Source organism: Aegilops tauschii, chromosome 5 (assembly GCF_002575655.3).
Source record: "Aegilops tauschii subsp. strangulata cultivar AL8/78 chromosome 5, Aet v6.0, whole genome shotgun sequence".
Taxonomy (NCBI): domain Eukaryota; kingdom Viridiplantae; phylum Streptophyta; class Magnoliopsida; order Poales; family Poaceae; genus Aegilops; species Aegilops tauschii.
In genome coordinates, this window is record NC_053039.3 from 476,584,128 (window position 1) to 476,656,216 (window position 72,089).

Below are 72,089 nucleotides of genomic sequence, written 5' to 3' on the forward strand. Positions count from 1 at the left end.
TCACAAATCGATCGGAACGATTCCAAGATACCCGCGTGATCCTAAAAAAAATTTAGTGAAATTTGAGGAGAGAATAGTCAAAACTTCTACGTCAGGAGACCTCACCAGAGCGACGAAGGGACTGAGGAGTAAAAAGAATCCTACTCTCCGATATATATAATCCTAAAACTCAAAACATTTTTTTCTAGACTCAACAACGCCAGCGATTCGATCAAGCAGGGGGCTCCTAAGTCGGGGATGGCTCTGATTACCAACTTGTAACGCCCACGATGCGGCTATATCTCCCACGTGTCGAGGCACGACTTAGAGGCATAACCGCATAGTGGTTTTGTCGCAAGAAGGGTCATCTTCACACAATCCCATGTAATGAACAAGAATGGGATAAAGAGTTGGCTTACAATCGCCACTTCACCCAATACATAAATATCATACATACATCATCCAAAATACAATCATATAGACCGAGTACGGTCAAAATCCAGATGAAAATAAGACAACCCCAAATGCTAGATCCCCGATCGTCCCAACTGGGCTCCACTACTGATCATCAGGAAAAGACACATAGTAACGACCACGTTCCTCGTCGAACTACCACTTGAGGTCGACGCCATCATCTGCACTGGCATCGTCGGCACCTGCAACTGGTGTTGGAAGTATCTGTGAGTCACGGGGACTCAGCAATCTCACACCCGCGAGATCAGGACTATTTAAGCTTATAGGACAAGGAGGTGCAAAGAGGTGGAGCTGCAGCGACAAAAGCATATATGGTGGCTAACTTGCGTAAATGAGAGCGGGAAGAGAAGCAAAGGAACGGACGTCATCTAGCAATGACCAAGAAGAGGTCCTGAACGCCTACTTACGTCATACATAACACAGACCGTGTTCACTTCCCGGACTCCGCCGAGAAGAGACCATCACGGCTACACACGCACTTGGTGTATTTTAAATTGGGTCAAGTGACAAGTTATCTACAACCGGACATTAACAAATTCCCATCTGCCTCATAACCGCGGGCACGGCTTTCGAAAGATAATACCCTGCAGTGGTGTCCCAACTTAGCCCATCATAAGCTCTCACGGTCAACGAAGGATAAACCTTCTTCCGGAAAGACCCGATCAGTCTCGGAATCCCGGTTTACAAGACATCTCGACAATGGTAAAACAAGACCAGCAAAGCCTCCCGAATGTGCCGACAAATCCCGATAGGAGCTGCACATATCTCGTTCTCAGGGCACACCGGATTGTCCAAGCTTCCGATAGGCCAGACCAAAGTTGCCCCTGGTGGCCACCGGCGACTGACAGTTTGGACCTATACTCAGAGGAGCACTGGCCCGGGGGTTTAAATAAAGATGACCCTCGGGCTCTAGAAAACCCGGGGGAAAAAGGTATAGGTCGCAAATGGTAAAACCAAGGTTGGGCCTTGCTGGAGGAGTTTTATTCAAGGCGAACTGTCAAGGGGGTCCCATAAATCACCCGACCGTGTAAGGAACGCAAACTCAAGGAACATAATCCCGGTTTAACAGTAACTAGTGCGGCAAGAGTGGAACAAAACACCAGGCATAAGGCCGAGCCTTCCACCCTTTACCAAAATATATAGATGCATCAATTAAATAAGAGATATTGTGATATCCCAACATATCCATGTTCCGACATGGAACAAACTTCAACTTCACCTGCAACTAGCAACGCTATAAGAGGGGCTGAGCAAAAGCGGTAACATAGCCAAACAACGGTTTGCTAGGAAAGGATGGTTAGGGGCTGACATGGCTAAAATAGGAGACATGATATAGCAAGTGATAGGTAGCGAGCATGGCAATAGATCGAACAACTAGCATAGCTAAGATAGAAGTGATTTCGAGGGGTGGTCATCATGCCTGCAAGACTCTCAGAGTTGTCGAAAGCTTGATCCTCGTAAGCGTACTCGACAGGTTCCTCGTTCATGAACTCGTCTCCTGGCTCTACCCAAGACAAGAACACAAACAAACGGAACCACAATCAACAACGAGAAATGCACAAGCAACATGATTCAAGACATGTATGATATGCAAGATATGATATGCGATGCGTATGCGTGCTCCGGAAGGAAAATGATGAACATGGAAGTAACTTGGCAAACCAAGCATGCCACTGGAAAGATGAGATGATTTCGGTCGAAATCGATATAAAGATCACCGGAATCGGATGCACGGTTTGCAAATGACAAGCAAAACAAGAATGACACTAATCTGCGATAAACAGCAAGATAGCACTTAAAATGCAACAATTAACAAAGCTACAGCACCCCAACATAGCATCAAAGCACATGGCAGTAATCTACAGGAGATGCTTGACAAAAGATGAACACTAAGGTACGGCTAGTTCACAACATATCAAGCTCAAACAAGCATGGCAAAAGTGCAAAAGATTACAGGTTCACAGACTTGGTGAAAAACTGGACATGGCAGAAATCATCCTCAGGTAGCAATGTTTAGAGCACGAAATCAACATGCTACAGGAACTTAACATTACAAAACAAGGCATAATAGTGTTCTACTAAATGCACATGACAAAAGTCCTTTACTGACCATAAGCCAAAAAGGACCAGAAGATATGATGGCAAGCATGTAAACATAGCAAGTTTCGTTATCAGGTTTCAGACTTGGCAGAAAACAGAGCATGGCAGAAATAATAATATGTAGGCCTCTTTGTGAGCTTGATGCACTCACTACGGAGCAATGCATGACAAACCAAGCATACCTACAGCAAGATGGCATGTTTATAAAGCTATCCGTGGCAAGAACAATTGCATAGAATGTATGGATAAACTACAATAAGCTTGGCAAAAATGCATGTCATGTTAAGAATCTGTCAGAAATATTTTATAGCAAAAGTAGAACAACATTGAGTCATGCTATGGTACCCTAAAATTGCAAACAATTGCAGGTATGGATCAATTACAACTATAGCTACAAAACATCCTTACTGAACATCTCCAAAATATGCATGGATCTCTCTCTAGCATCAAGTTTACATGGCAGCAAAATTACAGCAGACAAAAACTTAGAGAAATCACCAAGTCCGGAGGAGGGGGCCGAAGGAGGAGAGGGCCGGCTCGGGCCGAAGGAGGAGAGGGCCGGCGGGCGAGGGCGGGGGCGGCCGGAGGCGAGGCGGCGGCGCCGGAGGAGGGGGCCGCCGGCGGAGGCGGCGACCACCGGCGGGCGAAGGCGCGGCGGCGGGGCCCGGTGGCGAAGGCGGCCGGCGGTGATGGCGCGGCGGCGGCCGGCGGAGTTGGCGGCGGCGGCGCCCGGCGGCGCGGGCACGGGGCCCGAGGCGGCGGCGGCGGGAGGAGGCGGGCCGGAGGGCCGGCGATGGGCCTGCGGGCCGGCGGCGCGGACGAGAGAGAGGCGGGTGAGGTGGCGCGCGCCGATTGGCTGCGGCCGGTGCGTCCGGCCGGCGGCGGACGTGTCCGGCGCGGCGCGAGGAGAGGGTTAGGGTTTCGTCTGCAAATGCGTTTTTCGGGATGCCCACTCATTTATAGGTAGAGGGAGATAGGAGACTCCAAATGAGGTGCGGTTTTCGCCCACACGATCGTGATCGAACGACCTAGAGCATGGAAGAGAGCTTGGTGGGCTTTGGGCTGGTTTTGGAGGGGGTTTATGCTGGACACTCAAATGGACATAGCGGAGGCCCGGTTAATCGTTGGAGTACCAAACGACCTCCGAATGGAACGAAACTTGACCGGTAGTCTCCGGGTGGTATATTAAGACCACATGACAAGCCTCGGTCCATTCCGGGAAAGTTTGACACACGCACACGAAAGAAAACTAGAGGGGTGCACCGGAGGAGATAGGAGCGCCGGATTGGAAAACGGACAACGGGGAAAATGCTCGGATGCATGAGACGAACACGTATGCGAATGCAATGCACATGATGATATGATATGAAAATGCATGACATGACAAAATACAAAACGAAAGACAAAACCCAAAAACGGAGGAAAAAACATATCACATTAACGGAAATGGCAAGAGTCGGAGTTACAAATATGGCAAGTTACATGCGGGGTGTTACAACACTCCACCACTACGAGAGGATCTCGTCCCGAGATCTAGAACTGAAAGAACTCCGGATATTCGGAACGGAGATGGTCCTCGCGTTCCTAGGTGGCTTCCCGGTCGGAATGGTGCGACCACTTCACTTTCAGGAATTTGATAGACTTGTTGCGAGTCTTGCGCTCAGTTTCTTCAAGAATAGCAACTGGGTGCTCATGATAAGACAAATCTTCTTGGAGGTCAATCTCTTCGAAGTCGATAGTGCGCTCAGGCGTCTTGAAGCACTTGCGGAGCTGTGACACGTGGAACACATCGTGCACGTTTGCGAAGTTGGAAGGAAGCTCAAGTTGATAGGCGAGGTCGCCTCTTTTGCCAATGATCTTGAAAGGACCCACGTATCTAGGGGCAAGCTTCCCTTTGATACCGAAGCGACGAGTGCCTTTCATTGGAGAGACGTGGAGGTAGACATGGTCTCCGATCTCGAAAGCCAAATCACGATGCTTACTATCATAGTAGCTCTTCTGGCGCGATTGCGCGGCTTTGAGATTATCACGGATGACTTTACACATTTCTTCAGCTTCAGTGATTAAGTCATTGCCAAGAAGTTGGCGTTCACCAGTCTCTGACCAATTGAGAGGAGTACGGCACTTTCTGCCATAGAGAATCTCGAATGGGGCCTTGCCCGAACTCGCTTGGAAGCTGTTGTTGTAGGAGAATTCAGCATAAGGAAGACAATCTTCCCATTTCATGCCAAAGGAAATGACACAAGCCCTGAGCATATCTTCAAGAATTTGATTTACTCGCTCGACTTGGCCACTAGTTTGAGGGTGAAAAGCTGTGCTGAAGCGAATATTAGTGCCGATGGCCTTCTGGAAGGAGTCCCAGAACTTAGAGGTGCAGATGCTTCCACGATCTGAAGAAATCAATTGTGGAATGCCGTGCAAGGAGACAATTCTGGAGGTGTAGAGCTCTGCCAGCTGAGCTGCTGTGATGGATTCTTTGATTGGGAGGAAATGAGCCACTTTAGAGAGCTTGTCAATGACAACGAAGATAGCGTCATTTCCGCGCTTGGACTTGGGAAATCCAGTCACGAAGTCCATTTCGATATGATCAAACTTCCATTCCGGAATAGCAAGAGGTTGGAGGAGACCAGCTGGTCGTTGGTGTTCTGCTTTCACTCTTCGGCAGACATCACATTCATTCACGAATTGAGCAATTTCTCGCTTCATTCGAGTCCACCAATATGACTGTTTGAGGTCATGATACATCTTCGTACTTCCAGGATGAATGGAAAAGAGAGAATTGTGCGCCTCGTTCATTATGACTTTTTTTAGATCGCCTTTCGGAACCACAATTCGGTCCTCGAAGAACAAAGTGTCTCTGTCATCAATGCGATAGCACTTGTATTTGGAAAGACCCTTGTCGATACCACGTTTCACCTTCTTCACCATGGCATCAAGGAGTTGTGCCTCACGAATTTGATCTTCCAAAGTAGGAGATACTATGAGGTTGGCAAGAACGCCTTGAGGAACAACTTGGAGATTCAGCTTGCGGAAAGCTTCACAAAGATCCGGCTGGAAAGGCTTGAGAATTAAGCTGTTGCAATAAGCTTTCCTGCTTAACGCATCTGCAATGACATTAGCCTTGCCTGGAGTATATTCGATACTCGGATTGTACTCTTGAATCATTTCGACCCATCGAGTCTGCCTGAGATTGAGATTGGGCTGCGTGAAGATATACTTGAGACTCTTGTGATCAGTGAAAATGTCCACTTGTCTTCCCAACAAGAGATGTCTCCATGTAACCAATGCATGGACAACTGCCGCCAACTCAAGATCGTGAGTGGGGTAGTTCTTTTCGTTGGGCTTCAACTGCCGAGAGGTATAAGCCACAACTTTCTTCTCTTGCATTAATACAGCACCGAGACCTTGGAGAGAAGCATCACAGAAAACTTCATACGGCTTGGATTCATCAGGAGGAGTCAAGACAGGAGCTGTGACTAGTTTCTGTTTGAGAGTGTTGAAAGCAACTTCACACTCAGGAGACCAGACATACTTCACATGCTTCTGTAGGAGGTTGGAAAGAGGCTTTGCAATCTTGGAAAAATTCTCAACGAATCTTCGGCAATAGCTTGCAAGACCTAGAAAACTGCGGAGCTGCTTGACATTTTGAGGAGGTTCCCAATCCAGAACTGCGGACACCTTCTCGGGGTTAACAGCGATGCCTTTGGCGGAGATGATGTGACCAAGGAAAAGAACTTCATCGAGCCAAAACTCACATTTGGAGAACTTCGCATAGAATTGATACTCTCTGAGCTTGTCGAGCACCAATCGCAAATGTTTGGCATGATCCTGCTTATTCTTGGAGAAGACCAAGATATCATCAAGATACACCAGAACGAATTCATTGGTATAGGGGTTGAAGATGAAATTCATCATCCGAGAGAACACTGGAGGAGCATTGACAAGGCCGAAAGACACGACAGTATATTCATAAGAACCAAAGCTTGTTCTGAATGCTGTCTTGGGAATATCTTCTTCACGAATGCGAATCTGATGATAACCCATACGAAGGTCAAGCTTCGAGAAAACTTTAGCGCCCTTGAGTTGCTCAAATAGCTCATTGATGTTGGGAAGTGGGTACTTGTTCTTGATTGTCTTCTTGTTCAATGGACGGTAATCGACACAAAGTCGGTCCGTGCCATCCTTCTTCTTGACAAAAAGAACACCACAACCCCATGGAGAAGAACTCGGTCTGATCAAACCCAGACGTTCTTGTTCATCGAGCTGCTTCTTCAATTCCTTCAGCTCGTTAGGTCCAAGCTTGTATGGACGCTTGCAAACGGGTACAGTACCAGGCTCTAGTTCGATAACGAACTCAACTGGCCGATGCGGAGGCATACCCGGAAGCTCTTCTAGAAAGACATCTTGATACTCGCAAACGACTGGAATTTGAGAGATGGCATCCAATTCGCCCTTCTCATTGAGAGAGAAAAACCGAATGGTTTCATTACGAGCGGCAAAAACAATCACATCCTCAGACGAGTGTGTCAATTGAATTTCTCTGGCAGCACAATCAAGTTGAGCCTTGTGCTTAGAAAGCCAGTCCATCCCGAGAATAAGGTCAATATCCGAATCACCAAGAACAATTGGAGAAGACTGAAACGCATAATCGCCCAACTTGATGGTAACATTCGGAACCATGGAACTTGCATTCATGCATTTGCCTGGAGAGACAACTGCTAACGGCCTAGGCAATCCTTGGAAATGCAATTCATGCTTGGATGCAAAAGGTCTTGATATGAAAGAAAGAGATGCACCAGTATCAAAAAGAACTTTTGCAGGAATATCGTTAACAGGAAGATTACCCATTATCACATCAGTAGATTCCTCCGCTTGAGCTGCATTCATCATGTTCACCTTTGCAAACTTTGGATTATGCTTGACCACTGCATTGCTGGAAGATCTGACAGGAGGAGGAGGAAGACGCCTCTGGTTGAAGCACTTGTTAGCATAGTGACCTTTCTGCTGACATTTGTTGCAAGTCACCTCTGAGAGTGGACGGTGATAAGGAGCATTGGACTTTGGAGCTTGATTCTGAGACTTGTTCTGATAGCCAGAGTTGGAAGAGTTTGAAGAACCATGGCCACCTTTGTTCTTCTGTTGGTAAGGCTGACGAAACGGAGGAGGAGGAGGAGGCAACCAGAACTTCTGTTGCTTAGCTGTCACAAGTGAGGAAGAAGAAGACTGAACTGCATCCCTGACTCTCTTCTTAGAAGCCTCACACTTGAGCTGAGCAGCCTCTTGCTTCAGTGCCATATTGTAGAATTGATCAAACTGAGTAGGCTCAACAAGAACGAGAGCTAACTGCAGATCCTCTTTAAGGCCACCTCGGAAGTGATAGATCATGCTCTTCTCATCAGGAACGTCTTGTTTAGCGAAGCGAGCAAGTTTCTGGAACTGAATGTTATATTGATACACAGACATGTTTCCTTGCTTGAGATTGCGGAACTCCTCACGCTTGCTCTCAACAACACTTTGTGGAATGTGGTGCGCTTTGAAGTCCCGACAGAAGTCAGTCCAAGTAATCACACGACCTCCTCTGGAATCTTTGTATTGTTGAAACCAATCAGCAGCTTGGTCCTTGAGCTGGAAAGAAGCGAACTTGACAAAGTCCTCAGGCCTGACATTGCTACATTCAAAATGCTTGTTGATGTCCACGAGCCAATCATAGGCATCCGTGGCCTCGGCACAGTAGCTGAAAGACTTGGGCTGATTTGCGAGAAACTGGTTGAGAGTGGCAAAGTGAAACTGATTGTTGCCTTGACCTTGATTGCCTTGATTGCCTTGCCCTTGAGTACGTTCTTGCAAGAGTTGCAGAATCATCTGAGCATTGGCGTTGGTGGCTGCCATGATTGATTGCCATGCCTCCGGAGGTGGAGGTGGTGGCGGAGGGTTCGCTTGACTCCCTTCATTGCGATCCGGATTCTGACGCGTTGGCGGAGCCATCCTGAAGAGGGTGACATCCGTTAGCATCTTGATAGACAAAAGATAAGTAGAATCAACGGATAGAAATTGCAACATATAGTCTTCACAAAAACATTCGAACGAAGATGAACGAATGACTTCCGTAGTAAACCATCACACTTCCATAAGTTGGGAAGCCACTTGAAAAAGATATGGAATGTACATAATAAAACAAAGTATTAGCTTGCAGAATAAGCCGGAACAAACATATGATAGATATTTCGTCCGAAGTTTTCGTGGTGGGGCCCACACGGGCTCAATCGTACAGCACCATCATGTACAAGGCTGTGCACATGACATACGAAGCGTCCCCGAGTCGGCAAAGCCATGGACTCTTTAAGACACAACGAGACCACTGTAAAATCAACCGTATACAGGCGGACCACTAGACGTCGAACCCCAATCTCATATCATGCGTCTGTCGGAAAGATATCCTAAGGCTACTTGAATTCCCACTTATAAACTCCCGAAACTTTCTGGTTATGCAATCTGGTGTAGGGGATACAGGGGACACAAATATATATCACCCAAACTAACAATCCCTAGATCCAGCTGTATCCATCCGTCAACACATAACCAAGAAACCTTCGGAAATCGTTTACCTCAACCTTCGAAAAACATCCGTTATACAAGTTATGGCAATACTCCCGAACTCCCGCCCCAGTACTGGGTGGCGTCGAGGTGATCTCACCAACAACTGCATAAAAGAGATTTCGATGTCGGCGAAACTCAGGTATTCCAGAACTGCAACGATAAAATTGTGACAACAACACCTCGGAGCTCAACTCCCCGGGACACTGCCACAACACCTAAATGACAGGAGGCACCAATAACAATGTTCTCGTCACAAATCGATCGGAACGATTCCAAGATACCCGCGTGATCCTAAAAAAAATTTAGTGAAATTTGAGGAGAGAATAGTCAAAACTTCTACGTCAGGAGACCTCACCAGAGCGACGAAGGGACTGGGGAGTAAAAAGAATCCTACTCTCCGATATATATAATCCTAAAACTCAAAACATTTTTTTCTAGACTCAACAACGCCAGCGATTCGATCAAGCAGGGGGCTCCTAAGTCGGGGATGGCTCTGATTACCAACTTGTAACGCCCACGATGCGGCTATATCTCCCACGTGTCGAGGCACGACTTAGAGGCATAACCGCATAGTGGTTTTGTCGCAAGAAGGGTCATCTTCACACAATCCCATGTAATGAACAAGAATGGGATAAAGAGTTGGCTTACAATCGCCACTTCACCCAATACATAAATATCATACATACATCATCCAAAATACAATCATATAGACCGAGTACGGTCAAAATCCAGATGAAAATAAGACAACCCCAAATGCTAGATCCCCGATCGTCCCAACTGGGCTCCACTACTGATCATCAGGAAAAGACACATAGTAACGACCACGTTCCTCGTCGAACTCCCACTTGAGGTCGACGCCATCATCTGCACTGGCATCGTCGGCACCTGCAACTGGTGTTGGAAGTATCTGTGAGTCACGGGGACTCAACAATCTCACACCCGCGAGATCAGGACTATTTAAGCTTATAGGACAAGGAGGTGCAAAGAGGTGGAGCTGCAGCGACAAAAGCATATATGGTGGCTAACTTGCGTAAATGAGAGCGGGAAGAGAAGCAAAGGAACGGACGTCATCTAGCAATGACCAAGAAGAGGTCCTGAACGCCTACTTACGTCATACATAACACAGACCGTGTTCACTTCCCGGACTCCGCCGAGAAGAGACCATCACGGCTACACACGCACTTGGTGTATTTTAAATTAGGTCAAGTGACAAGTTATCTACAACCGGACATTAACAAATTCCCATCTGCCTCATAACCGCGGGCACGGCTTTCGAAAGATAATACCCTGCAGGGGTGTCCCAACTTAGCCCATCATAAGCTCTCACGGTCAACGAAGGATAAACCTTCTTCCGGAAAGACCCGATCAGTCTCGGAATCCCGGTTTACAAGACATCTCGACAATGGTAAAACAAGACCAGCAAAGCCTCCCGAATGTGCCGACAAATCCCGATAGGAGCTGCACATATCTTGTTCTCAGGGCACACCGGATTGTCCAAGCTTCCGATAGGCCAGACCAAAGTTGCCCCTGGTGGCCACCGGCGACTGACAGTTTGGACCTATACTCAGAGGAGCACTGGCCCGGGGGTTTAAATAAAGATGACCCTCGGGCTCTAGAAAACCCGGGGGAAAAAGGTATAGGTCGCAAATGGTAAAACCAAGGTTGGGCCTTGCTGGAGGAGCTTTATTCAAGGCGAACTGTCAAGGGGGTCCCATAAATCACCCGACCGTGTAAGGAACGCAAACTCAAGGAACATAATCCCGGTTTAACAGTAACTAGTGCGGCAAGAGTGGAACAAAACACCAGGCATAAGGCCGAGCCTTCCACCCTTTACCAAAATATATAGATGCATCAATTAAATAAGAGATATTGTGATATCCCAACATATCCATGTTCCGACATGGAACAAACTTCAACTTCACCTGCAACTAGCAACGCTATAAGAGGGGCTGAGCAAAAGCGGTAACATAGCCAAACAACGGTTTGCTAGGAAAGGATGGTTAGGGGCTGACATGGCTAAAATAGGAGACATGATATAGCAAGTGATAGGTAGCGAGCATGGCAATAGATCGAACAACTAGCATAGCTAAGATAGAAGTGATTTCGAGGGGTGGTCATCTTGCCTGCAAGATTCTCAGAGTTGTCGAAAGCTTGATCCTCGTAAGCGTACTCGACAGGTTCCTCGTTCACGAACTTGTCTCCCGGCTCTACCCAAGACAAGAACACAAACAAACGGAACCACAATCAACAACGAGAAATGCACAAGCAACATGATGCAAGACATGTATGATATGCAAGATATGATATGCGATGCGTATGCGTGCTCCGGAAGGAAAATGATGAACATGGCAGTAACTTGGCAAACCAAGCATGCCACTGGAAAGATGAGATGATTTCGGTCGAAATCGATATAAAGATCACCGGAATCGGATGCACGGTTTGCAAATGACAAGCAAAACAAGAATGACACTAATCTGCGATAAACAGCAAGATAGCACTTAAAATGCAACAAGTAACAAAGCTACAGCACCCCAACATAGCATCAAAGCACATGGCAGTAATCTACAGGAGATGCTTGACAAAAGATGAACACTGTGGTACGGCTAGTTCACAACATATCAAGCTCAAACAAGCATGGCAAAAGTGCAAAAGATTACAGGTTCACAGACTTGGTGAAAAACTGGACATGGCAGAAATCATCATCAGGTAGCAATGTTTAGAGCACGAAATCAACATGCTACAGGAACTTAACATTGCAAAACAAGGCATAGTAGTGTTCTACTAAATGCACATGACAAAAATCCCTTACTGACCATAAGCCAAAAAGGAACATAAGATATGATGGCAAGCATGTAAACATAGCAAGTTTCGTTATCAGGTTTCAGACTTAGCAGAAAACAGAGCATGGCAGAAATATTAATATGTAGGCCTCTTTGTGAGCTTGATGCACTCATTACAGAGCAATGCATGACAAACCAATCATACCTACAGCAAGATGGCATTTTTATGAAGCTATCCATGGCAAGAACAATTGCATAGCATGTATGGATAAACTACAATAAGCTTGGCAAAAATGCATGTCATGTTAAGAATCTGTCAGAAATATTTTATAGCAAAAGTAGAACAACATTGAGTCATGCTATGGTACCCTAAAATTGCGAACAATTGCAGGAATGGATCAATTACAACTATAGCTACAAAACATCCTTACTGAACATCTCCAAAATATGCATGGATCTCTCTCTAGCATCAAGTTTACATGGCAACAAAATTACAGCAGACAAAAACTTGGAGAAATCACCAAGTCCCTGAAAACAGAAATATTACGGGGCCTACTTTGCATGCTTGTGCTAGTCACCACAAAGATCACAAAAATACATGGACTATACCACTAGAAATATGGCATGGTATACTTCAAAACACATGTAGAGCTCATGCTCAAAAGATGCACAGAATAAATGATACAAAAATGACAAATCTCCAAGTTCTGATAAGAACCAGAGATTAACAACAACTAGCCCTCTTCCAACGAAGATTTGGGCATCAAGATGACCTCTAATAAACATGGTGCAATTGAACAAAATGTAGAGCATCACGAGCTGAACAATTGGACATATTATACGCACGAATCGGAGCTACATGCACAAAGTTACGGCATCGGGAACACAAGCACTTGCTGATGGAAATCACAGACTTAGGAAAAAAAGGGGGGGTTCGGGTCAAACCTTCCCGTTGACCAGATCGGATCGGGGGAGGTTCCAGGCGCGGGCGCTCGAGCTCGCCGGCTCCGGCCGGAGGAGGAGAGGGCCGGCGGGCGAGGGCGGGGGCGGCCGGAGGCGAGGCGGCGGCGCCGGAGGAGGGGGCCATCGGCGGAGGCGGCGACCACCGGCGGGCGAAGGCGCGGCGGCGGGGCCCGATGGCGAAGGCGGCCGGCGGTGATGGCGCGGCGGCGGCCGGCGGAGTTGGCGGCGGCGGCGCCCGGCGGCGCGGGCACGGGGCCCGAGGCGGCGGCGGCGGGAGGAGGCGGGCTGGAGGGCCGGCGGCGCGGACGAGAGAGAGGCGGGTGAGGTGGCGCGCGCCGATTGGCTGCGGCCGGTGCGTCCGGCCGGCGGCGGACGTGTCCGGCGCGGCGCGAGGAGAGGGTTAGGATTTCGTCTGCAAATGCGTTTTTCGGGATGCCCACTCATTTATAGGTAGAGGGAGCTAGGAGACTCCAAATGAGGTGCAGTTTTCGCCCACACGATCGTGATCGAACGACCTAGAGCATGGAAGAGAGCTTGGTGGGCTTTGGGCTGGTTTTGGAGGGGGTTTATGCTGGACACTCAAATGGACATAGCGGAGGCCCGGTTAATCGTTGGAGTACCAAACGACCTCCGAATGGAACGAAACTTGACCGGTAGTCTCCGGGTGGTATATTAAGACCACATGACAAGCCTCCGTCCATTCCGGGAAAGTTTGACACACGCACACGAAAGAAAACTAGAGGGGTGCACCGGAGGAGATAGGAGCGCCGGATTGGAAAACGGACAACGGGGAAAATGCTCGGATGCATGAGACGAACACGTATGCGAATGCAATGCACATGATGATATGATATGAAAATGCATGACATGACAAAATACAAAACGAAAGACAAAACCCAAAAACGGAGGGAAAAACATATCACATTAACGGAAATGGCAAGAGTCGGAGTTACAAATATGGCAAGTTACATGCGGGGTGTTACACTTTTCCTATGGACTCAATGTGATCTTGGATCACTAAAATGAAAATGAAGAGTCTTGAGCTTGAGCCAATATGTGTCCTTAGCATTTTGAGGGGTCCACGTTCCTAATCAATGCCATGCCAATCATTGAACTTTCTGAAATGATCATCCTGGAATAGCATTAGTTCAATGAGCTATATGTTGTTAGTAATTACCAAAACCACCCAGGGATAGTTGCACTTTCAATCTCCCCCTTTTTGGTAATTGATGACAACATATAGATCAAAGCTTCGACAAATGATAATAAGATTTAAATACATCGTCGCTTTGAGAAGTATGTTATAAGCAAGAGCTCCCAATTTGTGCATTATTTAATATTTGCTTTTGAATGCAAATGCACAATCGATTAGGATCATGGGTTACTCTTCCATGTCACATACATCTTGGTGGAGCGCTCAAAATGATAGGAATTAAAACATGCGCTCATCACCAAGCAAAGTGAATGATCTTATAGGGATATAAAAGATAATATCATCCAAGCAAACATTAAAGTAAGATATGATCAACCACATGATCATACAAGTATCTCACACACAGACATAAAGTATCAAACGAGCACACAGAAAAGTATCAATCAAATAGCAAGAGAGACAAAGAAGCAAAACACTCTCTCTCGAAGCCTATGATCTATACATTTCTCCCCCTTTGGTAACAAGTTACCAAAAAGTTTGAAAATGCATAGTGCTATGCGTCTCTCAGGCTTGGTCTTCGGGAGGTGGTGTAGAGAGAACTCCAAGGACGAAAGCATCAGTAGATGTTGCTGGAGCTGGTGGAGTGGCAACTGGAGGTGGCACTGAAGCTGTTGCTGCTGGTGCTGAAGTAGTTGCTCTGGTGTGTGGCACTGGCACTATAGCTGACCTTTGACCTCTTCGCACTCACTGAAAAGCATCTGTAGTTGCCTTCCCTTTCTTCTCCTCTGCTTCCTCCTGGAGCTGCTCAACTGCAGTCTACATCTCAATTACTTTCAGATCAAGATCATAAAACTTGGTTTCCATAATCCTTTCCAAGCTCTCCTGATTCTGAGTCAGGGTGGCCAAGCCCTTCTCAATCCTCAAAGTTGCTTGAATCAGATAAGCTAGCTGATCTTGTTTGCTCTTTAAGAACACTTGAGATGCCTCCTCATTTAACACTTGGCATTTTTGCAGACTTTTCTGCCTTTGCCTTTGCTCTCTTCTCTTGTGCTTGCTCTGAGGTGGGATCATCCTCATTCATCACAACTGTATTATCTTCAAATTCTGGTCTGAAGGGTAAGTGCTCCTTGTGAGGGAGTCCTGGATTAAGGGGTCCTCGGGCGTCCGGCCTGTTAGCCATGGGCCGGACTCATGGGATGTGAAGATACAAAGACCGAAGACTCTCACCCATGTCCGGATGGGACTCTGCATGGTGTGGAAGGCAAGCTTGGCGACCAAATATGAAGATTCCTTTCTCTGTAACCGACTTTATGTAACCCTAGATCCCTCCGGTGTCTATATAAACCGGAGGGTTAGGACCGTAGGGCCAAAGACTCATAATCGTAGTCATATAGGCTAGACTTCTAGGGTTTAGCAATTACGATCTCGTGGTAGATCAACTCTTGTAATACTCATATTCATCAAGATCAATCAAGCAGGAAGTAGGGTATTACCTCCGTAGAGAGGGCCCGAACCTGGGTAAACATTGTGTCCCCCGTCTCCTGTTACCATCAACCTTAGACGCACAGTTCGGGACCCCCCTAACCGAGATCCGCCGGTTTTGACACCGACATTAGTGCTTTCATTGAGAGTTCCACTGTGCCGTCGTCAAAAGGTTTGATGGCTCCTTCGATCATCTACAACGATGCTGTCCAAGGGGAAACCTTCCTCCCCGGACAGATCTTCATATTCGGCGGCTTCGCACTGCGGGCCAACTCACTTGGCCATCTGGAGCAGATTGAAAGCTACGCCCCTGGCCATCAGGTTAGATTTGGAAGCTTGAACTACGCCGTGAATATCCGCGGAGACTTGATCTTTGACGGATTCGAGACCGCGGTAGCCGCTCCCTGCCACCGCGATGAACATGACCTAAATCTGTCATCGGGCCATACTCAGAAGATAGCACCTGTAACTGCTCTGGCCCTAGATCCGGAGCAGACCGCGCCATCCGAGGACGGGAGGCTCAACCCCGCCACGGAAGTCGCAGACTCCGCAGCGTTGGAGCCGCACACAAACCTAACCTCGGGTGATATCTATGTCACCGAAACCTCAGACTCGTTTCCGGCTATAAGTTCCGAACCATGTGCGTCCGTGTATGTCGAGCTTGATCAGTCATCGATCACCGAATTCAGCACCGCGGACATCTTCCGGCACTCGCCTCTAGGCGACGTGCTAAACTCATTAAAAAATCTATCCTTAGCGGGGGATTCACAGCCGAATTATATCCGGTTCGCATTGGAGGCTGATGACAGAGAATTTCGCTTCCCACCCGCCACCCACTTCATAGCCACTATCGAGGACTTAACCGACACACTTGATTATGGCTCCGAGGACATCGACGTCATGGACGACGATGCCGATGAGGAGCAGGGCCAAAACCCTCCATTTACCGGACGCTGGACGGCCACTTCGTCATACGACGTATACATGGTGGGTACACCTAAAGAAACCAACGACGATGACAAAGAAGATCCACTCGAGGATAAACCTCCTGAGACACAGCCAAAGCGCCGGCGTCAGCGGCGCCGCTCTAAGTCACGTCGTACAAAGGACAGCAATACCGGCACGAGAGAAAACAATACTCCGGACGATGCCGAAGACAATGAAGATCCCATTGAGGCTACTTCCAAACAAGATGAACGGGAAGACGGGCACGTCAGCCCTGATGAACAGGCCATACATGAAGACTCGGAGGACAGTAATTATCTTCCGCTCTTTGAGGATGAGGAGAGCCTCGGCAACGAGGATTTCATCGTGCCCGAGGAACCTCTCGAGCAGGAGCGCTTTAAGCGCCGGCTAATAGCCACTGCAAGGAGCCTGAAAAAGAAGCAACAGCAGCTTCAAGATGACCAAGACCTGCTCAATGATAGATGGACAAATATCCTGGCAGCCGAAGAATACGGCCTCAAGCGCCCAGCCAAGAGTTACCCAAAGCGCAAATTTCTACCTCAGTTCGATGAGGAGGCGCCGGAGCCTGTACCACGCGGTCGGGACAATGTGGCTGACCGACCACCACGCAGTCGGGATAAAGCGGCAAATCAAGCCGAACAGCAGCCCGCCCCACCTCAACGTAAAAACAGAGATAAAACAGCTCGAGGTTATACATATGACCTTTGGCAGGACCTGGACAGTAGAACAGGACACACCAGATCGATCTATGGATCGCGAGGACGTGCCTCGACACGCAACGACGGCTTCCTATTCGGACGTGACAAGCCTAGTCACACCCGGGCCGAAAACCGCAGACGGACTCCATCGGAGCTACGTCGCGATGTGGCCCAATATAGAGGCGCCGCACACCCTCTTTGCTTCATTGATGAAGTAATGGACCATGAATTCCCAGAAGGGTTTAAACCCGTGAATATCGAATCATATGATGGAACAACTGATCCCGCGGTATGGATCGAGGATTTCCTTCTCCACATCCATATGGCCCGCGGAGATGATCTTCATGCCGTAAATACCTCCCACTAAAACTCAAAGGGCTAGCTCCCACTGGCTAAATAGTCTGCCTGAAAACTCCATTGGCAGTTGGGAGGATTTGGAAGACGCCTTCCGCGACAACTTCCAAGGTACATATGTCCGGCCACTAGATGCCGATGACTTAAGTCACATCGTCCAGCAGCCCGGAGAGTCAACCAGGAAGCTCTGGACTAGGTTCTTAGTTAAAAAGAACCAAATCGTCGACTATTCGGACACGGAAGCCCTAGCGGCCTTCAAACACAGCGTCCGGGACGAGTGGGTCGCCCGCCACCTCGGTCAAGAAAAACCAAAATCCATGTCAGCCCTTACCGCTCTGATGACCCGCTTGTGCGCGGGAGAAGACAGCTGGCTCGCTCGTAGAAGCAATAGCACCAGCGATCCGGGCACTTCCGAAGTCCGAGACGGCAATGGCAAGCCACGACGCAGGAAACCCAAAAGTCGCAATGAAAATGAAAGAACGCATGACACAACAGTCAATGCCGGATTTAGCGGCCCCAAGCCCGGTCAACAGAAAAAAGCCATTCAAGGCAAACAGAGACGAACCATACAATTTGGACAAGATATTGGATCGGCCCTGCTAGATTCATGGCAACCCCGATAGACCAGCGAATCACACCAACAGAAGCTGTTGGGTCTTCAAACAGGCCGGCAAGATCAATGTCGGTGTCAAAAACGGTGGATCTCGGGTAGGGGGTCCCGAACTGTGCGTCTAAGGTCGATGGTAATAGGAGACATGGGACACAATGTTTACCCAGGTTCGGGCCCTCTCTATGGAGGTAATACCCTACTTCCTGCTTGATTGATCTTGATGAATATGAGTATTACAAGAGTCGATCTACCACGAGATCGTAATGGCTAAACCCTAAAAGTCTAGCCTGTATGACTATGGTTCTTCGTCTACAGACCTAGCCCTCCGGTTTATATAGGCACCAGAAGGATCTAGGGTTACATAAAGTCGGTCACAGAGAAATGAATCTAAATATCTAATCACCAATGCTTGCCTTCCATGCCAAGGAGAGTTCCATCCGGACACGGGTAAAGTCTCTGGTCTTCATATCTTCACAGCCCATCAGTCCGGCCCATGGCTAACAGGTCGGATGCCCGAGGACCCCTTAATCCAGGACTCCCTCAATAGCCCCCGAACTAGACTTCAATGACGAGGTGTCCGGCGCGCATATTGTCTTCGGCATTGCAAGGTGCGTTTGTCCTCCGATGACTTCAAAGTGGTGTATTCGGCCTTGCATTTAAGGTGGTACCCCTCGGCTTCTGCGTATCAACAACTCCAGCCTCCACGTGTCGAGCGAATGAGAGAGGTCAGGGTATTTTTACAGATAACACCCCGTCTGGGTGAGGAAGAATGTCTATTTAAAGTGATTGGATCTCAGATTCTTTTGGCACCACGCGGAAAAAATTCTCAGAGATTGCTAGGAGAGACCACTCCAACATGGCTAGCGCTCCCAGCTCCTCCTCCCATCCTTGCGGCCCAGAAAAAGGAGAGTGGGAGAGGTGCTCCGTTCCCCATAGTCAGCTGGAGAAGCTACAAACGCAGGGATTTCTTCCTCCTGCGGATTTGGTCCCCGTTCGGGCAGGGTTGACCTCCTTCAACGGCGAGGCCCAGGCGGAGAATTTTCCCAATCCATCCGAGGGAGAACGAGTGTGTTTCGTCCCCTATCTACTAATAGGCGTCGAGTTTCCAATTCATCCGTTCCTCAGAGGGCTTCTGGAGTACTATGGCCTCCAACTACACAACCTCACTCAGGCCTCCATCCTGCATATTGCGGGTTACGTCGCCCTTTGCGAGCTATTCTTGGGTTGTGAGGCCCATTTTGAATTGTGGAGGAAGTTATTCTGTCTCGTCCCGCGCAACCACGAGGGATCAATATTTGAAGTGGGCGAAGCCGAAATATGGCGCATCGCCGAGACCAGATACCTATCCGGCATGCCGAAGAAGGCATCCGAAGAGTGGCCTTCCGAATGGTTCTATATTGAGGACGTCGCACTCCCGGACCCAGTCCGGAGGGGTCTCCCCGAGTTCACAAGCGTTCCTTTGAAGAAACGACACAGCTGGCGCCCTCGGAGCCTCGAGGAGGAGGATAGTGCGGATGTTCGTCAACTCATGAGCAAGATAAGAACGCTCGCTCAGTCCGGATTATCAATAGTGGAAGTGATGGCGACCTCCATAGTTCGGGGCGTCCAGCCATTCCAGTACAGAGGGCTTCCCATGTGGCACTATAATGGTGAGGACGACGCCTCCCGCTGCGGCAGGAAGGGTTCGGATAGCCCCGCCGCTTTGGCCAAAATATTGGCCAAACTGTTCAAAGGGGAGGAAGGGGAGTTCTTGCATATCAAGCACAGAGATGGATATTCCATGTATAGTCCTCCTAGCTGGGTAAGCCCCAACTCCTCTGCTCTACTCATTCCACTCCCTGAACTACTGTTAACGAATATTAACTCGTCCATTTATAATAGCAATAGCGCAAGATTTCGGAAGGGCTTCACAGCCCCGCCCCGCAGCCCGAGGGCCATAATCGGGACCTTGACCCTGGATTCGAAGAGGATCCAGACATATTCGTGGTGCTTGAGGACGGGGTGTTTTACCAGGCGAGCTATGACGGCACAGAGGTGGCCATCACCGCCGACTACCCTGGTCTTCTGAAAGTGCAACTATCCCTGGGTGGTTTTGGTAATTCCTAACAACATATAGCTCATTGAGCTAATGCTATTCCAAGATGAATATTTCAGGAAAGCTCAATGATTGGCATGGCATGGATTAGAAAGTGGACCCTTCAAAATGCTAAGGACAAAAGATTGGCTCAAGCTCAAAGCACAAGACTCTACATTCTCCATTTTAGTGATCCAAGATCACATTGAGTCTATAGGAAAAGCCAATACTATTAAGAAGGGATGAGATGTTGCTTAATGAGGTTATTGCTCAAAATGCTTAGTGATATGCTCCAAAACCCTCCACTACTTTCTCATATCCACATATGTCCCAAACCAAAAAGTCCAACTCGGCCCCACCGAAATTTCATATCCGGAGCCACCGAGTTCAGTTGACATAGCCACTGCCAGAAACCCTAGTCTATTCAGTCTCACCGATAGGGATCTCGGTCTCACCGAGATGGGATTGTAATCTCTCTATTTCCCTTCATAACGTTTCGGTCAAACCGAGATGAGCGATCGGTCCCACCAAGATTGCAATGCAAACACTCTGTTTCCTTTTTGTAACGTTTCGGTCCAACCGAGATGACCGAATCGGTCCCACCGAGTTTGCCTGACCAACTCTCTATTAGTCTATTACCAAAATCGGTCTCACCGAGTTTGCGGTTTGCGTAATCGGACTCACCGAGATTACGTTATGCCCTAACCCTAATGATACCGATCCCACCGAGTTGACGTGTCGGTCCCACCGAAACACCTAACGGTCACATTATGAACCAAATCGGTCTGACCGAGTTCTTTGAATCGGTCCCACCGAGTTTGGTAATTTGTGTGTAACGGTTAGATTTTGTGTGGAGGCTATATATACCCCTCCACCCACTCTTCATTCGTGGAGAGAGCCATTAGAACATGCCTACACTTCCAACACATATTTTCTGAGAGAGAACCACCTACACTTGTGTTGTGGTCAAGATATTCCATTCCAACCACATAAATCTTGATCTCTAGCCTTCCCAAGTTGCTTTCCACTCAAATCTTCTTTCTACCAAATCCAAATCCTGTGAGAGAGAGTTGAGTGTTGGGGAGACTATCATTTGAAGCACAAGAGCAAGGAGTTCATCATCAACACACAATTTGTTACTTCTTGGAGAGTGGTGTCTCCTAGATTGGCTAGGTGTCACTTGGGAGCCTCCGACAAGATTGTGGAGTTGAACCAAGGAGTTTGTATGGGCAAGGAGATCGCCTACTTCATGAAGATCTACCCTAGTGAGGCAAGTCCTTCGTGGGCGACGGCCATGGTGGGATAGACAAGGTTGCTTCTTCGTGGACCCTTCGTGGGTGGAGCCCTCCGTGGACTCGCGCAACCATTACTCTTCATGGGTTGAAGTCTCCATCAACGTGGATGTATGATAGCACCACCTATCGGAACCACGGATAAAAAATCTCCATGTCAACGTTGCGTTTGCTCCCTCAAACTCATCCCTTTACCTTCATATGCAATTGTTTTACATTCCGCTGCTATACTCTTAGAATTGCATGTGTAGGTTGATTTCTTGACTTGTGCTAAGTTGCTAAAATCTGCCAAGAACTAAAATTGGGAAAAGGCTAGATTTTTATTTGGTCAAGTAGTCTAATCACCCCCCTCTAGACATACTTTCGATCCTACAAGTGGTATCAGAGCTTTGGTCTCCATTTGCTTTGATTTCCATAGCTTTTGGTGGGCATAGCCTTGGTTTCACAACCTAGGAGAGTATGGCGTCTAGCGAGGGAAATTACCACCATAGAGGTCCTTACTTTGATGGTACAAATTTTGCTAGTTGGAAGCATAAGATGAAAATGCATATTCTTGGACATAACCCCGCCGTTTGGGCTATTGTGTGTATTGGCTTGCAAGGTGAATTCTTTGATGGGAGAGAACCAAACCGTGAAGCTACCGCGGAAGAATTGAAGATGCTACAATACAATGCTCAAGCTTGTGATATTCTCTTCAACGGATTGTGCCCCGAAGAATTCAACAAAATCAGCCGTCTTGAGAATGCAAAGGAAATTTGGGACACTTTGATTGATATGCACGAAGGTACTAACTCCGTCAAGGAATCCAAATTGGATGTGCTTCAAAGTCAACTTGACAAGTTCAAAATGAAGGATGGTGAAGGTGTCGCTGAAATGTACTCTAGGCTTGCTCTCATCACAAATGAGATTGTCGGCTTAGGAAGTGAAGAGATGACCGACAAATTCATCATCAAGAAGATCCTAAGAGCCTTGGATGGAAAATATGATACCGTGTGCACATTGATCCAAATGATGCCCAATTACAAAGATCTCAAGCCAACGGAAGTCATTGGAAGAATTGTTGCTCATGAGATGTCACTCGAGGATAAGGAAGAGCTTCACTACAAGTCAAGTGGTGCTTACAAAGCCTCGTGTGATGCTCCCACATCATCAAGTGAGAAACAAACCTTCAATGAAGAATTGAGCCTAATGGTGAAGAACTTCAACAAGTTCTACAAGAGTAGAAGCAAAGAAAGAAGTTCCAAGTCAAGGTCCTACAATGACAAAAGATCTTCTAGTCGTGAGCGTAATTGCTACAATTGTGGAAGACCCGGACACTACTCCAATGAGTGTATGGCCTCCTACAAAAGAAGAGAAGATTCTCCCAAAAGAAGAAGTAGAAGAGAGGAATCACCGCCAAGAGAACGGAGGAGTAGAGATGATCATTATGAACGAAAACCCTCTCGGAGAAGCAAGGACTCGGAAAGGAAGGAAAAGTCATCAAGGAGCTACACAAAAAGAAGACATCAAGCTCATGTTGGTGAATGGGTATCCGGCTTCGACTCCGACAATCACTCCGAAAGAAGTTATCACTCCGACTCCGAATATACTCAAGATGCAGGTGTTGCCGGTCTAGCACTTGTGTCAACCAACTCCTACAACATATTTGACTAACCAAATGAAGGAATTGGAAGATGCTTCATGGCCAAAGGTCCAAAGGTAACACATCCCGAGTATGTTGATTTCAATAGTGATGAAGATGATTTGCTAGGTGATGATGATTTACTTGTTGACAACTCTAGTGATGAAAACTATGATGAGACGTCAATTAATCATGCTAACCAAGATAAAACGAATGATGATGATAAGAAGGAGATTGAGCGTCTAACTAAAGAACTAAACACTCTTAAGTTAGCTCATGAAACTACCCTGGAAGATCATCGAGAACTTTTAAAGACTCGAGATAAGCTACGCTTTGAAAAGCTCAACCTTGAGCAAGAGCATGAGTTTTTAAAGGCAATCAATGATGATCTTTGCAAGAAAAGTTCTTCTTACATTGCCAAGCGTTTACTCTTGTCTACTTACATGCCACAAGTTAAATCTAGCAACAAGAACAAGAAAGATTGTTCATCTAGTAGTAACAACAATCATGCTAAATCCAATGTTGTTGCTTCTAGTAGTTCTCTTGATTCCACTAATGATTCTCTTAGCCAAGTTACACTTGAGCGAGAAAATAGCTTATTGAAGGGAATTATAGAGAAAGGTGTTTACAAGAGCCTTGCCGGAAGTAAGCAATTCGAGGAAATTGTACGCAAGCAAGGAAGACACTGGAAGAATCAACGTGTTGGTTTTGAATGAAAGTTCAATGCCAATGGAATTGAGTGGAAGAAGATCAATACCCCAAGATGAAGTTTGTTCCTCAACAAGAGAAGTAAGATCCTACTTCTTTCAAAGGGACACAAGCTCAAGATGATCTTCCACCACAAGACCACAAGCAAAAAGGCAAGACAAGCTTCAAGAGGAAATTGATGCATTTGAAGAAGCACCTAAGGCCTTAGTCAAGTGGGTTCCCAAGACTACATCAAGTTCTACTTCATCAAGTACGACTACAACTCCAAGGATTCCCATCAAGATGGTGTGGATCCCGAAGAAGAAGAACTAGAAAGTTCTTGAGGGTGACTCCGCCAACATACTTCACTCTTATCATTTTGGCGAGAACAAGTGCAAACAACTTCCATATCTTGCACTAGTTCAAGGAGTCACAAACCCTCTTGTTGGTAAGACAAGGGACAAGGTAACCTAATGCTTTCATGGACATCATCTTATGTATGCATCACTCTATGTCTATGGATAACCTTGTTTGTTCCTTGTGGGACTAACCCGTGTAGGTATTGAAAGTGCAACTCACTCCAAAGGATTGCTCTGAATGATCTACATCGACATTGAGCACCTACATCTTGAACACCTACATGAAGTCATCATCGACAAAACCCAAGGTTAGTTCATCCCTCTTAGGGGGGATATCACATCTAGGGGGAGCTTTACTCAAATCAATTGAGCTAAAGCAACTCTAATTGTGTGACCACAACAGTTCTTTATGTAAAAAAGGTAACCCCACTTGTGTTTAAATGATGGGTATGACCTATGATCAAATGTTCTCATTTGACTCCTAAGTCAATATACTCATATATAGATGACCTAGTCATCGCCAAATTGCTTGATAGATGCTAGAGTGGTTGTGCATGCTTGTCACATATTTCATTTGCCCTTTTTTGTGTGAGCATGTTGGTTGCATATTTTACTCATTCGAGGACATCCATTTGTTGCTTTGATTGTTTGGTTTTTTATTTTGCCAAATGGATGGACAAGAATACCTAAGAACTCCCTCTAGCTATCTATGCTTTCCTCGTCTCAAGCTATATTCATGCTACATCACAAAGTTTGATCAAGTCAGATTCGAACCACTCTATGTGAGGAGCACTTGGAGCTCCCGATTCATCATAGACTTAAACCTCCAAAACCTCTTTGTGCATCTCGGTCTGACCGATTCATCCTTTTCGGTCCTACCGAGATCACTAAGTTGATCTAGGGTTTTCAATCTCGGTGCAACCGATTAGAACCATTCGGTCACACCGAGTTGCAGTAACTGCTTGCAGTTTTGCATCTCGGTGCCACCGAGTCGTTCCACTCGGTCACACCGACAGGGTCAGGTTATATATACCGACGGGCCAAATTTTGGAAATTTTTCGAACCTCCTCGCCCGCGCATAACCTGCTCTGCCTTTTCGGGTCTCCGGATCATCCTCTCGTCGCCAGCGACCTCCCGCCGCTGGTCTCCGCCGCCGTCAACGGCAATCTGCCCCGCCGTTGCCACCGTAGCAAGTTCGCCGCTGAACTAGGGTACAAACTTGAACTTTGTGCTAATCCTTAACTCTGATTCTTAGCACATTGCTTTGCCATGATTCTTGCCACGATTGAAATCTTCCTATCCAGCGAAAACATCCCGTAGATTAGTTTTGATTTGAAAATTTAGGGTTAGGTCTCCGCCGAATTCATCTCGGACCGGCCGAGTTGTAGAAATCGGTCTCACCGATTTGGCTTAGGCCAGAGCACATGCATTTTCGGTCCGACCGAAAATTGCAAATCGGTGTGACCGAGTTCGATTCTCTATGAAACCCTAGCAGTCTCGGTGCCACCGAACTGTGACTCGGTCTGACCGAGTTCACTAGTTTAGGTTCCAAAAGCTGCTTCGGTATCACCGAGTTTACAAATCGGTAGATCTGAAATGCTTTCTGTGAAGAACTAAAACTAAGTTTTTAAGTCATCCGTTTTGCAAAACTTCTGTACTTTGTGATGCTCATCTTCTCTACCTCATCTATAATCTATTCACAAGGTCTGCTGTCAGAGAGTTTGCAAAGATGTCTGACCAGAGTGACAGCCAGAACAAGTCTGAACAGCAGGTGGAGATGAGTGAGGGCTCAGATCCCTCCAGCAGTTATGATGATGGCAGCAGGAGCACTCCCAGCAATTTGCCAAAGGCTGCCACCAGGACAAGGAAGAAGAGGAATTCTGATTCAGAGGATGAAGACTATGTGGCAGTTGAAGATGAAGCCACTTCAAAGAAAAAGGTGCTGAAGAAAGAGTATGGCACAGCTGCTGCAACAAAGCCTGGTCTGAAAACAAAGGCTCCAGCAAGAAGACAACCCATGTCTAAGGCAAGAAAAGTTGCCATAGGTGAAACTATGAAGTTCACCATTGAGTCTGAAGAAGAGGCAGCTGGTGAGGACAACAAGAAGAAGAGGGCCAGAACCACTACTGCCAGAGTTCTTGGCAAGCCTTCAATGAGGAAAGATTCAGAAGAGGAAGAGCAAGAGGATGCTGCACCAGCACCCAAAGCACAAAAGCTTATGGGGGAAGCAATCAAATCAGGGGCTGCTCCATCTAAGCCCAAATCTGCTCCCAAGGCTGCTGCTCCAGCTGAAGGAAATATGCCCTAGAGGCAATAATAAAGTATTATTTATTTCCTTATATGATGATAAATGTTTATTATTCATGCTAGAATTGTATTAACCGGAAACATAATACATGTGTGAATACATAGGCAAACAGAGTGTCACTAGTATGCCTCTACTTGACTAGCTCGTTAATCAAAGATGGTTATGTTTCCTAGCCATAGACATGAGTTGTCATTTGATTAACGGGATCACCTCATTAGGAGAATGACGTGATTGACTTGACCCATTCCGTTAGCTTAGCACCCGATCGTTTAGTATGTTGCTATTGCTTTCTTCATGACTTATACATGTTCCTATGACTATGAGATTGTGCAACTCCCGTTACCGGAGGAACACTTTGTGTGCTACCAAACGTCACAACGTAAATGGGTGATTATAAAGGTGCTCTACAGGTGTCTCCAAAGGTACTTGTTGGGTTGGCGTATTTCGAGATTAGGATTTGTCACTCCGATTGTCGGAGAGGTATCTCTGGGCCCACTCAGTAATGCACATCACTATAAGCCTTGCAAGCATTTTGACTAATGAGTTAGTTGCGGGATGATGTATTACGGAACGAGTAAAGAGACTTGCCAGTAAAGAGATTGAACTAGGTATCGAGATACCGACGATCGAATCTCGGGCAAGTAACATACCGATGACAAAGGGAACAACGTATGTTGTTATGCGGTCTGACCGATAAAGATCTTCGTAGAATATGTAGGAACCAATATGAGCATCCAGGTTCCGCTATTGGTTATTGACCGGAGAGGTGTCTCGGTCATGTCTACATAGTTCTCGAACCCGTAGGGTCCGCACGCTTAAAGTTACGATGACAGTTATATTATGAGTTTATATGTTTTGATGTACCGAAGGTTGTTCGGAGTCCCGGATGTGATCACAGACATGACGAGGAGTCTCGAAATGGTCGAGACATAAAGATTGATATATTGGACGACTATATTCGGACACCGGAAGTGTTCCGGAGAAGTTTCGGATTAAACCGGAGTGCCGGAGGGTTACCGGAACCCCCCGGGGAAGTATTGGGCCTTAGTGGGCCTAGAGGGGAGAGAGAGGGTAGCAGCCAGGAAGTGGCGCACCCCCTCCCAGGAGGAATCCTAGTTGGAGTAGGAGAGGGGGGCGCAGCCCCCTTTCCCTCTTCCTCTCCCTCTCTTTCCTTCCCCCCCTCTTTTCCTAGTTGGACTAGGAAAGGGGAGTCCTACTCCTACTAGGAGGAGGACTCCCCCCCTCTCCTTGGCGCGCCTAGGGCAGCCGGCCTCCCCCTTGCTCCTTTATATACGGGGGCAGGGGGGCACCTCTGAACACACTTGATATACGATATTTTAGCCGTGTGCGGTGCCCCCCTCCACCATATTACACCTCGATAATACCGTTGCGGAGCTTAGGCGAAGCCCTGCGTCGGTGGAACATCATCATCGTCACCACGCCGTCGTGCTGACGAAACTCTCCCTCAACACTCGGCTGGATCGGAGTTCGAGGGACGTCATCGAGCTGAACGTGTGCTGAACTCGGAGGTGCCGTGCGTTCGGTACTTGATCGGTCGGATCGTGAAGACGTACGACTACATCAACCGCCTTGTGATAACGCTTCCGCTGTCGGTCTACGAGGGTACGTGGACAACACTCTCCCCTCTTGTTGCTATGCATCACCATGATCTTGCGTGTGCGTAGGAATTTTTTTGAAATTACTACGTTCCCCAACAGTGGCATTCGAGCCTGGTTTTATCCGTTGATCCTATGCACGAGTAGAACACAAGTGAGTTGTGGGCGATATAAGTCATACTGCTTACCAGCATGTCATACTTTGGTTCAGCGGTATTGTGAGATGAAGCGGCCCGGACCGACATTACGCGTACGCTTACGTGAGACTGGTTTCACCGTTGCGAGCACTCGTTGCTTACGTGAGACTGGTTTCACCGTTGCGAGCACTCGTTGCGAGCACTCTCACTTTAGTTGAACCGAGTGTGGCTACGCCCGGTCCTTGCGAAGGTTAAAACAGCACCAACTTGACAAACTATCGTTCTGGTTTTGATGCGTAGGTAAGAACAGTTCTTGCTAAGCCCGTAGCAGCCACGTAAAACTTGCAACAACAAAATAGAGGACGTCTAACTTGTTTTTGCAGGGCATGTTGTGATGTGATATGGTCAAGACATGATGTGATATAATTTGTTGTATGAGATGATCATGTTTTGTAACCGAGTTATCGGCAACTGGCAGGAGCCATATGGTTGTCGCTTTATTGTATGAAATGCAATCGCCATGTAATAGTTTTACTTTATCACTAAGCGGTAGTGATAGTCGTAAAAGCAATAAGTTGGCGAGACGACAACGATACTATGATGGAGATCAAGGTGTCGCGCCGGTGACGGTGGTGATCATGACGGTGCTTCGGAGATGGAGATCACAAGCACGGTGCTTCGGAGATGGAGATCACAAGCACAAGATAATGATGGCCATATCATATCACTTATATTGATTGCATGTGATGTTAATCCTTTATGCATCTTATCTTGCTTTGATTGACGGTAGCATTATAAGATGATCTCTCACTAAAATTTAAAGATAAAGTGTTCTCCCTGAGTATGCACCGTTGCGAAAGTTCTTCGTGCTGAGACACCACGTGTTAATCGGGTGTGATAGGCTCTACGTTCAAATACAACGGGTGCAAAACATTTGCACACGCGGAATACTCATGTTAAACTTGACGAGCCTAGCATATACAGATATGGCCTCGGAACACAGAGACCGAAAGGTCGAGCGTGAATCATATAGTAGATATGATCAACATAATGATGTTCACCATTGAAACTACTCCATCTCACGTGTTAATCGGACATGGGTTAGTTGATTTGGATCACGTAATCACTTAGATGATTAGAGGGATGTCTATCTAAGTGGGAGTTCTTAAGTAATATGATTAATTGAACTTAAATTTATCATGAACTTAGTACCTGATAGTATCTTGCTTGTCTATGTTAATTGTAGATAAATGGCCCGTGCTGTTGTTCCGTTGAATTTTAATGCGTTCCTTGAGAAAGCTAAGCTGAAAGATGATGGTAGCAATTACACGGACTGGGTCCGTAACTTGAGGATTATCCTCATTGCTGCACAGAAGAATTACGTCCTAGAAGCACCGCTAGGTGCCAGGCCTCCTGCAAGAGCGACGCCAGAAGTTATGGACATCTGGCAGAGCAAAGCTGATGACTACTCAATAGTTCAGCGTGCCATGCTTTACGGCTTAGAACCGGGTCTTCAACGACGTTTTGAACGTCATGGATCATATGAGATGTTCCAGGAGTTGAAGTTAATATTTCAAGCAAATGCCCGGATTGAGAGATATGAAGTCTCCAATAAGTTCTATAGCTGCAAGATGGAAGAGAATAGTTCTGTCAGTGAGCATATACTCAGAATGTCTGGGTATAATAATCACTTGATTCACCTGGGAGTTCAACTTCCGGATGATTGCGTCATTGACAGAATTCTTCAATCACTGCCACCAAGCTACAAGAGCTTCGTGATGAACTATAACATGCAAGGGATGGATAAGACAATTCCCGAGCTCTTCGCAATGCTAAAGGCAGCGGAGGTAGAAATCAAAAAGGAGCATCAAGTGTTGATGGTCAGTAAAACCACTAGTTTCAAGAAAAAGGGCAAAGGGAAGAAGAAAGGGAACTTCAAGAAGAACAGTTGTTGTTCAGGAGAAGAAATCCAAGTCTGGACCTAAGCCGGAAACTGAGTGCTTCTACTGTAAGCAGACTGGTCACTGGAAGCGGAACTGCCCCAAGTATTTGGCGGATAAGAAGGATGGCAAGGTTAACAAAGGTATATGTGATATACATGTTATTGATGTGTACCTTACTAATACTCGCAGTAGCACCTGGGTATTTGATACTGGTTCTGTTGCTAATATTTGCAACTCGAAACAGGGGCTACGGATTAAGCGAAGATTGGCTAAGGACGAGGTGACGATGCGCGTGGGAAATGGTTCCAAAGTCGATGTGTTCGCCGTCGGCACGCTACCTCTACATCTACCTTCGGGATTAGTTTTAGACCTAAATAATTGTTATTTGGTGCCAGCGTTGAGCATGAACATTATATCTGGATCTTGTTTAATGCGAGACGGTTATTCATTTAAATCAGAGAATAATGGTTGTTCTATTTATATGAATAATATCTTTTATGGTCATGCACCCTTGAAGAGTGGTCTACTTTTAATGAATCTCGATAGTAGTAACACACATATTCATAATGTCGAAGCCAAAAGATACAGAGTTGATAATGACAGTGCAACTTATTTGTGGCACTGCCGTTTAGGTCATATCGGTGTAAAGCGCATGAAGAAACTCCATGCTGATGGACTTTTGGAATCACTTGATTATGAATCACTTGGTACTTGCGAACCGTGCCTCATGGGCAAGATGACAAAAACACCGTTCTCCGGAACTATGGAGAGTGTTGAGGATATAGACCTTAGAGTCACCCGCCAGGAGGGGCCGGGTTACTCGTACGGTCGTGGCCAGAAGCCCGGAGCTAAGTTTCAAGATGATGGGCCAGAGATGGGCTGAGACCCGGATATGGCTTAAGGCCCGTAGTTACAATCATTACTATAAAAGAACTTGTAGTGTAAGGCAAGTATTGTTTAGAGTCCAAGCCGGACACTCTTATGAGCCGGCCGGGACTCTAAGGGCTGCTGGGCGTCAGCCTCCCTATATAAAGGGACGACCCGGCAGCGGTTTAAAGACGACAACAATCTCATCGAGAGCCGGGCATAGCTGTTTAGCTCCCTGGTGATCGTAACCCTAATCAATACCACCTCAAACTGGACGTAGGCTTTTACCTTCACCGTAAGGGGCCGAACCAGTATAAACCCTCGCGTCCCTTGTCCCGCATAACCCCTTCAAGCTTCCTAGCTGCGATGGCTCCACGACTAAGTCCTAGCTCGAGGACATCTGCCGTGACAATTCCACGACAGTTGGCGCGCACCGTGGGGCCAGCGCACGGTGGATTTGAGTTCTTGAAGGGTAGCTTCGAAGGGCTCAAAGGATACGCTGTGGGCCGGATGACCAAGAGTCGTCGCGGCAAGCTCTACATTGATGATGCAGACTGGGGCCCCGACGCCGGCTCAGTTGAGTACGGGTACCGGGTCCCCTTCGGCGGAATTCATGTCTTCATCGGCAAGATTGGTGAGCCGGGCCCTGAGCCGGATCTCTGCGCCGATCTCATCGAAACGGCTCGGCGCGCACGACCTGCCTGGGCCCGGCCTGCCCTAAAGCGCGCGTTTGTGGCATGCATCCATGGAGGACCTCTGATCCATCTGGGTCTGGTGATGAGGCGGCCGCCGGCTCTGACGGCGAGTCGGCCACCGATGAGTCAAACTCGTTGTACCAACTTCAAGATGGCCGACTCATGGGTTGTTCCGATGGCGACAGTATTCCGGACCTTTTTGAGCCGCCAAGTCAGGTTGGAGTCTTTATGGCTGGGGCACAGCCTGTTCAGAACCCCGCTGCTGGGTCGGGAAACCCGGTGCCTTCTCCGGCTCAGGTGCTGATGGATCTCACGGACAAGATGACGGCCATGTTAACCGCCACGGTTGACCCGGCGGATCAAGCCCAGCATAATGCGGAGGTGGCACAGTTGAAATTGGATCTGATAAAGGCTAATGAGGATCTCGCAGCGGAAGGAATCAGGCTGGCTGCGGAGCGGGTGACTCTCGATGCCCGGACTCAGGTGATTCAGGCGCAGTCCTTCCAACTCATGATGGATCAGAATGCGGCCAATGAGGTCATGAGAAGGAGGCATCAAAAGGCCTAGTCTCGACTCCCACCGGTTTACGATCCACGCAACCTCTTCAACACGCCAGGTGCAGGGTCTAGCAACCCGCCAGGGGGCATAGCGCCCGGGTCGGGACCCCTTACTCAGCCGCAAGTGATGGGGCCTCCCCAGGTGCCCCCTGCCCCGCCTCAGTATGTGCCAATACCCCCGGGACATTATAATAACCCGCTGGAGAACATGGTAGCTGCGGCAGCACGGCTGGCGGCTCTCCCCGTTGACGGCGACTCTCCGACGGCCATCGAGACCCGCCGGGTCAGGGAACTCCTGCAGACGGCACTGGCACAGCAAGAGGCGTACTCCTACAGCCGGGATAGGATCCACTCGACCCCTCGTCCGGGTCAGAGCCCGAGTTACAGCCGGCACGTGGTCTCAGCAACCGGCTCAAGCAATGTCCGACGCCATGACCTGCCCCCTGGCCATGGCCCGGCTCATAATGGAGCCCTTTACGCAGTAGACCAGGACCGAGCGCGCCAAGAGGCGGAGCAAGTGCCTCAATTAACGGCTTACCAGACCCCCCCGGCTTATTCGACGACTTCCGTTGATGTAGGTATCCCTACCAGGACCGGGGGGTGTCCCTTGCTTGGTGCCAGATATCCGTAATGAATGTCTACCTAAGGACTTCAAGGGCCCTAGGAAGGTGCCTAACTATACAGCTGACTTACAACCCGCGGCCTAGATTGAGAGTTATGAGATGGCTATGGAACTGCTGGAGGTCAGTGAGGCGGCCATGGCCAAGTACTTCACCATGATGTTAGATGGAACTGCCCGCACGTGGTTGAAAGGGCTACCACCGAATTCCATTGGGTCTTGTGCTGAGCTGAAAGCCCGGTTCATCCAAAATTCCAAAGATACCTGTAGGCAGTCTATGTCAATTGTGGATTTGACTAACTGTAAGCAGCAGGAGGGTGAATCCACGACCCATTGGGTTCGCCGGGTCAAGGAGATCATACATTCATCAGATAAGATGGATGCCGGCTCTGCAGTCTTAATGCTGGAACAGAACTGTCGCTTTGTGCCCCTTAAGATGAAACTCGGGCGGCTTAAACGCGACTGTCGGAGTAATTGGACACGGGTATCCCGAAGACGGCAAGACAATATTTCAAGACATCGGGGCTAGCAAAGCCCCTCAGTCCGACTGCCCGGCCGCTCCTGCCGGCTCCCCGTCTGACTGCTCCACCCGGCCGGCTGCCCGGCCGGCTGCCAGCTGACCGACTGCGCCGACTAGCCGGCTGCCGACTGCAGTCCGACCCGGCATCGACAATACCCCGACGAGATGGCCATACCGCGGACAAGACAACCGTACCGCGACACCGTCATGTATAGTGTCACTTGTCCCCTGGCACTATTCATGAAGTGACCTAGGGGACAAGCATGACATGCACCATGCCTTGCTCCCATACCCCCACATAGCTTAGATACAAAGCTACCTCACACTATAAAAGGAGACACACATCCATCCATCCATGGATGGACTCACGTACACACAAGCAAGCTAGCTAGCAAGAGAACTAGCTAGCCATCCATCCATCCATCCCCACGGGCAAGCATGCCCAAGCACACACATGTGGCCATGCTCATGGCCGGCCATTAAAGCATGCTTTATGCATGCATATATGGAGCCAGATACCCACGGCACTGCCCCCATATACAGCTCTAGGAGCACTTTGTACTGCCCAATGTACACCCCAGATATATATACTCAGACATGCAGGAGTAGGGGTATTATCTCTCCGGAGAGCCCCGAACCTGGGTAAACTAGCACGTGCTACGCGCATACCCGCTCCCGGTCCTATCAGCAGCAGTCTTACCCTCACACAAAGCCCTTGTGACATCTGTCGCCTCACACCCCCCCGTGAGAATACCACGACAGTTGGCGCCCACCGTGGGGCGGTACTATGCTACCGCGCTGCTGCTGGTGTCGCAGTCCGGGCGGGACCATCTTCGCCATCACCACCGCGGCGTCGCGCCGTCCCTCCGATAGCGGCCGAGGGCTCGATATCGACACACCCTCGGAAGGCCGCGAGGGGCGGCGCGTCCTCGCCGTAGGCCTCGCCTTCGTCATCATCACCGCGGCGTCGCGCCGTCCCTTCGATAGCGGTCGAGGGCTCGATATCGACACGCCCTCGGAATGGCCACGAGGGGCGGCGCGTCCTCGCCGTCGGGAGCATCTTCGCCATCACCGCCGCGGCGTCGCGCCGTCTCTCCGGTAGCGCTCGGGGGCTCGACTTCGACCCGCCCCCAGAGCGGCCGCGAGGGACGGCGCGTCCTCGTCGTCGGCCTCACCGCCTTCGTCATCATCACCGTTGCGACGCCGGATGACCGTCCGCGCGCGCGCCGCGCGCGGGGCCTAGCTTGACCCCGGCCCCGCGCTGTTACATCTGTGGCTGCGCGCATGCTTCATCGCGGCGCCTCGCTCCGGCCAGCTGGCTCCCCTCTGTACAGGCGCTGGCTGCAGCTTCTGTTCGAGCGGGCCGCCAGCTCCTCCGCGACTTGCCTCCCGTGCGCGAGCCCCCGCCCGTGCTGGTGCAGGCCACCACCCCGAGCTCCCCGCTCCCCGTTTGCGCCTGCCCCGGTCGGCTCCGCCCTCCCGCCGGCCCCTGCGCCGCGCCCCCGTGCGGCCCTGGGCTCGTACCGGCGTCCTCCGCCGGGTGTCTGCGTGCTCGGCCTCGCCCGGCCACCCCGCGCCCCGGCGGCGCATCTGGGTCCGCCCCGCCTCAGCCGGCCACAGCTGCGCCCGGGCGCCTCGCTTGGCCTCTGCTCCACCCGAGCTCCTCGCGAGCACCTCCCCCTCGGCTCCGCCTGGCCGGAGCGCCTCCGCCAGCCACCGCCTCCAGCCACCTGCGCGCCCGCGCCACGAGCTCAGCCTCTCGTCGCAGGCGCCGCTTCGCCCCCCGTCCAGATTCGCGCGCGCCGGCCTCCCGCCCTCCGCGCAACCCGGCCCGGCCGGCTCCGCGCCTCCCGGGTTCGGCTTCCCCCGCGCCGACTCGCCGCCTTGCCCGCCCGCCGGCTCCCGCAGGCCGGCTTCGCCTTGCCTCGGCCGCCTTGCCCCGCTAGCCGGCGTCCGCGTCGTTCCTCCTCCACGCGGCCGAGTGCCCCATGCCCGCGCCGGCTCCCCTCGCTCATCGCCTGCCGGCTCCCGCCACTCGGACGGCCCGCTCTGTCACCCGGCCGCCCTCCCCCAGCCGGCTCCAGTTCCCGCCGACTCGCCGCCCCCTAGGCCGGCCTCCGCGCGGTCGCGCCGCTTCGCCCGCATCGCCTCGCCTCGCCGCGCCGACTCTGGCCGCGCGCCGGCTCCTTCAGCCCTCGCCGCGCCGGCTTCACCGGTGACCCGGCCTGCCGGCTCCCCCCCAACACGGACGACCGGCTCTGCCGCCTGCCGTCTCCGTCGCTTGCCGGCCCCGCCCGCATCCCGGCTAGCCGCATCGCTGCCCCCCGCGCCGGCTCCGCCGGCATCCCGGCCTCCCGCAGGTCGGCTGGCCACGCCCGTGCGGACTGCGCCGTGCAAGCTCCTCTGCCGACTGGAGCAAAAGAGAAAGAAGAAAAGTCAAGCCGGCTGAGAAAAAAAAGAGAGAGAGAAAAGAGAAAAAAGTCGGCTGGGATAAAGAGAAGAAAAGAAACACCTGTCCAGATGACTCGTCCGCCTGCTTCGCCACTCGGACGGTCAGTCGTGACCCACGCTGCCGGCAGTGCCAAGCCGGCTGGTCTGCCTCCCGCTCCGACGGCACACCCAGCGGGTGTGCTGACGCACCCCCGCAAAGAAAAGAGAAGACAAAGTAGTCGCCAGGAGATCCGGCCCGACTGCTCAGCAGTCGGTCCGAATCTCGGGGGCTACACCCAGCGGGTGCGCTGACGCGCCCCCGCGAGGAAGAAGACAAAGTAGTCGCCGGGAGATCCGGCCCGACTGCTCAGCAGTCGGCCCAAATCTCGGGGGCTACACCCAGTGGGTGCGCTGGCGCGCCCCCACGGAAGATTGCAGACAAGAGAAGAATTTTGTCCGGTTGCCAGCAGCCGGCAGAAGAAGAAAAAGGGCGCTGCAAAACGCCTCGCCGCCTGGCCGGTCAAGCGACCGGGGGCTCGAAGGCTACACCCAGCGGGTGCGCCGGCTCTCTTCGGCAAACTCCGCCTCGGCTACACGAAAATTAATGTGAGCTCCTCACCCGCATATTTTTTCACCACGAGAGCACGGATAACCTCGAGCGACGCTCGGGGGCTATCTTCGCATTTCATTACAGTTGCATCACTGTTCGCCCCGGCGCTAGCCAGAGTTGGCCCGGGGGCTGGCCGCTTGGCCTGAGACGTTAGTTCCCGCAGACGGCTTAGTAGCGTGCGCGGTATGAAAAGCCCACTCTTAGTCACAGACCGCAGAGCGGCTGTCCGACTGGCAAGAGTGAACGCCGGAGGCCACTCACGCGAAAAACGTCCGGGAAGAAAAACGCTTCGGGCGACCCGACCGTTTTTCTTTATGAGTATCTACTCGGTTAAATTTGCTCCCAGAGTCTGAGTATTGTACACTCCACTCCGCGGCCCACTCTCAGCCACAGACCGCGGAGCGGCTGTCCGGCAAGAGAGAGCACAAGCCAAAGAGCGGAGGGAACATGAAAAAGATTGAAGGGGGCTCGGACGAAACCGAGTCGGCACCCTCCGCATAAAACTTGCAGTGCTAAAAAGAAATCATTTGATATATCTGCATGGACTAACTTTGTCTTTTTCATGATCATTTCCATGAACACTCGCGAAAAAACCTCCGCCCGACTTTGCCAAGTTGCCCGGAGGCTTGGGGGCTACTGTCGGAGTAATTGGACACGGGTATCTCGAAGACGGCAAGAAAAAATTTCAAGACATCGGGGCTAGCAAAGCCCCTCAGTCCGACTGCCCGGCCGCTCCTGCCGGCTCCCCGTCCGACTGCTCCACCCGGCCGGCTGCCAGCTGACCGACTGCGCCGACTAGCCGGCTGCCGACTGCAGTCCGACCCGGCATCGACAAGATCCCGACGAGACGGCCATACCGCGGACAAGACAACCGTACCGCGACACCGTCATGTATAGTGTCACTTGTCCCCTGGCACTATTCATGAAGTGACCTAGGGGACAAGCATGACATGCACCATGCCTTGCTCCCATACCCCCACATAGCTTAGATACAAAGCTACCTCACACTATAAAAGGAGACACACATCCATCCATCCATGGATGGACTCACGTACACACAAGCAAGCTAGCTAGCAAGAGAACTAGCTAGCCATCCATCCATCCATCCCCACGGGCAAGCATGCCCAAGCACACACATGTGGCCATGCTCATGGCCGGCCATTAAAGCATGCTTTATGCATGCATATATGGAGCCAGATACCCACGGCACTGCCCCCATATACAGCTCTAGGAGCACTTTGTACTGCCCAATGTACACCCCAGATATATATACTCAGACATGCAGGAGTAGGGGTATTATCTCTCCGGAGAGCCCCGAACCTGGGTAAACTAGCGCGTGCTACTCGCATACCCGCTCCCGGTCCTATCAGCAACAGTCTTACCCTCACACAAAGCCCTTGTGGGATCTGTCGCCTCACACCCCCCCGTGAGAATACCACGACAGCGACTACACCGATATGGGTACACTAATGGCGGCTCTTGTCAAGTACGCTGATTCCGATGGTACCAAGGATCCCCCTTCAGATGATGAAAGGACATGGAAGGGAAAGAAGAACGGCAATGGCAAGGGTCCTCAGTTTAACCCGGGGAACCAAGGAGGAGGCAAGCGTAAGGCCGATGGCAGCCTAGAGTTTGTAGCCAACGCCAACTCCCAAGGTAATAACCAGCAATGCAAGGGGAGGCCCCCTCCCCGAGGCGGCGGGTCAGGTCCGACGCTGGAGCAGCTGTTGAATGAACCTTGTCCAAGGCATGGCTCTAGAGAGAAGCCAGCGACTCATCTATGGAAGGATTGTGCAATCATGAAAGCCTTTAAAAACTACAATGGCCCGGGGGGCGGCTCAAATTCTGGTCCTTAGAGTGGTCAAGGGGGCTTTAATCAACAGTCTGGCCAGGGTCATCAACAGCAGCAGGGGGGTTATCAGACCAATCCAAAGCAGCTTAGCGGTGGATAGTATCATGTGTTTACCACTAGTTTGTGCAAGCGAGATCAGAAGCTTCACAAGAGGGCTGTGAATGCGTTTGAGCCGGCGGTCCCACGCTACTTGCGGTGGTCTGAGCAGCCTATTGTGTGGAGTAGGGAGGATCCGGCTTATGATCGTACTCGAATCTAGCCGTAAGCAGTAAAGTCACTTGGGGGCTTCCTGTTCAAACATGGGTCGTATTCGAACCGAAGAGAACATAGCTGTCGATACCCATTTGATTGGCAAAGTGCCGAGCTCATTGGGAGGTTACCTTTGGTCATATTTGAATCATGGTTTCCCCCTCTGAGAACCGACGTAGATTGTATTCGAATCAGCGTCGTTAAACAATTCTAAAAGTCACTTGGGGGCTTCCTGTTCAAACATGGGTCGTATTCGAACCAAAGAGAACATAGCTGTCGGTACCCTCTTGATTGGCATCGCCACACCCACTGGGGGCTATATGATCGTATCCGAATCTTGGCTTAACCCCTTTGGGCCGGGTCTCTGGTTGTATTCGAACCGGAAGCCCCTAAAGTTCCTCTGCTTTATCACAAGTTTACTCTGATTATGTCAAGGTGTGTACGGCCGGGTCTCACTTTACCGGCTTAACTTTGGTTTACAGTGTTCGTTGAACGCCATGGGTGTCATTACGACAGGTAAATTGGAGTTAAGATACCAAACTTGTTACCCGGGTTATATAAACCGGAAGTATGCTTACAGGCCGCTAAGTGTGTTGTTACGGCTGTGTCAAGAAGATAATTGAGGGCCAGTTTCTTTGATTCATATTCCGGGTTATCTATCCAAGACACCTGATTCTCAGGGCGGTAAGCCGCCTTGAGACTTGTGATTTGCCTTTCTATACAGGATACTTAAAGGTACCTCTTCGAGGTTGTGAAAAACAAAGGGATGATTATGACCCGGAGAAATATTAAGGAGACAACTTCAAAAGACCTTGGCATTCAAAACGTGCACGATGGCACGGCAGAGATGAACTGTTGCACCTATTCTATTACAGTAACCTTTCAAGTCTAAAAGGTGGAACATTATTTGATCAACCGCCGGCCAACTTATGATGCTCGCTGAGTTGAAGTCCCCGGCTCATTCCTATCTTCTCCTCCGGCTGATCCCAAGACCTCGAAGGTTGATGACTTCCAGTCAATGCCGCTGAGAGCTTCGAATTGGGCTTCTTCGTCAATTAACCCGGCCGGGTCAATCTCCGGGGCGAAGGTGTGCTCACGAGCCGGCGGGATCAGATTGAGGGCTTCGTAGCGAGGGGTTGGAATCCTCTGATTCTCCGCATCATAACCCGACTGGTACTTGGTCAGATCGGTGTCATTCCCGATGAGGGTGGCCACCGGGCGTACAGCCTTCACACACGCCGCGAAGTCCTTTTGGTCGAAAGCTGAGCCGTCTTCCTTCAGGCTTGGGTAGCCCAGGGCGATGTCTGCCGGGTCTAGCTCCGGCAGGAATGCTTTGGCCCGGCTCAGCGCGGCGATTGCTCCGGCTCTCGCGGAGGCCCGTCGTAGCTCCTGGATCCGCTGCGGCAGAACAGCGAGCCAGCGCAGGACTTCGCCAGATGAGTTGGCACCTCGTTGGATAGGGCCACCACAGCTAAGGCACGCTGTGACCCGGTGTAGAGCTGTTCCACCAGGGTGTACACGGCCTTTAACTTGGTGACCACGCTCTGATTGAGGTTGGCACTCCTGGGACCTGTTTAACAGAATCAGATAAGCCGGTGACAAGGATGACTCATGACATATACAAACTTGATGAAAGCCGGACTTACCGAAGATAGCGGCCACCATTTGGGAAACCTGGCGCTTTAGGCCGGAGAGCTCGGCGGTCTTCTCAGCGAGAGCCTTTTCCGCCTGTTCCGCCCGGGTCACCAGTGCGGCCTTCTCTTCGACCCAGGCTTTTCTCTCAGCATCAAACTCGGTCTTCAATTTTTCTTGCGTGGCGATGCTGGAGACAAACTTGGCGTTTGCCTTCCGGGTCTCCATCTCCTGCATCTTCAGCCGGTTCTTGAGATCCACAAGGTCCGCCTCTAGTTTCTTGCCAGCAGCCTGCATATATTTCCGGGTTATTAACAGTCATTATATAAGTCCCAAGCGTTTTCCAAGCAAAGACACTTGGCACTTGGGGGCTAATGCATATTGAATGTATCTATCTACCTATTGCCGGCTCAGTTGAGTAAGCCGGAACCTAAGTCTACAACATATTCAAGCATAAGTCGTTGACTTGGGGGCTAGCATGGCAAAGGTAACTATGCAGTAAGTAAGAAGACAGCAGAAGGATACCTTAGATTTTTGTTGGATCTGGTTGACCATGGCGACCTCGGCGTCCCAGCTCTTGTGTACTTGGCTGATGTAGCCAGAGACGAGTTCTCCAATACTCAAGTCGGTGTAGCCGGAGAGGTCCAGGTTCACCCTGTGGGGCTGCAGCAACTCCCCCTTCGCGGAGCATTTGGCCAACACGGTCGGTCTCCCCGGCTCAACGAACTCCGTCCGGGTGATTACCACGTCCGGGTCGTCTGCTGGTGGAGCTGAGCCGGAGGCCTCCGGGTTAGCCGCAGCTTCGGTCCTTGCCTTGGTAGTCGGGGCAGAGGCCTCAGGTGCCGTGTCCATTGGAGTGGTGGCTTCAGGGGCGGAGGCAGCTGGCGGCTCTTGAGCTGTCACCTCCGGTTCAGGTACGTCCGGCACTCCGGCTGACCTGGTCTTCTTCGCTCTTTTGGTGAGCTTTGCCTGGGCACTGAAAAGACAGAAGTGTTAGGCACACAAAGAGTAAGTACAGACAAAGATATTGTAAGATGATTGTTGTTACCCGGGCGCAGTCTTGAAGGCCGGCAGATTTGACTGCATGGAGTCACCCGAAGAGGGGGAGGTCTCCTGATAATTGGAGTCAGAAGAGTTGAGTGGCTGACGGATAACACCCGCCAACGGGTGAAAAGGGTACAAGTGAGGAAAAAAACCTCAGTGCGACGCTTCCTTGTTGCGTCGGGTAACCCGGCGGAAAGATCGGTGTCCTTGTTGGTCCGGGTGTGATGCCGGCTTTCGTGAACCTGTCGCTTCAAAAGAAATTGAGGGTCTTGGTGATCTAAAGGATGAGAAAAGCTTACTTTCCGGGTTACCCTTCGGACGTTCAGCCGTGGCAAGGGCTCCGAGTCGGAGGAAAGTGATGTTACCTCTTCAACCACCGGGTTACTGGCGCCGGTGTCGTCCTGTCAATGAGCAAGTGTTGATAAGGCGGACAGCAACAAACAACAAATACAGCAAGAATTTAAAGGCTTAAGGGTTACCTCTGACTCGGAGCTGTCGCTCAACTGCATCAGCTCCGAAGCAGTAGGTTTGCTTCCTTTTTTACGAGGGGCGGCTTTCTTGGCCTTCCTGGCCTTCTTGGCCGCCTCATGGTCATACTTGACCCGTCAGAACTTATCATCAGCCTGAAAAATACAATGAGGAATTCTTAAAACAGGTTCAGAAGAAGGTTATATGCAGACGAAGATGAAAGGTTAAAGGTGGCGGCTTACCGCTGGGGCTGGATTGGTCTTGCAGAAGGGGGCTAACCCGATCCTTCCACAGTCTGCCAGACTCTCGTTTAACAGAGCCTTGGTCTCTTCCTCAGCAACATCTTCTGGAAGATCATTGCGACTGTGCCTCTGAGGGTCATCCTTTCGCCCGGTGTACTCACACATTAAGCCGGGGCGGCGGCTCAATGGGATCACCCGCCATGAGATCCAGACCCGGACTAGGTCGATTCCGTTCAGACCATTGCCCAGGAGGGCCTTGATTTTATTGATAGTTGGAAGCAGAGGCTGGCGCTCCGCTGCAGTCAGCTTGTCCGACAGCGGGTGAGTCGGTTCTAGACGTGTTGGGCGAAAGCCGGGCAGCGGGTTCTCGTCAGCCGGGGATGTATCTGGCAGTAGAACCAAGTCATATTCCAGTCCTTGGGGTGACTCGGCGGCTCTGCGTAAGGGAAAAGACAGTCCCTACGCCGCTGGATGGAGATGCCACCTAACTCTAGACTTGGGCCGTTGGCGCACTCATTTTGGCGGTTTAAGTAAAATAGCTCTCGGAAGAGCAGCAGACTCGGCTCTTCTCCAAGGTACACTTCGCAAAAGACTTGGAAATTGCAGATGTTGGATATGGAGTTGGGTCCTATATCTTGAGGCCGCAGGTCAAAGAAGTTGAGCACGTCCCTGAAATTTTTTGAGCCGGGCGGTGCGAAGCCCCGGCTCATATGATCTGCGAAGATCACTACCTCCCCGTCCCTTGGTTGTGGTCTCTCTTCCGACGGGTCAAGGGCACGGTAGGACATGATTTCCTTCTTAGGCAAATATCCGGACTTAACAAAACTGGCCAGGGTCTCGTTGGTGACGTTGGACTTCATCCAGTTGCAAGTGATGGGAGCCTTGGGAGGCATGGTGAAAGTTGGTGGTCTATGATAAAAGGGAAAAATGTCCGGGTTAATTATAAGCCGGAGATCTACAATTCAAACTAAGATGGCGGCTTATGAAGGGGACTAATGATATATACTCAGGTACAGTGGGTTATTTAAGCCGCAGGGGCATTCAGGATAAGATTGATTATTTACGGCTTTACCACAGTTAAGCCGGAGGATTCTACAAAGCATGGTTCTCTTTAAACCGGAGGATTCTACAACGCATGGGTTCTTTAACCCGGAATCGTAAGCCGTCAAGATTCAATGGTTGCAGTATTTACTAAGTGTGGTAAAACAGGTTATACATATGGCAGTAACTTTTTGGATCAAAATGGTCGGGTGAAATGAAAACTTTCTAGACCTAGAAACAGACGAGCGGATATTCTTGAGCTCGAACGAAGCATCTATACAGTGGAAGGAGATCTACTGGTACTTGAAATGAGGCTTAAATAACTACCGCACTAGTTTTATGCAAGGTTAAAGATCAACCAAGTACAGTGACTATGAGAACTACTGTGGTTTGTGGCAATGGCGATGAACGCGAAGAACACAGACGAACCCTACGGTAGATCTATCTGACAGGGCAAAGGAGACTCACCGGAGTTGGAGAAGAGCGGAAGTCGCCGCCGTTTATCTGGTCCGAGTCAGGGTGATGTAGCGGCCGGGTTGATGAAGACCAAGGGCGCGACGGCGGCGGTAGTGGCAGAGCTCTGGCAGAGGAGCGACGGCGCGAGGAGGAAGAAGAGAGCATGAGAAGAACCCGTTGGGCCGGCCTATTTATAAGGCAAGGTCATAAGTGGGCGCGAGATTCAAGGAGACCACGGCGTGATTATCTCCCCCCACGATGCCTCGATCTTCGGAATGACAGTAAAGCAAAGATCCGTTGCGGATCTGGCGGAGTAAAAAACGGACTTAATGGAGGATGACGTCATGGCGGATTATCCGGAGTCCAGAGGATGACGTCACTCCGGGTTATGGCCTTCACATGAATGGTAAGCCGGAGATTTTTTCTGTCAGAAGAGTTGAAGATTGACATGAGCCGGCTCAAATCAATCTGGGGCCTAATGTTGAGGATATAGACCTTAGAGTCACCCGCCAGGAGGGGCCGGGTTACTCATACGGTCGTGGCCAGAAGCCCGGAGCTAAGTTTCAAGATGATGGGCCAGAGATGGGCTGAGACCCGGATATGGCTTAAGGCCCGTAGTTACAATCATTACTATAAAAGAACTTGTAGTGTAAGGCAAGTATTGTTTAGAGTCCGAGCCGGACACTCTTATGAGCCGGCCGGGACTCTAAGGGCTGCTGGGCGTCAGCCTCCCTATATAAAGGGACGACCCGGCAACGGTTTAAAGACGACAACAATCTCATCGAGAGCCGAGCATAGCTGTTTAGCTCCCTGGTGATCGTAACCCTAATCAATACCACCTCAAACTGGACGTAGGCTTTTACCTTCACCGTAAGGGGCCGAACCAGTATAAACCCTCGCGTCCCTTGTCCCGCATAACCCCTTCAAGCTTCCTAGCTGCGATGGCTCCACGACTAAGTCCTAGCTCGAGGACATCTGCCGTGACAATTCCACGACAGAGAGAGCAACATATTTGTTGGAAATCATACATACAAATGTATGTGGTCCGATGAATATTGAGGCTCGTGGCGGATATCGTTATTTTCTCACCTTCACAGATGATTTGAGCAGATATGGGTATATCTATTTAATGAAACATAAGTCTGAAACATTTGAAAATTTCAAAGAATTTCAGAGTGAATTTGAAAATCATCGTAACAAGAAAATAAAATTCCTATGATCTGATCGTGGAGGAGAATATTTGAGTTACGAGTTTGGCCTACATTTGAAACAATGCGGAATAGTTTCACAACTCATGCCACGCGGAACACCACAGCGTAATGGTGTGTCCGAACGTCGTAATCGTACTTTATTAGATATGGTACGATCTATGATGTCTCTTTCTGATTTACCGCTATCGTTTTGGGGTTTTGCTTTAGAGACGACTGCATTCACTCTAAATAGGGCACCATCGAAACCCGTTGAAACGACACCTTATGAACTATGGTTTGGCAAGAAACCAAAGTTGTCGTATCTTAAAGTTTGGGGTTGCGATGCTTATGTGAAGAAACTTCAACCTGATAAGCTCGAACCTAAATCGGAGAAATGTGTCTTCATAGGATACCCAAAAGAGACTGCTGGGTACACCTTCTATCACAGATCCGAAGGCAAGATATTCGTTGCTAGGAATGGATCATTTCGAGAGAAGGAGTTTTTCTGGAAAGATGTGAGTGGGAGGAAAGTAGAACTTGATGAGGTAACTGTACCTGCTCCCTTATTGGAAAGTAGATCATCGCAGAAATCAGTTTCTGCGACACCTACACCAATTAGTGAGGAAGTTAATGATAATGATCATGAAACTTCAGATCAAGTTATTACTGAACCTCGTAGGTCAACTAGATCAAGATCCGCACCAGAGTGGTACGGTAATCCTGTTCTGGAGGTCATGTTACTAGATCATGATGAACCTACGAACTATGAAGAAGCGATGGTGAGCCTAGATTCCGCAAAATGGCTTGAAGCCATGAAATCCGAGATGGGATCCATGTATGAGAACAAAGTATGGACTTTGGTTGACTTGCCCGATGGTCGGCAAGCCATTGAAAATAAATGGATCTTCAAGAAGAAGACTGACGCTGATGGTAATGTTACTGTCTATAAAGCTCGACTTGTTGCGAAAGGTTTTCGACAAGTTCAAGGGATTGACTACGATGAGACCTTCTCACCCGTAGCGATGCTTAAGTCTGTCCGAATCATGTTAGCAATTGCCGCATTTTATGATTATGATATTTGGCAAATGGATGTCAAAACTGCATTCCTGAATGTTTTTTGGAAGAAGAGTTGTATATGATGCAACCGGAAGGTTTTGTCGATCCAAAGGGAGCTAACAAAGTGTCAAGCTCCAGCGATCCATTTATGGACTGGTGCACGCCTCTCGGAGTTGGAATAAACGCTTTGATAGTGTGATCAAAGCATTTGGTTTTATACAGACTTTTGGAGAAGCCTGTATTTACAAGAAAGTGAGTGGGAGCTCAGTAGCATTTCTGATATTATATGTGGATGACATATTACTGATTGGAAATGATATAGAATTTCTGGATAGCATAAAGGGATACTTGAATAAGAGTTTTTCAATGGAAGACCTCGGTGAAGCTGCATATATATTAGGCATTAAGATCTATAGAGATAGATCAAGACGCTTAATAGGACTTTCACAAAGCACATACCTTCACAAAGTTTTGAAGAAGTTCAAAATGGATCAAGCAAAGAAAGGGTTCTTGCCTGTACTACAAGGTGTGAGATTGAGTAAGACTCAATGCCCGACCACTGCAGAAGATAGAGAGAAGATGAAAGATGTTCCCTATGCTTCAGCCATAGGCTCTATCATGTATGCAATGCTGTGTACCAGACCATATGTGTGCCTTGCTATAAGTTTAGCAGGGAGGTACCAAAGTAATCCAGGAGTGGATCACTGGACAGCGGTCAAGAACATCCTGAAATACCTGGAAAGGACTTAGGATATGTTTCTCGTTTATGGAGGTGACAAAGAGCTCATCGTAAGTGGTTACGTTGATGCAAGCTTTGACACTGATCCGGACGATTCTAAATCGCAAACGGGATACGTATTTACATTGAACGGTGGAGCTGTCGTTGGTGCAGTTCTAAGCAAAGTGTCGTGGCGGGATCTACGTGTGAAGCAGAGTACATAGCTGCTTCGGAAGCAGCAAATGAAAGTGTCTGGATGAAGGAGTTCATATCCGATCTAGGTGTTATACCTAGTGCATCGGGACCAATGAAAATCTTTTGTGACAATACTGGTGCAATTGCCTTAGCAAAGGAATCCAGATTTCACAAGAGAACCAAGCACATCAAAAGACGCTTCAATTCCATCCGGGATTTAGTCCAGGTGGGAGACATAGAAATTTGCAAGATACATACGGATCTGAATGTTGCAGACCCGTTGACTAAGCCTCTTCCACGAGCAAAACATGATCAGCACCAAGACTCCATGGGTGTGAGAATCATTACTGTGTAATCTAGATTATTGACTCTAGTGCAAGTGGGAGACTGAAGGAAATATGCCCTAGAGGCAATAATAAAGAATTATTTATTTCCTTATATCATGATAAATGTTTATTATTCATGCTAGAATTGTATTAACCGGAAACATAATACATGTGTGAATACATAGACAAACAGAGTGTCACTAGTATGCCTCTACTTGACTAGCTCGTTAATCAAAGATGGTTATGTTTCCTAGCCATAGACATGAGTTGTCATTTGATTAACGGGATCACCTCATTAGGAGAATGACGTGATTGACTTGACCCATTTCGTTAGCTTAGCACCCGATCATTTTGTATGTTGCTATTGCTTTCTTCATGACTTATACATGTTCCTATGACTATGAGATTATGCAACTCCCGTTTACCGGAGGAACACTTTGTGTGCTACCAAACGTCACAACGTAAATGGGTGATTATAAAGGTGCTCTACAGGTGTCTCCAAAGGTACTTGTTGGGTTGGCGTATTTCGAGATTAGGATTTGTCACTCCGATTGTCGGAGAGGTATCTCTAGGCCCACTCAGTAATGCACATCACTATAAGCCTTGCAAGCATTGTGACTAATGAGTTAGTTGCGGGATGATGTATTATGGAACGAGTAAAGAGACTTGCCGGTAACGAGATTGAACTAGGTATCGAGATACCGACGATCGAATCTCGGGCAAGTAACATACCGATGACAAAGGGAACAACATATGTTGTTATGCGGTCTGACCGATAAAGATCTTCGTAGAATATGTAGGAACCAATATGAGCATCCAGGTTCCGCTATTGGTTATTGACCGGAGAGGTGTCTCGGTCATGTCTACATAGTTCTCGAACCCGTAGGGTCCGCACGCTTAAAGTTACGATGACAGTTATATTATGAGTTTATATGTTTTGATGTACCGAAGGTTGTTCGGAGTCCCGGATGTGCTCACGGACATGACGAGGAGTCTCGAAATGGTCGAGACATAAAGATTTATATATTGGACGACTATATTCGGACACCGGAAGTGTTCCGGAGAAGTTTCGGATTAAACCGGAGTGCCGGAGGGTTACCGGAACCCCCCGGGGAAGTATTGGGCCTTAGTGGGCCTAGAGGGGAGAGAGAGGGCAGCAGCCAGGAGGTGGCGCGCCCCCTCCCAGGAGGAATCCTAGTTGGACTAGGAGAGGGGGGCGCAGCCCCCTTTCCCTCTCCCTCTCCCTCTCTTTCCTACCCCCCCTCTTTTCCTAGTTGGACTAGGAAAGGGGAGTCCTACTCCTACTAGGAGGAGGACTAGGAGTAGGACTCCCCCCTCTCCTTGGCGCGCCTAGGGCAGCCGGCCTCCCCCTTGCTCCTTTATATACGGGGGCAGGGGGGCACCTCTAAACACACTTGATATATGATATTTTAGCCGTGTGCGGTGCCCCCCTCCACCATATTACACCTCGATAATACCGTTGCGGAGCTTAGGCGAAGCCCTGCGTCGGTGGAACATCATCATCGTCACCACGCCGTCGTGCTGATGAAACTCTCCCTCAACACTCGGCTGGATCGGAGTTCGAGGGACGTCATCGAGCTGAACGTGTGCTGAACTCGGAGGTACCGTGCGTTCGGTACTTGATCGGTCGGATCGTGAAGACGTACGACTACATCAACTGCGTTGTGATAACGCTTCCGCTGTCGGTCTACGAGGGTACGTGGACAACACTCTCCCCTCTCGTTGCTATGCATCACCATGATCTTGCGTGTGCGTAGGATTTTTTTTGAAATTACTATGTTCCCCAACACCAGCTCCAATGCCTAAATCCAAGAGAAGCACTAGGAACATCCCTGCTAAAGAGAAGAACAAGGCCCCAGTGCCTGAAGCTGCTGAAAGAAGAAGATGATGATTCTATTGTATTGAGGAAGCTGAAGCCCAAGATCCCTGACCACACGGATACACACGCAGTTGCAGAGAACATGAAAATCAGGAAGGATGCAGGATTGAGACTATCGAGACAGTCTGATCCATATGCTATCAGGAGAAGGACTGTTGTGGACTATAGGTTTCACACTAAGGAAGAACAGGACTTCTTTGAGACAATTCTTCTTGATAAGAAGCCCATTGTGTGTGACATGAGATGGGTTGACTGGGAGTTCATCAAGGAGAATGAGGATCACTGCCCTGGAGTGCTTGATAGCTTCAAGGCATGTGGAGTTGACACTTTTGTTGCCCAGAAGCTCACCAAGTGGAATGATGAGCTCATCATGCAGTTTTACTCCACTGCCCACTTCTATCCAGATGGAAGGATAGTATGGATGTCTGAGGGTACTAGGTACCAGTCTACAATTGAGGAATGGGCCAAGCTTATCAATGCTCCTGAGGAACATGAGGATGACTTGGATGTCTATGCAGAGAAGAAGAAAGACCACAACACAATGGACAACATGTACAAAGAGATCCCAGATGCTGCCTTGGATACACATAAGTTTGGATCTGTTCACTACTTGTTGTCTGGTCTGCCAACAATCAACTGGATCTTAAGGCACACACTTCTACCCAAGTCAGGTGATCACAAGATGATGAGAGGACATGCCATCAACTTGCTGCATATAATTGATGTCCCACAGAAGTTCAAGGTCATGAGTTTGATTGTTGAGACAATCAAGAGGACTGCTGCTGACCAAAAGAGAAGCTGTGGGTATGCCCCACAAATTCAGGAGCTCATCAACTCAAAGATGGGCAAAGGCAAATACATTTTGTATAAGGAGCACCTGCCCATCTATCCTGAATTTGAAGATAACACAGTGGTGATGAATGAGAATGAACCATCTTCAGCTCAAGTACATGAGGAGAGAGAGAAGGCTGCAAAGAAGCCAACAGTAGAGGAGGCATCTCAGGTATTCTTGAAGAGCAAGCAAGACCAGCTTGGATATCTGATCCAATCCACCCTGAGGATTGAGAAGGGCTTGGCCACCCTGACCAAGAACCAGGAGAGTCTGGAAAGGATTATCGAGACAAAATTCTATGACCTTGATGTCAAGGTGACAGAGATCCAAACTGCAGTTGAGCAGCTCCAGGAGGAAGCTGAGGAGAAGAACGGCAAGTCTACCACAGATGCTTTTGCCAGAGTGCCCAGAGGACAGAGATCTACTGCAGTGCCAGTGACAAACACTAGAGCTACAACATCAGCACCAGCAGCAACAGCTCCAGTTCCACCTCCAGTAGCTACTCCACCAGCTCCAGCTACTTCATCTGAAGCCTTCGTTCTTGGAGTCCTCTCAACACCACCTCCCAAAGATCAAGCCTGAGAGTCGTTTAGCACTATGCATTTTTGAACTTTTTGGTAACTTGTTGCCAAAGGGGGAGAGAGTGTTGCCTTTTTATTCTCTCTTGCTATTTTGGTTGAAACTTTATTGTGTGCTTGTGTGAGATACTACTTTGTGTTCTTGTGAGATACTTGTTTGATCATGTGTTTGATCATATGCTACCCTTAATGCTTGTTGGATGATATTATCTTTATATCCTCTTATGATCATTCACTTTGCTTGGTGGTGAGTGCATGTGTTTTAATATCTATCATTTTGAGCGCTCCACCAAGATGTATGTGACATGGAAGAGTAACCCATGATCCTAATCGATTGTGCATTTGCATTCAAAAGCAAATTTCAAATAATGCACAAATTTAGGGGAGCTCTTGCTTATCACATACTTCTCAAAGCGACGATGTTTTTCAATCTTACTTATCATTTGTCGAAGCTTTGATTTATATGTTGTCATCAATTACCAAAAAGGGGGAGATTGAAAGTGCAACTATCCCTGGGTGGTTTTGGTAATTCCTAACAACATATAGCTCATTGAGCTAATGCTATTCCATGATGAATATTTCAGGAAAGCTGAATGATTGGGATGGCATGGATTAGAAAGTGGACCTTTCAAAATGCTAAGGACAAAAGATTGGCTCAAGCTCAAAGCACAAGACTCTACATTTTCTATTTTAGTGATCCAAGATCACATTGAGTCTATAGGAAAAGCCAATACTATTAAGAAGGGATGAGGTGTTGCTTAATGAGGTTATTGCTCAAAATGCTTAGTGATATGCTCCAAAACCCTCCACTACTTTCTCATGCCCACATATGTCCCAAACCAAAAAGTCCAACTCGGCCCCACCGGAATTTCATATCCGGAGCCACCGAGTTCAGTTGACATAGCCACTGCCAGAAACCCTAGTCTATTCGGTCCCACCGATAGGGAACTCGGTCTCACCGAGATGGGATTGTAATCTCTTTGTTTCCCTTCGTAACGTTTCGGTCAAACCGAGATGAGCGATCGGTCCCACCGATTTTTCAATGCAAACACTCTGTTTCCTTTTCGTAACGTTTCGGTCCTACCAAGATGAGCGAATCGGTCCCACCGAGTTTTCTTGACCAACTCTCTGTTAGTCTATTACCAAAATCGGTCTCACAGAGTTTGCGTAATCGGATTCATCGAGATTACGTTATGCCCTAACCCTAATGATACCGGACTCACCGAGTTGACGTGTCGGTCCCACCGAAACACCTAACGGTCACATTATGAACCAAATCGGTCTGACCGAGTTCTTTGAATCGGTCTCACCGAGTTTGGTGATTTGTGTGTAACGGTTAGATTTTGTGTGGAGGCTATATATACCCGTCCACCCACTCTTCATTCGTGGAGAGAGCCATCAGAACATGCCTACACTTCCAACACATATTTTCTGAGAGAGAACCACCTACACTTGTGTTGAGGTCAAGATATTCCATTCCAACCACATAAATCTTGATCTCTAGCCTTCCCAAGTTGCTTTCCACTCAAATCTTCTTTCTACCAAGTCCAAATCCTGTGAGAGAGAGTTGAGTGTTGGGGAGACTATCATTTGAAGCACAAGAGCAAGGAGTTCATCATCAACACACCATTTTTTACTTCTTGGAGAGTGGTGTCTCCTAGATTGGCTAGGTGTCACTTGGGAGCCTTCGACAAGATTGTGCAGTTGAACCAAGGAGTTTGTAAGGGCACGGAGATCGCCTACTTCGTGAAGATCTACCCTAGTGAGGCAAGTCCTTCGTGGGCGACGGCCATGGTGGGATAGACAAGGTTGCTTCTTCGTGGACCCTTCATGGGTGGAGCCCTCCGTGGACTCGCGCAACCGTTACGCTTCGTGGGCTGAAGTCTCCATCAACGTGGATGTACGATAGCACCACCTATCGGAACCACGGATAAAAAATCTCCGTGTCAACATTGTGTTTGCTCCCTCAAACTCATCCCTTTACCTTCATATGCAATTGTTTTACATTCCGCTGCTATACTCTTAGAATTGCATGTGTAGGTTGATTGCTTGACTTGTGCTAAGTTGCTAAAATTTGCCAAGAACTAAAATTGGGAAAATGCTATATTTTTATTTGGTCAAGTAGTCTAATCACCCCCCCCTCTAGACATACTTTCGATCCTACATCTTCTTCTTGCCTCCCACGTAAGTAACCAGGAGACATCTCCCCCGAAAGGGTTCCCCCGTTCTACCTCACCCACCACACTGTCTCGTGCTTCAAAGGGGAGGTGCTCGACGTGCCATGCCACTCCAAGAGCGATTCCGAAGAGAGCGGCACCCGTTCGCCTTTGAAGAGGAAGGCGAACAAAGACACGGTCGGGCCCTCATCAAAGAGGTACGAGTTCGCAAGTATGTTTTTTAATAGCCGCATCCAACTATGACTTTCATGTGCGTCCTGTATCAGGAAAAGAGTTCGCCGGATTGTGTCCGGGGGTCCGGCTTGTTATACTCCCGACAGCCGGGATCCGGTCCCAGCCGAGGAGCCGGGGGCCGATATGGGAGTTACGCCGGACTGTCCTTAAGCTGAGGGCTCGGAAAATTTGTTCGTTACCAACTCGGAAGTGGAGAGCGCCATGAATCACCGGCGCTGGAGGGCCATTTTACGAGACCCCCGCTTCTCGGAAGAGGCTTTTAATGCCTTCAGCTTGGCTGATGCCTACATCCGAGCTGCTCGAGATGGGCTTAGCAGAGCCACCAACCGGCATTTGAAAGATGCGCAGGTAAATTTACTGTGTCGGAATATGATAATCGTATGCTAGTAGCCCCCGAGACTTAAAGTAGTTGGTACAACTGATTTGAGGATCGTTGTATGATCAGGTTCTTTCTGAGAAGAACGACCTGCTAGCCCAAGAGCTAGACAAGTGTCGGACACAGTTAACTACAGTTACCGCCGAACTGGAAAAAAATCCAAGAAGACATCTGGGGGTAATATTTCCCTCCATCGAGAAATAGTAATTGTATAGCAGTTGTGTTAACACTGTGGCTTATCGCATAACAGGATCGTCAGATCAACTGGAGGAGAAAGAGTCGAAAAGACTACATGCCGCAGGCGAGCGGGTGCTGGCCCGAGTCAGACAGGAGAAAAGCAAACTCCAAGATTCAAACACCCAGCTGGGCGAAGAACTGAAAGATGTGCGGGCCCAATTGGCCGACTCCGTAATGGAGAACAAAAGGCTGCAAGGCGGCATATTCAGTATGTGACCGAACTATACCTTATAGTAATTCGGACATAACAGGGACTGATAGAGTTATGTCTGCAGGTATGCTGACCGGTCATCCCGAAGAGGAGATGTCCAGATTCTCGGGCGATCTGCTACAAGAGCTGTCGCGCATGCATGAGCAAGCTCGGCAGGCGATGCGAAGCGTTGCCAAGGCCTTGTGGCCATCTGCCTCTCCTCTAGGAAAAATGGAGGAGCTCCTAGAGCTACTCAAGGGAACGCGGCGGCGCTTTCGATTGTGGAAAATATCGGCCTGCCGGGAAGGTGCGCGAGAGGGCTGGGCCATGGTGAAAACATGGTACACCAAGCTTGATCCAGATCATATGGCTCGGGTCGGACCTCTAGGGTCAGATGGGAAAGAAGTTCCCGATAGTTTTGTATATGACCAAGTAAAAGTAGCCGCCAAGTATTCCCAGCAGGATTGTAAGTTAGATAGCCTGCTGGACGGTATAGAGGAGGAAATGTTTGAGCCCAAGTGACTATGTATTTTCCGTCTAGCTGGATTGTAAAACGATTGTCATGGCAGACCTTTTCGCTTCGACCTCTGGACCCGAAGGTGCAGAGTGTTTCCGAATACCAGTGCGGCCGAATAGACCGGTGTATGCTTGGAAACCAGGCGTAGGGGTCATAGTTGCTTGAATAGACAAGTTGTATCCGGCTAGTTATGTTATATTACATTAAGATTGTAAGAAACATCTTCCAGAGAGAATAGTTCCGTTAAGGGTTCCTTTCCGTGGGTGTGCATGCGTTAATGCGCATGTCCGAACTATGATTGAAAAATCGCAGTATGTTTTAACTTCTAGGGGTTCACAATGTAGTAAATGCAAAAAGATCTTTAATCCACCGACCGAATATTCCCTTAAGAATGCTAGCTTTCGGCTTCACCCAGTCTGAGGTACACATCCGGATGACCCGGCAGTAACAATCACAGAGGTGCTCCGTTTATGCCCTAGCCGAACTAACGGGAACGTAGGTCATATGCACAGGAGCCAGGAAACCTAGCTTGGCCAAAACTTAAGTCATATCGATGCATATAATGGCGAAGAAAAGGGACATATGGAAAAACGCATATGTGATGAGCTTGATGCTTGGAAAATAATAATAGCCAGCTTCTGTTCAAGAAGCCCCCAGGTATGATGGATGTGCATATGCGAAGATGTGCATTAGTGGTGCGCGGTCTAACCGCACGAAAGCTTTAAAGCTAAAGAGAAAAAGCGAAAAGAGAGAAAAAACAAAGGAAACAACAAAGGGGAAGGAGACGAACACAAGAGTTCGGCGCTAGGCATAGAATCTTCGGAGTCTGGCCACGTTCCATGGGTTCGGCTCTAGGCGATTGTCTGACGCATCACGCAAGCGGTACGCTCCTCCGGTGAGAACTTCGTCGATGATGAAGGGACCCTCCCATTTGGGCTTGAGTTTTTCCTTTTTCTTCTCCGGCAAGCGTAGAACGAGTTCGCCAACGTTGTAAGTCTTGGCCCGTACTTCCCTGCTTTCATATCTGCGGGCCTGTTGTTGATAAAATGCGGAACTAGGTCTTGCAACATCGCGCTCCTCCTCCAGGGTGTCGAGGCTGTCCTGCCAATCGAGCTCGGTGTCGGTGTCAAAACCAGCGGATCTCGGGTAGGGGGTCCCAAATTGTGTGTCTAGGATCGATGGTTACAGGAGACGGGGGACATGATGTTTACCCAGGTTCGGGCCCTCTCTATGGAGGTAATACCCTACTTCCTGCTTGATTGATCTTGATGAATATGAGTGTTACAAGAGTTGATCTACCTCGAGATCGTAATGGCTAAACCCTAGAAGTCTAGCCTGTATGAGTATGGTAATGAGTATACGCTTTCCAGACTACACCCTCCGGTTTATATAGACACTGGAGGGATCTAGGGTTACATAGAGTCGGTTACATAAGAAGGAATCTTCATAGTTGATTGCCAAGCTTGCCTTCCACGCCAAGGAGAGTCCAATCCGTACACGGGTAGAGTCTTCGGTCTTCATGTCTTCACAGCCACTAGTCCGGCCCATGGATAACAGGCCGGACGCCCGAGGACCCCTTAGTCCAGGACTCCCTCAGTAGCCCCTGAACCTGGCTTCAATGATGAGGAGTCCGGCGTGCAGATTGTCTTCGGCATTGCAAGGCGGGTTCTCCTTTCCGAACCCCAAAATAGTCTTCAGCTGTAATGATTGTATCCGGACCTGTATACACAATTGCAGAGGATATAATATTTCACGAGTCCAATCTGCTGACCACTTTTTGGTTATATGACATCATGCCTGCTCGGTCATTATTTTCGAACCGTTTGCTAGCCCGTCACCCCACGTCTCGAGACGTGGTTTTATTGGCATGTCTTATCCAAGCGGGGATCGTGTCTCCCTTTTTTAAGGGATTCTTGTCAACCCAGACGTGGGTAACCCAACCGTCGTTTGTGTAACATCCCAAATTTTCAATTTGGAATGTTATGCATTAGATCATCATTGCATACCATATTTTATTGCATTCTGATTTGATCCTAGCAATTCCACGCAACTCAAGGACCCACGGAGAGAGTTGGGGATTTCAATTATTTTCATATTCGAGTTTTCTAGAATTTTTGAAAAGAGGATCGTTTGATTTTAATTATTTTTCTCTGAAATATTTCTTTTATAAAAAAAATAAAAGAAAGAGGATAAAATGACTTCCTCAAAATAAAGAAATATCAGAGATTTAATATTAAAATCAAATAAGATTTTTATTCGGAGTTTATCGCTATTTTATTTGAATTAGAAAAAATATGCATTTTACAAAATTGCATTTTAGGCACAAATAAATGTTCACCTTGTCCGGCTTATTTTTAGAAGACAGGGAAAATTTATTTCGGGATTTTTGGAGTCAGTTTAGTATTTCTTTTCTTTCTTTTTTGCACGTCAGAATTATTTAAAAAAAAGTCAAACCGACTCCGGGCCGTACCCGAGCGGGACTACGCCCGGGGGGCCTTTATAAGCCGCCCCGCCCCAAGCCGCCGAAGCCCACCAGCGCCGCCAGCCCATCCCGCGCCCGAAACCCTAACCCTAGCCGCCGCACACCCGCCGCCGTTGCCCTAGCCGCCCCGCCGCCCACGCCGCCGCCGCCTGCCGCTGCTGCGCCGCCGACCTGCCGCCCGCGCCGCCTCGCTGGAGCCGCCCGCCGCCACCGCCGTCGCCGGAGCCGCCAGAGGTAGCCGCGCCGCCGCCGCCGGTTTTCTTCGGAAAACCTTACGGTTTTTTTAAGAACAGCGGTTTATTTTTTTAGATCGATTTTTTCGGTTTAGTTATATAGCGAATGCTCATTCGTTCGTTCGTTTTAACGAACGGTTTTCACCGTTTAACCGCAGACAGCGAACGCTCGTTCGTTAGCCTGTTCGTCAGTTTTTCTTTTTCTCGGATTTTCCGCGATTAATTACGATCGCAATTTCTAATCCGATTTTTGTTCTAGTATAACTTTTCGCTCGTTTATCGGAATGTGGCGATTAAAGCGCCTAGAGTTTCATCTCGAATCCCTCTTTCTGTTTAACCAACTTGAACAAGATTTTGCTGCTGTAAAATTTGACTTTAGTTCAAATTAGTAAACGAAGCTTGTTTCTTTCGCCGTTTGAGTTTTGTTGTTTCGTTTGATTTGATTCTTTTTGCAAACCGGAGTTCTTAAGTTGAACTTTCTGGTTAAATCTTTTATTTGAGTTTTACCCATGCTCTTACTTGTTTGCTCATTGTATGCTTGTTTGTTTGCGATAGAGTACCCGGAGTGCGAAGCGTGCTACTACGAGTCTCTAGGTTTCGCGGATCATTAGCAAGGCAAGTAACACTTTGATCATACCTCTTACTACCCAGTTTTATTGCATTAGATCAATCCTCAAACAATTGCATGGTTAGTATCTGAATTAAATTGTGGGTTTGGGAAGTAGATGAGGTAGTACCTATTCACCTGTTTATTATCAAACCTTGGGAGTTACTTCTACGCTATGCTTATATTGCTATGCTATGCTCGTAGACGTGGATTGGGTTTGAGTGTATCCATGACAGTTGTGAGATTGTTAATTAATGGTTCAACTTAAGGTGGCAACTTAAATACACATCTGGGTGGATTGAGGCACCTGGGGAATCCAGTGATTGCCTGTATTTTTTGGAAATCCCGGGGTACCGTGTGATTCTCCTATGGACTACCACCCAGGCTCAAAGGGATCATGAGATTATTCATACTAGAAACTTCCATGTGCAGCCACAAGCTATTATTGGCTCTAGCATAGTTGATTAAGTCGTGTGAACTCTTACAGTGGTAGACTAGCGGATGTAGGGGATGTAGATGGTACGGTCTACCCATCGTAAGGTGCTAACGCTTCTGAAAGACTATGTCTCGGTCATCCGTTTCTCAAACATCTTGTAGTGCGAGAAACCAAACGGAGGAGATCGAGTCTTGTGGGGAAAAGTGCGCAAACCTCTGCAGAGTGTATAAACTAATCATGGTTAGCCGTGTCCCCAATTATGGACATCTTGAGTATCTGGTTCTTGGATTATCATGTTGATCTCATCACTACTTAATTAATTTGATTGGGTTGTTAATGATTACTTTTAATTGGGATTGAGAGGGGGTTTACCTTCTCAATAATTTTTTTCAACAAACTTTGTAGTTCAATAAAACTTATTTCGTTGCAGTAGGGAAAAATTGGCTTTTCGCAAAAACATATTAACCCTACAGCCTCCACCAGCCATATATGCATGTAGTGATAGCATTATTCTGTTCTTTATACTTTGTGTTACATTGCCAGCATATTCCATGTGCTGACCCGTTTTCAGGCTGCAACGTATCATGTTGCAGACTTTTCAGACGACGAGTAAGGAGCCTTAGGTCATGGTCTTTCACTCAGTGAGGCCGTTGGAGTTGATGGACTCATTTAATCTTCCAAGCCTTCCGCTGTTATCGTTTTAGATGGCCTTAAGCCATATTTATTGTAATAAGTGTGTGATTGCTACTCTGTTATAAATCCTCCAAGTACTGTGTGTGTCAGCATTACCGATCCAGGGATGAAACTTATGCATAGAGATCAGACTGTTTGAGGTCTGGTCGCTACAAAGATGGTATCAGAGCACACGCTGACTGTAGGACATGACCACTAAGCTAAAGCCCTAGATCACTACTCTCTTCTCATTTCTAACTCCTCTGCATTTTCTACTCTGTAGGATGGCGGATGCAAGAAACCGGATGAAGACACCCCATTTGGACGCCACTTGAAGGAAGTTACTAAGTACCTGAACATTGGAATACCAAGCTTCACCGGGACCTACAACGCCACTTTACCAGAAGAGGAGCGCTGGATGATTCAAGTTCTAGTTCCAGGAAGGACGTTCATGCCAGTCACTGAGCCCATAGAGTTTTCTTTGGATGCACCAACCTGGAGTCTAGGAAAGAGTATGGCAGCTCACATTACCATGGGACGCATTGGAGAAGTTTACCACAATGACCTCAAGGATACAATCTACCAGATTTGTGGGCGCCGAGATGAGCAATGGGAGATGATCAGTACCAGGAAGGATAGATCGATTGGCTCTTTAATCCAAGAGTTAAACCAGCACATTCGACGCCAGGAGAACCAGATGTGCGCAGGCATGGCAGATTTGAAGAAGGCAGTGACAAGGATCACGAAGATGGAGGAAGAACTCAAGGCTACACGCGAGGATTATATGGAGGAAATCGTCGCACTAGTAGAGAAGAATGGCGACCTGACAAAGAAGCTAGGAGTTTTCATGGGAGACCCTGCGCCAGGAGGAGAAGATGACAGTTCCACTTGCCCGTGGAACTATATCATCATCGACGACACCGACTCGGACCCTAACGATAGCGATGATAACTATGTTGATGAAGCTGGAGCAGATATCATGGAGTCTTCGACCGATCAATTTTTCTAATCGACCACCATATCAGTAGTAGTATTCCACCATGTATATAGTATAGTCCAAACACTTTTGTAACGATAGTTCTAGACCGATTGTACGCCCTTGTTTGATTGATTGAGTGATATGTTTGTGTTTGTCTCATGTGCATATGGGTAGTGTTTTCCCTCTAGACCTCATTCTATTCTGTTTTCTCATCTTTTCTAAACCTAGCAGATGCCTGCGAGACGTGACAATGGATTTGATTTCCCACCGGAGCTCACTCAGTTGATCCAGCAGCAGAATGCATTGATGCAGATACTAGTCCAGTATCAGAACCAGGGGAACAACAACAACAACAACCCACCACCACCCCCACCAAGTGACCACTTAGCCCGTTTTCTTAGGCTGAATCCGCCGGTGTTCTCCAGTAGCACCGAGCCGATTGTTGCAGATGATTGGCTTCGCAAGATTGATAGGGAATTGACCACTGCAGGATGCACAGATGCGGAGAAAGTGCGTTTTGCCGCACATCAGCTTGATGGACCCGCATCATCTTGGTGGGAGAATTTCATAGTCACTTACCCTATTGACACTATGACATGGGACCAGTTCCAGCAGGCTTTTCGCACTGCCCATGTTTCAGCAGGAGCTATGGCCATGAAGAAGCGTTAGTTTCGCAACTTACGCCAAGGAGGGCGCACTGTTGGCCAATATGTGGATGAGTTTAGTAAGTTAGCACGTTATGCCCCAGATGACGTCGGTACAGATGCAGCTAAGGAGGAGAAGTTTCTGGAAGGACTGAATGATGAGCTGAGCATGCAGTTGATGGTTGCAAATTTCAATAACTACCAGGAGTTGGTGGATAGAGATCTCATGCTTGAAGGGGAAGCAGCAACAGATTGACAGCCGCAAGAGGAAGTATGGACAAGGGAAGTATAATTCTGGAGCCCAGCAGAGACCCCGTTACATCCCGAACCCGGGAGGACTTGTTCATAACCATGGAGGCCACACTCATAATGGAGGAAGTTCACACAATCATGGTGGCCCCAAGAATGGTAATGGTAATGGAGGAAGCAGCGGACATAACCGTTCCAACCCGGCAATACCCGCCAAGAAAGATCTAAGCCACGTTACTTGCTACAAGTGCCAGAAGACCGGACATTACGCAAATGAATGTCCCTAAGCTAAGAATGGAAATGGCAATGGAAGCTCTGGGAAGAAGCCCAACCCTTTCAACAGGGGACAAATGAACCACGTTAACATGGAGGAGGTTGAAGCCCAGCCAGATGCAGTAATAGGTAAGTTTTTGGTTAAGTCATTTACTGCAGTTGTACTTTTTGATACTGGTGCATCGCATTCATACATATCAAGGGGATTCGTGGATAAGTTTAAACTGCCAACCCATGCCCTTAGGTCACCTATGTTAGTAACCTCGCCAGGAGCAGAGTATATGGCTAGCCTATGGTGTGATCAGTTACCATTAAGGATTGGTAACTACATGTTCCCTCGGATCTAATAGTATTGGAGTCACAAGGACTGGATGTGATATTAGGCATGGATTGGTTATCGAAGTATGGAGGGAACATTGACTGCGCCAGTAAGTCGATTTTGCTTACCACCCTAGAAGGAAGAGGGATCAAGTATGTATCCCCGCATGTACCGAATAGAACCCAAGTAAATTCCTTATTAGGAGTTGTACAGGAGGAAGTACCAGTGGTGAAGGATTTTCCGAATGTATTTCCAGAAGAGTTGCTAGGCATGCCACCGGATAGAGACATTGAGTTTTTGATTGAACTTTTGCCAGGCACAGGGCCAATATCTAAGAGACCGTACAGAATGCCCGCAAAGGATTTGGAGGAAATTAAGAAGCAGATTAAGGAGTTACTAGATAAGGGATATATTCGCCCAAGTTCGTCACCTTGGGGATCACCAGTACTTCTAGTGGAGAAGAAGGATGGATCGTTAAGGATCGGTGTTGACTATCGTGGATTGAATGAGGTGACGATCAAGAACAAGTACCCACTGCCGATGATCAATGATTTATTTGACAAGTTGCAAGGAGCTAAAGTGTTTTCTAAGATCGATCTGCGATCAGGGTACCACCAGCTGAAGATTCGAGAGCAGGATATACCTAAGACAGCTTTTACAACGAGGTACGAGCTGTATGAGTACACCGTTATGTCATTTGGTCTGACTAACGCACCTGCCGATTTTATGAACAAGGTGTTTATGGAGTTTTTGGATAAGTTCATCGTGGTGTTCATTGATGATATTCTGGTCTACTCTAAGAACGAAGAGGAACATAAAGAGCATCTGCGTTTGGTACCTGGGAAGCTCAGGGAACATCAGCTATACGCCAAGTTCAGCAAGTGTGAGTTTTGGCTGAAGGAAGTCGGATTCCTTGGACATGTTATATCCGGGGAAGGAATAGCAGTAGACCCCACCATAGTTGTCACTGTGAAAAATTGGGAGTCACCCATGACAGTTGGAGAGATCCGGAGTTTCCTTGGACTCGCAGGATACTACCGGAGGTTCATTGAGAATTTCTCAAAGATTGCAAAGCCTATGACGGAATTGTTGAAGAAGGACACCAAATTCAATTGGACTGAGGAATGTGAGGCCAGTTTTCAGGAGTTGAAAAGACGCTTGGTCACGTCACCAGTGTTGATTCTACCAGATCAACGCAAAGATTATGAAGTGTATTGCGACGCTTCATGTCGAGGACTTGGAGCCGTACTTATGCAGGAGGGAAGAGTTGTTTCATATGCCTCACGACAGCTTAAACCCCATGAGCTAAATTATGCTACGCATGATTTCGAGTTAGCAGCCGTCATGCATGCGTTGAAAACATGGAGACATTTTCTCATCGGAAACCATTGTGAGGTACACACGGATCACAAGAGTTTGAAGTATATCTTCATGCAGAAGGAGCTGAATCTCAGACAGAGGAGATGGCTAGAGCTCATTAAGGATTATTATATGAGATTGCATTATCACCCAGGAAAGGCTAACGTAGTAGCTGATGCGTTGAGCCGCAAGAGTCATGTAAATACCCTCATGACCGGAGAGTTGCCCAAGGAGTTAGCAGAAGACCTTTGCGAGCTGCGTTTGGAGATAGTTCCAAGAGGTTATGTAGCAGCCTTGGAAATTCAGTCTACCTTGATGGATAAGATCAGAGAAGCTCAGAAGACGGACAAGGAGATTGCCGAGATAAAGGAAATGATGAGTAAAGGAAAGGCTAAAGGATTTCGTGAGGATGAGCACGATACCTTATGGTTTGAGGACCGCGTATATGTGCCCAATGATCAGGAGATCAGGAAGTTGATTCTGCAAGAGGCCCATGATTCACCATATTCGATTCACCCAGGAAATACCAAGATGTATCTGGATTTGAAGGATAGTTTCTGGTGGACCAGAATGAAGAAGGATATATTGCGGAGTATGTAGCAGTTTGTGATGTATGTCAGAGGGTGAAGGTAGAACATCAGAAGCCAGCAGGATTGCTACAGCCATTTCCTATACCCGAATGGAAGTGGGATAAACTAGGCATGGATTTTATCACGGGATTACCCAGGACTCGTTCAGGCTATGACTCGATATGGGTTGTAGTCAATCGTTTGATGAAAGTAGCTCATTTCATCCCCGTGAAGTCCACTTACACCAGTGCTAAGTTGGCAAAGATATACATGACCAGGATCATATGTCTGCATGGAGTTCTGAGGACTATTGTATCAGATAGAGGAACCCAGTTTACTTCAAAGTTTTGGAATCAGTTGCATGAAACTTTGGGAACCAGACTAGAGTTCAGTACAGCTTTTCACCCGCAAACAGATGGACAGACTGAAAGAGTAAATCAGATTCTGGAGGACATGTTGAGAGCTTGTGCGCTAGACTATGGATCTAGCTGGGACGATAATTTGCCTTATGCAGAGTTCTCTTATAACAACAGTTATCAAGCCAGTTTGAAGATGGCCCCTTTCGAAGCGCTGTACGAAAGGAGGTGCAGAACACCGTTGTTGTGGGACGAAGTTGGAGACCGATAGTTGTTTGGACCCGATTTGATTAAAGAGTCTGAAGAGAAGGTTAAGCTGATTCGCGATAGACTCAAGGTAGCCCAATCCAGGCAGAAGATTTACGCGGATTCTAAACGCAAGGAGACAGTCTACGAAGTCGGAGACAGAGTGTATCTTCGAGTATCACCACATCGAGGAGTGAAGCGCTTTGGAGTTAAGGGAAAGTTAGCACCACGTTTTGTGGGACCATACAGAGTTTTGGAACGTATGGGAGAAGTTGCCTACAAGTTGGAATGACCCGAAGGATTGTCCGGAGTTCACGATGTCTTCCACGTTTCTCAGTTGAAGAAGTGCCACGCGGAGATGGCTGATATTCCTCTAAGAGATACAGTGCCGCTAGAAGCGATACAGTTGGATAGTGATTTGACATACGAGGAGAAACCAGTCAAGATACTCGAGTTTGCCAGCCGAGTTACACGCAACAAAGTAATCAAGTTCTACAAAGTTCAGTGGAGTCACCATACCGAGGATGAAGCCACTTGGGAACAAGAGGAAGACCTACGGAAGGATCACTCTCACCTATTTTCTAGCCAACCCGAATCTCGAGGGTGAGATTCATCTTAAGGGGGGTAGGTTTGTAACATCCCAAATTTTCAATTTGGAATGCTATACATTAGATCATCATTGCATACCATATTTTATTGCATTCTGATTTGATCCTACAAATTCCACGCAACTCAAGGACCCACGGAGAGAGTTGGGGATTTCAATTATTTTCATATTCGAGTTTTCTCGAATTTTTTAAAAGAGGATCATTTGATTTTAATTATTTTTCTCTGAAATATTTCTTTTATAAAAAAATAAAAGAGAGAGAGGATAAAATGACTTCCTCAAAATAAAGAAATATCAGGGATTTAATATTAAAATCAAATAAGATTTTTATTCCGAGTTTTATCGCTATTTTATTTGAATTTGGAAAAATATGCGTTTTTTGAAATTGCATTTTAGTCCCAAATAAATGTGCACCTTGTCCGGCTTATTTTTAGAAGACGGGGAAAATTTATTTCGGGATTTTTGGAGTCCGTTTAGTATTTCTTTTCTTTCTTTTTCTGCACGTCGGAATTATTTAAAAAAAAGTCAAACCGACTCCGGGCCGTACCCGAGCGGGACTCCGCCCGGGGGGCCTTTATAAGCCGCCCTGCCCCGAGCACCCGAAGCCTACCAGCGCCGCCAGCCCGCCCCGCGCCCGAAACCCTAACCCTAGCGGCCGCCGCCCGCGCCGCCGCCGCTGGACGCCGCCGCCGCCGCCGACCCGCCGCCCGCGCCTCCCGCCGCCACCGCCGTCGCCGGAGCCGCCGGAGGTAGCCGCGCCGCCGCCGCCGGTTTTCTTCGGAAAACCGTACGTTTTTTAAGAACCGCGGTTCATTTTTTTAGATCGGTTTTTTTGGTTTAGTTATAGAGCGAACGCTCGTTCGTTTGTTTTAACGAACGGTTTTCACCGTTTAACCGCAGACAGCGAACGCTCGTTCGTTAGCCTGTTCGTCAGTTTTTCTTTTTCTCGGATTTTCCGTGATTATTTTCGATCTCAATTTCTGATCCGATTTTCGTTCTAGTATAACTTTTCGCTGGTTTATCGGAATCAGGCGATTCAAGCGCCTAGAGTTTCGTCTCGAAACCCTCTTTCTGTTTAGCCAACTTGAACAATATTTTTCTACTGTAAAATTTTACTTTAGTTCAAATTAGTAAACGAAGCTTGTTTCTTTCGCCGTTTGAGTTTTGTTGTTTCGTTTGATTTGATTCTTTTTGCAAACCGGAGTTCTTAAGTTGAACTTTCTGGTTAGATCTTTTATTTGAGTTTTACCCGTGCTCTTGCTTGATTGCTTATTGTATGCTTGTTTGTTTGCGATAGAGTACCCGGAGTGCGAAGCGTGCTACTACGAGTCTCTAGGTTTCGCGGATCATCAGCAAGGCAAGTAACACTTTGATCATACCTCTTACTACCCAGTTTTATTGCATTAGATCAATCCTCAAACAATTGCATGGTTAGGATCTAAATTAAATTGTGGGTTTGGGAAGTAGATGAGGTAGTACCTATTCACCTGTTTATTATCAAACCTTGGGAGTTACTTCTACGCTATGCTATGCTCGTAGACGTGGATTGGGTTGAGTGTATCCATGACAGTTGTGAGATTTTTAATTAATGGTTCAACTTAAGGTGGCAACTTAAATACACATCTGGGTGGATTGAGGCACCTCGGGAATCCAGTGATTGCTTGTATTTTTTTGGAAATCCCGGGGTACCGTGTGATTCTCCTATGGACTACCACCCAGGCTCAAAGGGATCGTGAGATTATTCATACTAGAAACTTCCATGTGCAGCCACAAGCTATTATGGGTTCTAGCATAGTTGATTAAGTCGTGTGAACTCTTACAGTGGTAGACTAGCAGATGTAGGGGATGTAGGTGGTACGGTCTACCCATCGTAAGGTGCTAACACTTCTGAAAGACTATGTCTCGGTCATCAGTTTCTCAAACATCTTGTAGTGCGAGAAACCAAATGGAGGAGATCGAGTCTTGTGGGGAAAAGTGCGCAAACCTCTGCAGAGTGTATAAACTAATCCTGGTTAGCCGTGTCCCCGGTTATGGACATCTTGAGTATCTGGTTCTTGGATTATCATGTTGATCTCATCACTACTTAATTAATTTGATTGGGTTGTTAATGATTACTTTTAATTGGGATTGAGAGGGGGTTTACCTTCTCAATAATATTTTTCAACAAACTTTGTAGTTAAATAAAACTTATTCCGTGGCAGTAGGGAAAAATTGGCTTTTCGCAAAAACATATTAACCCTACAGCCTCCACCAGCCTTATATGCATGTAGTGATAGCATTATTCTGTTCTTTATCCTTTGTGTTACATTGCCAGCATATTCCTTGTGTTGACCCGTTTTCGGGCTGCAACGTATCATGTTGCAGACTTTTCAGACGATGAGTAAGGAGCCTTAGGTCGTGGTCTTTCACTCAGTGATGCCGTTGGAGTTGATGGACTCATTGTATCTTCCAAGCCTTCCGCTGTTATCGTTTTAGATGGCCTTAAGCCATATTTATTGTAATAAGTGTGTGATTGCTACTCTGTTATAAATCCTCCAAGTACTGTGTGTGTCAGCATTACCGATCCAGGGATGAAACTTATGCAGAGAGATCAGACTGTTTGAGGTCTGGTCGCTACAGTTTGGGTACAACTCCTTGGGAATAGGCAAGTCTTGAGGCCCAGGAGGAGACGTTTGATATTCGCAGCCTTTATATAGGGGTACAGACCCATCTTTTTCTTTCACGATTGCTTCCTCCTCAACCCTTACTCCCCCGAGTTCCAACACCCAGGTTTCAGTTGCCACAAACCCCAATCATGTCCGGATCCAGCCGTCAAGGCCGGTGGTTAGCTCCTTCTATCACGGAGGGAGATATTGCAAAGCTTCGGGCGGCTAGGTATCTGACCGCAGAAATCCATCATCGGCTTCCTACCGAGGGGCAGGTTATTCCCACCCCCAGATCCGGTGAGAGGGTTGTGTTCATGTCCCACTTCCTCCGCGGGTTAGGGTTTGCACTTAACCTCTTCGTCCGAGGGCTCATGTTCTATTACGGGCTAGATTTCCACGATCTGGCCCCGGACTCTATTCTTCTTATCTCGGCATTTATCGTCATGTGCGAGGCCTTCCTCCGAACTCCTCCGCACTCCGGCTTGTGGCTCAAGACCTTCGATGTGAAGCCACAAGTGATAGAGGGGGAGCAAGCTGAGTGCGACGGTGCCCCGCGGCCGAAAGGATCCTTCGCCAAATCTTCTGATTTATGGCAGCAGGGGTGGTTCTATATCACCGAGCCCCGCGGCTCGAAATGGGTATGTAACACCCCGGATATAACTTTCCATATTTGTAACTCCAACTCTTGCCATTTTCGGCTATGTGTTATGATATTCCCTCCTTGGTCGGGTTTTGTCTTTCGTTTTGCATTTTGTTCATGTCATGCATTTCATATCATGTCATCATGTGCATTGCATTTGCATACGTGTTCGTGTCATGCATCCGAACATTTTCCCCGTTGTCCATTTGCAATCCGGCGCTCCTATCTCCTCCGGCGCACCCCTCTTGTTTTCTTTCGTGTGCGGGTGTCAAACGTTCTCGGAATGGACCGAGGCTTGTCAAGTGGCCTTGGTATACCACCGGTAGACCACCGGTCAAGTTTCGTTCCATTTGGAGGTCGTTTGGTACTCCAACGGTTAACCGGGTGACCGCAGATGCCTTCTGTGTGTTCAAGCAAAACCCCCCCTCAAAACCAGCCCAAAACCCACCAAACTCTTTTCCATGCTCTAGGTCATTCGATCACGATCGTGTGGGCGAAAACCGCACCTCATTTGGAGCCTCCTAGCTCCCTCTAGCTATATAAATGCATCCCCTTCCATATACAATCGCAGTCCAACCCTAACCCTCTCCTTCCGTGCCGACGGACACGTCCGCCGCCGGCCGGACAAGTCCCGCCGCCGCCCCGGGCCAATCAGCGCATGCCATGTGGCAGCCGCGCCGCCGCCCGTACCCCGCGCCGCCGCGGCCCGCCGGCCCGTCCGCGGCCCTCCCGCCCCGAGGCGCCTGCCCCCGAGCCCGACCGCGCCGCTCCCGCGCGCCGGCCGGCCCCGCCGCCCCGCAGCCTCGCCGGCACCGGCCGCCACCGCCGCCCCCGCGCACGCCGCTGCCTTTCCTCGCCGTGCCCCGCCGCCGCACTCGCCGCCTCGCCCGCCGCCGGCGCCTCCCCTCCGGCCTCCTCCTCCGGCACCCGAGCGCCGCCTCCTCTCCTTCCTCTCCCGTCGCCGGCGAGCCCGACCTCGGCTGCGTCCCGATCCGATCTGGTCAAAGGCGAGGTTGACCCGAGACCCCCCGAAATTCCCGTCTTTGAATTTTTACAATATGTGCACATGTTCACAGCATCATAACTCTCTGCATATAGCTCCATTTCGCGCGTGTAATATGTTGAATTGTTCGCCTCGTGATGCTCTACATTTTTTCAGTTGCACCATGTTCATTAGAGGCCATCATGATGCCCAAATCTCTGGTGCAAGAGTGCTAGCTGCTGTTATCTCCTGGTTCTTAACAGAACTTGGAGATTTGTCATTTTTGTATCATTTAATCTGTGCATCTTATGTGCATGAGCTCTACATGTGTCTTGTTGTATGCCATGCCATCTTTCCAGTGGTGTATGCCATGTATTTTTTTGGTCTCTGTGGTGACTAGAACAAGCATGCAAACTAGGCCCCGTAATGTTTCTGATTTCAAGGACTTGGTGATTTCTCTACGCCCTTGTCTGCTGTTATTTTGTTGCCATATAAACTTGATGCTACGGAGAGATCCATGCATATTTTGGAGATGTTCAGTAAGGATGTTTGGTAGATATTGCTGTAATTGATCCATTCCTGCCCTTGTTTGCAATTATGGAGTACCATAGCATGACCCAATTGTGCTCTACTTTTGCAATAAAATATTTCTGGCAGATTGTTTACGTGTTATTCAATATTGCCAAGCTTGTTGTAGTTGATCCATACATGCTATGTATTTGTACTTGCCATGGATAGCTTCATAAACATGCCATATTGCTGTAGGTATGCTTGTTTTGTCATGAATTGCTTTGTGGTGAGTGCATCAAGCTCACCAAGATGCCCTCATATTATTGTTTCTGCCATGCTCTGTTTTCTGCGAAGTCTGAAACCTGATAACGAAACTTGCTATGTTTACAAGGTTGCCATAATATCTTCTGGTCCTTTTTGGCTTAGGGTCAGTAAGGGACTTTTGTCATATGCATCTATTAGAATACTGCCATGCCTTGTTTTGCCATGTTAAGTTCCTGTAGCATGTTGTTTTCATACTCTGAACATTGCTACCTGATGCTGTTTTCTGCCATGTCCAGTAATTTCACATCTTTTGCACTTTTTCCATGCTTGTTTGAGCCTGTTATGTTGTGAACTAGCCGTAGCTCAGTATTCATCTTTTGTCAAGCATCACCTGTAGATTACTGCCATATGCTTTGTTGCTATGGTGGAGTGCTGTAGGATTGTTACTTGTTGCATTTTAAGTGCTATCTTGCTGTTAATCGCAGATTCGTGTCATTCTTGTTTTGCTTGCCATTTGCAAACCGTGCATCCGTTTCCGGTGATCTTTATATCGATTTCGACCGAAATCATCTCATCTTTCCAGTGGCATGCTTGGTTTGCCAAGTTACTGCCTTGTTCATCATTTTTTCTTCCGGAGCACGCATATGCATCGCATATCATATCTTGCATATCATACATGTTTTGCATCATGTTGCTTGTGCATCTCTCGTGATTGATTGTGGTTCCGTTGCTTGTGTTCTTGTCTTGGGTTGAGCCGGGAGACGAGTTCGTGAACGAGGAACCTGTTGAGTACGCTTACGAGGATCAAGCTTTCGACAACTCTGAGAACCTTGCAGGCAAGATGACCACCCCTCGAAATCACTTCTATCTTTGCTTTGCTAGTTGTTCGTTCTATTGCCATGCTGCGCTAACTACCACTTGCTATATCATGCCTCCCATATCGCCATGTCATCCTCTAACCATCCTTTCCTAGCAAACCGTTGTTTGGCTAAGTTACCGCTTTCGCTCAGCCCTTCTTATAGCGTTGCTAGTTGCAGGTGAAGTTGAAGTTGATTCCATGTTGGAACATGGATATGTTGGGATATCACAATATCTCTTATTTAATTAATGCATCTATATATATTTGGTAAAGGGTGGAAGGCTCGGCCTTATGCCTGGTGTTTTGTTCCACTCTTGCCACCCTAGTTTCCGTCATACCGGGGTTATGTTCCTTGAGTTTGCGTTCCTTACGTGGTTGGGTGATTTATGGGACCCCCTTGACAGTTCGCCTTGAATAAAACTCCTCCAGAAAGGCCCAACCTTGGTTTTACCATTTGCCACCTAAGCCTTTTTCCCCGGGTTTTTCGCGAGCCCGAGGGTCATCTTTATTTTAACCCCCCCGGGCCAGTGCTCCTTCGAGTGTTGGTCCGAACCGAGCAGCCTGCGGGGCCACCTCGGGGAAACTTGAGGTCTGGTTTTACTCGTAGCTTGACTTATCCGGTGTGCCCTGAGAACGAGATATGTGCAGCTCCTATCGGGATTTGTCGGCACATCGGGCGGCTTTGCTGGTCTTGTTTTACCATTGTCGAAATGTCTTTAAACCGGGATTCCGAGACTGATCGGGTCTTTCTGGGAGAAGGTTTATCCTTCCTTGACCGTGAGAGCTTATGATGGGCTAAGTTGGGACACCCCTGCAGGGTATTATCTTTCGAAAGCCGTGCCCGCGGTTATGAGGCAGATGGGAATTTGTTAATGTCCGGTTGTAGAGAACTTGTCACTTGACCCAATTAAAATACATCAACTGTGTGTGTAGCCGTGATGGTCTCTTCTCGGCGGAGTCCGGGAAGTGAAGACGGTTTGAGTTATGAATGACGTAAGTAGGAGTTCAGGATCACTTCTTGGTCATTGCTAGATGACGACCGTTCCGTTGCTTCTCTTCTCGCTCTCTCTTGCGTATGTTAGCCACCATATATGCTTATTGCCTGCTGCAGCTCCACCTCATTACACCATCCTTTCCTACAAGCTTAAATAGTCTTGATCTCGCGGGTGTGAGATTGCTGAGTCCCCGTGACTCACAGATTCTACCAAAACAGTTGCAGGTGCCGACGATGCCAGTGCAGAGGATGGGATCGATCTCAAGTGGGAGTTCGACGAGGAACGTGGTCGTTACTATGTGTCTTTTCCTGATGATCAGTAGTGGAGCCCAGTTGGGACGATCGGGGATCTAGCATTTGGGGTTATCTTATTTTCATTTGGATCTTGACCGTAGTCGGTCTATGTGTGTATTTTGGATGATGTATGAATTATATTTATGTCTTGTGTGAAGTGGCGATTGTAAGCCAACTCTTTATCCCATTCTTGTTCATTACATGGGATTGTGTGAGGATGACCCTTCTTGCGACAAAACCACTATGCGGTTATGCCTCTAAGTCGTGCCTCGACACGTGGGAGATATAGCCGCATCGTGGGCGTTACAGGGTAGCTGTGCCTGCATTTTGATCCAGCCCCCCAATTCAGCTTGCATCATGGATTAATAAGGGGTTGGACTGGGGATCAACGGACGAGGTGCGAACTCTGCAAAGTCGCATCCGAAGCCTCATTGAGAGGGACATCAATATCATCAACGTTGTTCAAGTAATGCTAGTTCATCGGACCCTGCCGTGCCAGCGACGGCCTCTCCGCCTGTGGGAGTTCAATCCAGAAGGGCCGCGGACTCTACAACACTTCTTCGGCGCCACGCATGAAGGAATGTGGAGATTATTCTTCGGGAAACGAAGGCAATGGCCGGACACCACCGAAGATGTCGGCCTGGACTGTAATCATCCGGATACCCCGGTAAGTACCCGTTTGCCGAATACCTCATAATTAGATAACCATTGGCCAGATACTGACCAAATCATCCTTTTTCAGGGTTGGATAAAGAAGGTGGTACGGATTAGGTGTCCGGCTCCCCTTCCCGAAGACTCAGCTAATCCTGTGCTAATAGGATGCCAGCCTCGGCACCATATCAGGCGCCGGCAAGGGAGGGAAAAGAGGA